Here is a 70,500-nt window from a genome sequence, read left to right as displayed (position 1 = left end):
GGTGTTGTGTGGCTTGTGCCTCCCTTTTGTTTGGTCAGTTTGGGGGAGGTTTGGCAGTTTCAAACTTGTGCAGTGTCGTTCATGTTTTATCTTTGTTTCCTTATACCTGTAGCTTGATTTCCTGCTTGTCTTATAACATGGCATGTCGTGTGATCATGATGGTTGAGATCTGTTTCTGTATATGACTGCCTTTTCAGCTTGGAATCTGTAAGGTATTTTTTTTTTCCATCCGCCCGCAACATGCGGCCGCACTCCATTCAAATAACACGAACGGAGCAGTAAGTTCATACAGATCTTGAGGTATCCGAATTAAGAAAGCAAAACAAGAAAAGTAAAGCAACAACATTCGACATTTTCAACAGCATTTCAGAAATAACAGAGTTGCCCACAACTCCTGGCTTTGTCAACAGCCATCATCTTCTGGAGAGGAGGAGAGTACCCAGCAACACCCCTCCGGCAGTTTTAAAGACAGCATCAAACTTCGGGTACCCATCATTTTATGGCAAAAACAAACTTCGGCATCAGTATCCATCAGTCCTCTTCGATAGCCAGACATCGCCTCTTCCCAGTTGCAGCATCCTGAAGCTCCAGCGCCATCTCCTGAAGACTTGCCGCACCCCTCGCCAGCATCTCCTTCCCATCTTCGTTCTGCAGATCTGCCCAGTAACGCAAGAAAGAACAAGCACGACAAATCAGTTCCACCGGGTCTTTGATTAACTTCTTTTCAAAGCAAGCCATATTACGGCACTTCCAAATGGCCCAGCACACAGCAGCCAAAGCAACTATCTGAATGTTAACAGGGATGTTAATGAGATCAGGGAGCCATCTGAAATATTGAGAAAAACATGTGGGGCGCACGCTCGCTCCCAGCAAGTGACTAACCACACTCCACACATAACCTGCCGCAGAACATTCAAAAAATAAATGCCCAATAGATTCATCAGAGGAACGGAACCTACATTTATAATCACCTTCCCAGTTTCTTTTTTTCATATTGTCTTTAGTAGCAATTGCATTATGGCAAATTAACCACATCCAAATTTTAATTTTCAGAGGAATTTTGGCCTTCCACAAATGTTTAAAAGATCTATCAGGACCCCTACTAGCCAACTTGGAATACATGCTCTTGACAGTAAACTGACCAGCTTTATTTAGCACCCAGCAGGGCCTGTCATTCTCATTTGTGGGCAACCAATGCCCAACAAAATCTTCAAGCATTCTCTGTTGTATCACAAGATCAAGAGTAAAGCATCTTCTATATTGAAGCTGCCAGTTTTTTTGGAATACATCATGTACAGTGATCATTGGATTATTGCACACAGCAAATAATTCAGGGAAAGTATCTTTGAGATGTCTTCTACCAACCCACCAATCTCCCTAAAAGTCAGTTCTATAGCCATTGCCCACAATCATTTTCCTCCCCTGCATATACATTTCTTTTACTTTCAATAAAGTTCTTCAGAAAGGGGAATCAGAAACCTTTGGTAGGACATGTCTGACACATAAATGTTCCCCATATTTCCCAAAAACAACCTGCTGCCAAATGCCAGAATCATGTTCTAACTTCCACCACCATTTACACAATAGACTGGTATTTAACCATCTCAAATTTGTAATCCCTAGGCCCCCCTTCTGTTTAGGTCTGCAAATGAGTTTCCATCGAACCATGTGGTACTTTTTTTTCTGTTGGCCTCCCTGCCAGAAAATTTTTCTTCTTGGTTTGTCTAACTGTTCCACAACTGTCAAAGGCAAGAGATACATGGACATATGATATATTGGAGTACTGGTCAGGCAAGAGTTAATAAGAGTATGCCTGCCTCCAATAGACAAAACACTGCCTTTCCAGCCATCAAGTCGTTTCTGCACTTTTTCAACCAAAGCAGCCCAATCAGAAACCAGCAGTTTTGATCCACTAATAGGAACTCCCAAATATTTCAACGGCCAGGTGCCAGTCTTACAGCAAAACATCTCAGAGTAGAACAACAACTTCTCCTCATCATGTTGAACTAACAAGATTTCACTTTTCTGAAAATTGATTTTGAGACCAGACATTTGCTCAAAAAGATAAAGGAGAAGCTTAACATTCCTTACTTGCTCCACATCCTCTTTTATGAGCACAATAGTATCATCTGCATACTGGAACAATGGGAAACCACCATCCCCAAATTGTCTGCCAACCCAACAAAGAGATTTTTTTGAGTGCCCTCTCTGAACATTACAGCCAGACAATCTGCAGCCATATTGAAAAGAAAAGGAGACAAGGGATCACCTTGTCTAACACCCTTAAAACTGCCAAAATATGGACCATTTTTACCATTCACCTTCACACTGAGTGTCCCCCCAGTTATTACATCTCTAAACCATCTACACCACTTAGGTGAGAAGCCCCTAGCTGACAAACATTTAAAGAGGAAAACCCAGTTAACTTTGTCGTATGCCTTTTCAAAGTCCAGCTTCAAAATCACCCCCTGCTGCTTTCTAGCTCTAGCTTCATGAAGCACTTCATATAAAGAAATCACCCCGTCCATGATATTTCTTCCTTTAATAAAAGCATTCTGACAGACTTCAATTAACTTTGGCATAACAGGATTTAATCTAATAGTCATAGCCTTGGTTACAATTTTCAGAAGAACAGGCAACAAACATATTGGCCTGTACTTTTGAATAATATCAGCATTTTTATCTATTGGAAGCAAAGAAATACTCCCTAATTAATCCTGCTCAGATCCACCCTATGTGCATGAAAGGCATGAAACAGATTCATGATATCATCCTTAATAATAGGCCAACAAGTCTGAAAAAACTCTACAGGGAACCCATCAGGACCAGCCGCTTTGTTACATGCCATCTGATCAATCACATGCTTGATTTCTTCTTCTGTGAATGCCTGATCCAACTCCTCAACTTCTGCATCAGTTAGTTTTTGATTCACATTCCACACATCATCACTTAAGAACAAATTGCGCCTATTGTCATTACTAAAGAGTCCTTTATAATATTCAGAAGCATGCTGAAGCAAATTATCTGTTCCACTGATCTCTCCATTATCACTTTGCAATTGGAAAATTATATGCTTGCGCCTCCTACCATTGGAATCTGTAAGGTATATATGTAACTTAGCCAAACCAGCAAGGTCTTTGGTCTCCATCAAGGAACAAGTGGAAACCTTCAGGGATTCCTGTCACTTGAGAACTGAGTCCGCATTTTGAGATATATTGTCTCTGTTCCTATGATGTTCTAGCTTTGTCTTAAAGTTAAAAAAATTTAAAGTTTGATCAAGTTTATATAAAAATGTACCAATGTCTGTAAATAATAAGTAAATATACTGTAAAGATATATATCATGAAGAAAGCATGCCCATGAAGAACATGATAAAAACTAATATGGGGTCGTTCTAGAAACTTGGTCAAACTTTAAAAGGTTTGATTGGACAGAGTTAGAACATCTTATTAAAAGGAAGCACTATCTGTAACGAAAGATTTCTGCCTCTCCCAAACTCAAACGTAAGGACGGCTCAGATTTCAACCGTACCCCTTTGGCAAGGAGGCCACGATGGTCAATTCGGAGTTTGTAAAGAGCCCTAGAAAAAAACCCATGCATACTTGCTCGATCTCTTCTCACCTCCCGATTTCTCCCTGGCCGATGCGCCCTCCTCCTCATTTGATCTCTTGTGCCGATGCTCTTCCTTGCCTTCTATCCCATCGGTCTCTTTCCCTCCCTCGGTCCCTCCCCCTTTGATCTCCCTGGCTGCTCCTCCACGGCTGACGGCACGCCCTGTCCAGCTCATCGACGCCTCAACCTCGCCGCCTCGTTCCTTGCTGCTATCGAGTGCACAGAGACACTCCCCGCCCGCTCGATTTGCATCCTCTCGACCCACGACCGTTCCTTCTCCCATCTGGTAAAGAGGCATCGGTTCAAAATTTGGGTGGCGCTGGTTTGGGGTTTAGGACCGAACCAAAAAGACTTCTTTACCCTTTTTGGTTTGGAGGAGGAGGGGATGTACGTGTACCAAATATAGGTAGCTGGCCGGCCCGGCTCGGGTTAAACGGGCCTGGCCCGGGCACAGCCCGGCTCGGGTTAAATGAGAACGCAACCTCCAGGCCCAGGCGTGGCACCAAGCCCGACCGGGCCGGCCTGGGCCCGTTAAGGCCCGACGGGCCTACCTCGGCACATGGGCCAGATCATTGAAAAAGAAAAAACATGTTGGGCTGGGCCAAATTAAAGGAAAATTGGAAAAATAACGTGGGATGGGTCAAAACAAGAAGAAATGGTGTGCTAAAATAGAAAAACATTGGTGGGCTGGGTCAGAATTGAGAAGGTAAGTGGGCCAAATGTGTAATCCTAAAAAAAACATAAACGGGCCGGCCCCGTCGGGCCTCGATCTGAAGCACCGGCGCGGCACAGACCATGCTTCGGGCCAGCCCGGCCCGTTTAACTTGGTGCCGGGCCAAGCCCGCTGGGCTACCGGGCATTTTAGAAAAGCCTGGCCCGATAGCCAGGCATAGTATCAAAGGAGGGCCTAAGGGCTCAAGGCTGCGGCCTGCGGGCATGCATTTTCTCTCGCTCTGATACAACTCAGACCTTTATCTCCCGGCAAAAATCGTTCTTCGGTTCCCATGTTAAATTTTTGCATACGTATACAAAAGCAATCGTATACAAATATTATGCTTGTACACCGATTATGCAACAACAAGTCATAGTATTCTGGAAAAGGAAAAAAAAAAACGTCTGAATCCATCCTACATAGCACCGTGGATCCGTGTAGAGAAAAGTTAGGTGTCGAAAGTCATTAGTCATAACTACTATCAAAGTGGATGAACACATTTTTTTTATGGAAAATGTATGAATACATGATGTACGATTCTTCAGATTTAATCGCCTCAGGTCAGGTTTGCTGATGACGACCATTGCTGCCCTGGCTGGTATTAAAGAATTGAGCCGTGCCAGTTCTGTAGCTGCCGTAAGAACGTCTGGATGACTGGATGTGCCACGGATCGGTCAACACGTCAAGGTGACACCCGGTATATAATTCTCAATCCTGCCGTAAGGCGACGTGAGGCAGTAACTGAGAAGACCATATTGTTAGTCCATTAGTTCCCCTCTTAAAAAATCAATCAAACTGCAGCAGCAGCAGCGACACGCCAAAACCCATTCGCCAGACCCCGTGCAGGCGAGGCGAACACTATATATTGCCGCGAAAACGTTGGTGATCGACAGCATCGCATCCTGATCAAGCTACTACTCAAGTGGTCTCCACTCTCGAGCCCCAGCTCGCCATGCTGAACCTGTACCCGAGGCTCTCGGTGGCGGCCGCCGCGAACGAGGACCACTACGCCGCCGAGGACTACGACGACGATGACGACGTGGGCAGGTCACACCGCAACCGCGCCTTGTACGGCATCGGCGTGGTGTGCGTGTCCATCTTCCTCTTCTGCGTGCTCGCCGCCGCCGTCAGCGTCCTCAAAGCCCTCGCCTTCGCCGGCACCGTGGCCCTGCTCCTCCTCGTCCTCGGCTGCCTCGCGCCAAGAACCACATGGGTCCTTCGGCCTCCGCCCAGGAGAAGGCCAGCCAATGCGGTGCTCGCTCTCACGGCTAGAGGCGGGTGCGCGTGCGCGCCCGCGAACGTGCCGCCGGCGTTCGCCTACGCATGCCCGGCGGGCGAGGGAGAGGTAGAGGGCATGAGGTGCGGCGTGATGTGCCCCGTGTGCCTGGAGGAGGTGCGCGGCGGCGAGATGGTGCGGCAGCTGCCGGCGTGCGGGCACGTCTTCCACGTGGAGTGCATTGACATGTGGCTCCACTCGCACCGGACCTGCCCCATGTGCCGCTGCGTCGTCTCGCCGCCGCCGACCACGGTGGCGGACAAAGCGAGCGAGGAGACGGCAGAGGCGCCGGTGTCGGCGTCACAGGATGAGGCGCTGCCACCGGTGTAGCCGTGTACTGTACTTGTTAAATTAGCTATACTGGAGTTTGCAGCACATTAGTTGTAGGAATGTGTATGTCAGCTTGGACAGTTAACGTGTATACTGTGAACAGGATTAGTGTAATTTTGCTAAAATGAAAACAAGTCCAAATTGTAAAGACACACGAGTGATCTCTGGACGGAACGTCGGTAAAGACTGTTCCGTAGAACATAATCTGCGAATGATGGTGGATTTTGGACACTGTCATTCCCACCACGCTTGGACCGCGTGAATTTTCATTCTGTTGGGAACCCCACCAAGTGCAATTCCAAACTTATCATAAGCGGAAGATTTTTTTTTCGTACAGGGACAGAAGCTGAAGATTCGATATCCAGCTAAGCACCTTTGGCCAAAGTTTCTCTCAAACTATTTGCCAGTTTATCTAAAACATTACTGCTAGCTCGGATCCTACATTCTTGCTGTGGTTTTAGTACAAATTTGAACTAAAACCACAACAAGAGTTTAGAATCGGAGCGAGTACACTATTACATCAATTACGTATGATTTACTAGAAGCCGTTAGAAATGTATATGCAATTCGAATTTTGGACCAAAAAAATGAATTGGAAATTTGGAACTAAAACAACAAGAGTTTCCCTTAAACCATATGTCAATTTTATTTGGGAATTCACCAAATTAGTCAATCATATAATGTACTCCATGCGATCCATAATAAGTGTCGGGGATTTAGTACAAAGTTGTACGAGTAAGGTATACTGGAATGCTTTTTTTAATTGTGCAGTTACAATTTTGAACCCAGAACTGGAATTAGAAACCAAACTAGCAAGCTTCTCTCAAACCATATATATAAGTGAAAATTTCCAAACAATATTGTATAGTTTGAATTCTGAACACAGATTTTGAATTTATAACTAAAACACCAGCTTTCTCTCAAACCCCGTGTGTCAATCTTAGCAAAAGCTTTATCAGATCAGTCAATGAATTATGTATGACTTGCTGGGTTTTTTTAATCTATATGTGCAATTTCAATTTTGGGCCCAAAATTAACTTGAAACTAAAATAACGCAAATCATATGTCCATTTGTTGTAGTAAAATAAAACCCTTATATGGGCCGGGCCATAAATCCTGCGTGACGACGACTAAGTCAACATTTCCTTGCGTGAGTCAAGATGCCCACGTGGCGCAGTCAATCCTGCGGGGCAAAGGAAGACAAGTCAACAAGTCAAACCTCTCATGCTATGGTCAAAGGATGAAATGAGCTAGAGTAGGAGCAAGAAAGGTGTAGGAATGAGGCTTTTAGTCCATGGTGGACCATGGACCACCCTTCACTTCTCCCACATGGTGCACACAAAAGCTATGGACCAAGGAGCTATTTTTAGCACTTTGCCCCCACTTTTCTCTCTCCCTCAAGGGTAGCCATAGTCTTTTGTCATTGACCCCTAGACTATACCCCCCATGGGGGCATGTATCATTCACTCTCAACTTGAATAAACTCAAGGCGGGAGGGTTAGAGTGCTCCCTCTAAGGTTCGCTCTCGAGCACCGCTCTCGACTAAAAGTCGACTGGCCTCGAGGAAGCTTTATAGGGCACTCTAGTTTCGAGGCTCTGAGCTAATCTTGGTTAGCACGGGCTCGAAGGAGAAGGGGTTGGGTTAGAGTTCCGAGAGTATCCTAACCTCGATAATTGGAAAGACGCGTTCGGTCCAAGTACGAGGCGGCCCTGACAAATCTCTCGCTAAAGGTGACTTGGGAAGATCCGCTCGGCCCAAGCACTTGGCTAACAACCCCCTCGAAGCCTTTCCTAACATAGGATTAAGTCGTACCCGCAGGGTTGACCGAACATATTCAAAAAATATCGACGTGTCAACTTGTCCAAGTGTACGGCGACCTTCGCTATAAGGCCGGTGTACACGCCCTACTTTTATACCCGCGCTTGTGCCATCGAGCATTGACACCCCTTACTCTAATTGTTGTCGAGAACAACAACAGTGGCGCCAACCATGGGGAACCCTCGCCGCAATTGAAGATTTAATGGCTCCGACGAAGCCTACTTCATCGGGTGCCCAACTTGCCGCGAAGTCTACACGGCTGCAAACAAAGAAAGCAAGTGCCTCGGGGGCTCCCGAGGAAGAAGGAATCCTCACCAATCCGGACGTCGCCGCAAGCATGGTCGCGACGACTCGGGTCGTGGTCGCCACTTCGCTCCCAGCCGTTCCGGAAGGAACCGAGGTGCTCAAAACCATCGTAGGCGGTCCCTCGACACTCACCGACGTGGTGGCAAGGATCGGCGAGCTGCCTACGGTTGTCGCCCCCGCAGGGGATGCGGAACTTGGCATGCCTCGCTCGCGGGGCTTCGCGCCCCCTTCCCTACAACCAGTAGTGACCTTGCCCTCAGAACCTAAAAGAGGAAACAACGTGGCGTCAAGAGGATCCGCGCCGGAAAACCAAGGAGTCCCAGCCTACGACCCTTCCAAGCCGGGATTGCCTCCGCTGGCGCTCGCCACGATCGCCCATGGAGCTCCTTGGTATCATCCTTATTGGGGGCTTCCGCCGCAAGGCGCTCTCCAAGTCGCGCACGCTCAACACCAACCTAGCTTTGTGAGCGCCCCGCAAGCGCCCCTTGCTCCCCCCGTCGGGGCCGAGCAGGGTGGCAACCAGGTATCGCCTCAAGTTGCGCCTCGCGGGGAATGAGACCCCTGCGTGCATGGGAACGAGCAAGTGGCGGAGTCCGGAGCCCGTGCCGGCGGCGAAAGGAATTCGCGTCGACGCTCCGATCCCCCAAGAAAACGCCGAGTTCATTCTCCAAGCGACCCCTCGAGCGACGAAAGCGACTCCGACAACGGAGGACCTCGCCGCTGAAGGGACTGGAAGAACCGGCCGACTTGCAACCCGCTCAAGAGGGAGATCCAAGACGTGCATTTTCCGCCAAGGTTCAAGCCGCCTACAATACGGCCGTACGACGGGAAGTCAAATCCTCTTCAGTTCTTGGATGTCTACTCCACCGCCATACGGGCCGCCGAGGGAGGTCCCGTCGAGATGTGCAACCTCTTTCCGCTCGCGCTCACTGGGATGGCGCAAACTTGGTTTTATAACCTGTGGAAAAACTCTGTGTGCTCGTGGGAGCACCTCCAAGAGGTCTTCATCGCCAACTTTCAGGAAAACTTCAAAGAACCCGTGCAGGCTCACGAGCTATACACCATGAAACAAAAACCGGGGTAATCCCTCCGAAGTTTCTTCCATCGCTTTGCGAAGGTACGAAGCCAAATCGCCAACCCGCCGTCAACCATCGTGATCGACGCATGCATGCAAGGCCTTCTCCAAGGAGAAGTGAATCGGGCCCTAAGTTGTAACCCTCCGAAGACGACCGAGGAACTCTATCGAATCTTGCAAGAATATGCCCGGGGGGAAGACGGGGACATTGCCAAAAAGGATGCTCCGTGCTCCGCTCCCGAAGGAACTCCCTCATCCGGCAAACCCCCTGCGCCTACTTTGTCTTCCAGGAAGAAGAGGAGGTGGGGGAAAAAAGGCACCCGGCGACCAAGCCCGGAAGATCTTCGCCGTCGAAGGACAAGCATCATCCCAAAAGACTTGGCAACCCAAGAAGCCACCTCGCCCCGCCGAGGGAGGAACTGGGAGATGCCTCATCCACAACTCGGCAAGTCACAGCACCGAGGAGTGTAACACTCTCATCGCGGCTCGCGAAGAGTTCCAGGCACGAATGCAAGCCCGGCACAAGGATGAGAAGACAGCCGAAGCTCCCCGCCCCGCCAATGTCCTTGTTGCTGACCCGACACCTAAGGAGGATAACCTCCCGTTTCAGGAACCCGCACATCACGTCGAAGTGATACTCGGGGGCTCCGCCACAGGACGGGGATCAAAGCGGCAACGCAAGGAGTATGCTCGCGAAGTCAACATCGTGGGAACCTTCACCCCGACACCACCACCCAAGTGGGCAAGCATGCCAATTGCCTTCACCGAGGAAGATGCCAAGGGGATACGTTTCCCACATGATGACGCCCTTTTTGTGACAGCGATGGTCGCCAATTGTGAGCTCAAGAAAATTCTTGTGGATGGCGGAAACTCCGCCGACATCCTATATCTGAGCACGTTGAAGAAGCTGATGGAACCACAAGGGGGATACAAGAACGGCTCGTTGCAGCCATCCCTTTATCCCCTCATCGGCTTCGTGCCAGGGAAGTCCATTCAGCCGCTCGGACAAATTGAACTCCTCACGACCTTCAGAGACGCCACGAATCATCGAACCGAGCTCGTGCGCTTCGACGTGATGGATATGGAGGCCTCCTTCAACGCCATCCTCGGGAGGACGACGCTAAACCGTCTCTGCGCCACCATCCACCACAACTTCTTATGCATGAAGATCCTGGGCCCAAAGGGCGTGATAACGGTCCGCGGCGAGCAATCTTCCGATAGGAAGACACTCTACCGCCATGAGACCAAGTGCGCCGAAAAGGGAGAATCATCCAAGAGCATCAACATGCCTTCGAACGCGCGAGCATCCGAAACCGATCACCCGGAGCGCTACATTCCTAAGCCTCTCCCCGAAGGAGAACTCAAGGAAGTACGCGTCTCCCAAGATGACGCCACGCGCACGGTGAAGATTGGAGCCGACCTCCCGAGTAAACTCGAGGAAGAACTCGTCGACCTACTTCGAAAGAATTCCGATCTCTTCGCTTGGTCACCTTCCAACATGGGAGGAGTCCCGCGCGACGTCATGGAGCATCACCTCGCCGTGAGACCCGACAAAGCTCCCGTAAAGCAAAAGCTTCGGAAGCTCTCCACCGAGCGAAGCGAAGTCATCAAGCGAGAAATCGCCAATATCTCCGACACCGGACTCATCCGAGAAGTTTGGCACTCCGAATGGTTAGCCAATCCAGTCTTGGTGAAGAAATCCAATGGCAAGTGGTGAATGTGTGTCGCTTTACAGACTTAAACAAGGCGTGCCCCAAGGACGACTACCCGCTCCCTCGGATCGACCAACTGGTCGACTCCATGGCGGGATGCGAAAGGTTGAGTTTCTTGGATGCCTATTGAGGATATCACCAAGTTCACATGGCCAAGGAAGACGAGGAAAAAAACAGCTTCTTCACTCCCATCGGCACCTTCTGCTATCGCAGGATGCCTTTTGGTTTGAGGAACGCCGGCGCAACTTTCCAACGCCTCGTCAGCCTCATCCTCACGGAACAATTGGGGAGGAACGCTGAAGTATACGTTGACGACGCCATCATCAAAAGTCAAATTGTGAAGATCCATCCCAAGGACCTGCAAGAAACCTTCGACAATCTCTGCAAGTACGGCGTGAAGCTCAATCCGGAGAAGTGCGCATTCGGAGTTCGAGGAGGAAAACTCTTAGGCTTCCTTGTCTCTCAACGAGGGATCGAGGCCAACCCGGAAAAATCCGGGCCATCCTAGAGATGGAACCTCCTCGCTCCGTCAAAGATGTGCAACGCCTAGCGGGAAGAATGGCGGCCTTGGGACGATTCGTCGCCCGGTCAGCCGAGAAGGGTCTTCCTTTCTTCAAAGCCTTGAGGAGCCTCGACAACTTTGAGTGGACCAACGAAGCTCAAAGGGCCTTCGAAGAGCTCAAGACCTGTTTGTCGACCCCTCCACTTCTCACGAGCCCAAAACAGGGGGAGCCTTTGCTCCTATACCTTGACACGACCTCGGTCGCCGTAAGTGCAGCACTCGTGAAGGAAGAAGAGGGGTCACCACGCCTGGTATACTACGTGAGCGAAGCTTTGGGAGGAGGAAAGGGTCGATACACCCAGATCGAGAAGATCGCGTACGCCCTCCTCATGGCCTCTCGAAAGCTCCGTCATTACTTCATGGACCACACCATCATGGTGCCAACTACCTTCCCACTCAAAGAAGTCTTCGGCAACAAGGAGGCCACCAGAAGAATCGCCAAATGGGCAACTGAAAGGGCATTTCTCTCCTAAGTAGTTTTGGTGAGGATGACAACATGTGTGGTTATCTTATCTTGTGCTAAGTATTTCAGGTTTTATAAAGAACTCGACACAAGATGATTTGTGGACCCCTAAAAATGAAAGAAGCGTAGCGGTGTTTAGCGGCTTTTTCGATTGATTTGAGTCGTAGGACATCCGTAGTATTAAGAGGGGATCCACAAGGGAAGGTAACGAGTGAATCGATTTCACGTACACATCTACACCAAATTGCACCAACTAAAAAGCCTACCCAAAAAGGTGTGAGCCGAAAACAATTTTTCAGGAGGTGTTTCTGGCATTTCAGGATTCCAGGCGGCGGAAGTTCCGGGTGAACTTCCGCCTGAACCTCCGAGTGCTCTCTATTTGTCCCGAAGGAATATGTGGAACTTCCGGTGAATAATCGAAACTTTCGGTCAGCTGGAAGTTCCGGCTATTTAGCGGAAGTTCCGGCCTACCCCTTCATGTGCCTAACGGCTCGATTTTTGGGAACCCACTTATATACCCCTTCGTCCCCAATGAGCCATCTGACCGTTTCAACAGCCAAGAACACCCCAACACTTCTCAAGAACACCTCAAGCTTAAATCTTCAAGATCTCCCTCCCTAGCCACTCATAACTCTTAATTCTTTGAGGATTGGAGGAGAAGATCTTGCCCTAGGGTTTTACCAAGTCAAAATGTTGATTCCCCTTGTTTTCTTTGAAGATTAAGTTTCTCTTGGGTTGTTGGGAACCCTAGATGGAAGCAGTCACCTCGAGCTCACCCTTGGTGTGTGAGGAGCTTGAGGCTTGGATTGGGAGTCTCCTATTGAATTGTGGAGTTTGCCCCTATCAAATTTGTAAGGGTTCGGCGTTCGCCCTCAAGAAAGCCATTAGTGGAACTCACCTCACCTTTGTGGTGTTGTGCGAGCTCATCCCACCTTTGTGGTGTGGTGAGTTGGAGAATATAGTGAGCCTTCGTGGCGTCTCTACCTTGTGGTAGAGCACTCCTCCAAACGGAGACGTACAATGATCCCAATAGGTGGAACTCCGGTGAAATCTTCGTCTCCACGTGTGGTATCATTTCCCCTTTACATTCTTGCTATATATATTGTTGTTTCGGCTATTGCATTTCATTCTAGGGTTGCATTCACTTTAGAGAATTTAGAAAACCCTAGGATTAAGTGTTTGTATCTTTCAAGAAAAGAAAAACAAAAGCTAAAATTTGTTAGTCTCCTATTCCCCCCCCCCTCTAGTCGACCATACCGATCTTTCAATTGGTATCAGAGCCTCGTCTCTTAATTAGGGCTTTACCGCTCTTAAGAGTATGGCCGGCGATGATGGGGAACCCACCGTGAAACCCCAAGAAACCGAGGTGTTAGATGATAATTCTCGACTAACTTTTAAATCCATCAAATTGCTTTTGGATAGCATGCAAAAAGTTATTCTAGATAGTGTGGACAAAAAGATTAGTGAGCACCTACCTAACAAAGCCTCTTCGTCTTCTACCGAGCCTTTCTATGCCAAGCCACCAAGCGCGGTGGATTTGACTAAGGAAGATTCGGATGCCGAAGCCCGTAACAAGGCTAAGGCTATCGAAGAGAGTGCTACCAAATCCCAAGGTAGGGGTGGCTATGGATTGTATAGTGAGGTGGCTCCACCACCTCAATATAATCATCACCACCATAATTTGCCACCTATGTATAATAAAGGTGAACCCCCCATGCTAACCTCTAGTAATTACGTTGATTGGTTTCATTCCATGAGGACTCACTTCAAGAGCACATCAACGGAGTTGTGGAGAATTATTGAAGAAGGTTACTTTGTTCATGATCCAAAGAAGTTGTCACCAAGAGAGTATGTGGACAATCAACTCAACGAGCATGCCATTAGAATACTCCTAAAGGCTCTACCCTTGGAGTATAGAACATTTGTCCATGGTGCTGATTCCGCCAGAGATGCTTGGAAGCTCATTGGTGATCACTTTGACAACAATGAGAGTGTTAGGAAGTTAAAGTTTGAAGTGGTCATCAACGGATGCAAAAATTTCTTCATGAAGGATGGAGAGGTTCTGGATGAGCTATATAGGAGAGTCATCACTCTTGGAGCCAAGATGAAGGACTATGGAAGTCGTGACATCAATGATGAAGGGCTCAAGCGTCTATTCATAGAAGCCATCTTCCCACACCGTGATGTTCATGCCGCAATGATTAGGCAAAGAACGGACTACTATAGCTTGACTCCAAGTTAAGTGATGGGAGAGTTTGTAACTATGGATATTCTCAAGAAGACCTCCGAGGACAACCTCATTCGAGCCAAGTTTCTCTCACAAAGCTCAAGCTTTGCATTGAAGGCCAACGTGACTCCCACCTCAACTCCATGTGAAGCATCCCAACAAGAAGAGGTTGAGATCACGGAAGAAAATTGCAACCATGAGTTTAGTGACCACATGGCTCTTGCGGCTCAAGCTTTTTGGAAGAACAAGAAGTTTGTCAAGACCAACACCTTCAACCCAAACAACTTCTACAACAACAAGGGAGCTTCAAGCTCCAAGCCCAAAAGGTCAAAGATCTCGTAAATGTTATAATTGTGGTAACAATGACCATTTCGTTGCAGAGTGTATTTATGAGAAGAGGGAGGAGAATGGTGAACGCCTTATACTTAAGGGGAAGACCAAGCCCTCCTTCCACAAGAATCCAACGAAGAAGAGGCAACCAAGAATGCTTCTTGTTCAAGAAGAATATACTTCGGGTGACGAAGATGATGATGATGAAGAATCCACGGAGAAGGCGAACATTGCCATTGCTCCTTCCCTTCCATCTCTCTTCGACTCCCCCAATAAGAACAAGAACCGCTCACCCAAGTGCCTCATGGCCAAGACCTCTTCGGTAATCCCTCCTCCCACCAAACATGTCATTCCTAAGAGTTTATCTCTATTTGATTGTGTGGAGGAGAGTAGTGTTGTTAAGCATAGCATGAATGAGTTTGAGATCTTCATGGCAAGCTTGGAAGGTGAAACTAAAAAGAGGTTTGAGGACCTCTTGGAAAAACTAGGTGAAGTTCAAGCTATTATTAAAGAACATGATGAGCTCATGGATGAAAAGGTAAGACTTGAGTGCGTTGCCGCTCATGAGATTGCGGAGCTTAATGAAGCTCTTGAGAAAGAACAAGCAAATAGGGAAGCAATTGAGGAGTTACTTTCTAAGGAACTTACTAAAGTTAAATATTCCTATGATAATGCTATTTCCCTTGCTAATGAGTATTTGGGTAGAATATGTGAAGTTGAGAATGGTCATAGAAACCTCCTTGAGGATTTTGAAAAACTTGGAAAGGATCACAAGTCCTTGACAAGTGAGTACAAGTCTCTCAAAGAGTCTTGTGATCATCTTCTATATTCTCTTGTTAAAGAATTAATTTCTAATGATAAAGATGCTTCAACTAACCCTTGTTGTAAGCATACATCTATGATTGTTGTAAGAATTAATTTCACAATATTCCGCTGCGTATACCCCTCAACAAAATGGTGTAGCGGAGAGGAAAAATAGAACTCTCATGGATGCGGCAAGGACAACGTTGGCGGAGTTCAAGTCTCCATACAACTTTTGAGCCGAAGCAATCAACACCGCATGCCATGCTACTAATCGCCTCTATCTCCGCCAGATATTGAACAAGACACCTTATGAAATTCTCACAGGACGCAATCCCAACCTCAAGTACTTTCGGGTATTCGGTTGTAAGTGTTTCGTGCTTAAGAAAGGTGTTCGTTTATCTAAATTTGAGCTTAAAACCTATGACGTGGATCAAAAGGTATATCGTTCTATGATTGGTTCCTTGCTTTACCTTTGTGCATCTAGACCGGATATTATGTTAAGTGTGGGTATTTGTGCAAGATATCAATCCGCACCAAAAGAAAGTCACTTAGTGGCGGTCAAAAGAATCTTTAGATATTTGGTTCATACCCCAAACTTTGGTTTATGGTATCCTAAAGGATCAAGTTTCAAGCTCATGGGATATTCCGATTCGGATTGGGCGGGAGACAAAGTGGATATGAAGTCAACTTCCGGGACATGCCAATTTCTTGGTAGGTCCTTGGTGAGTTGGTCTTCTAAGAAGCAAAATTTTGTGTCTCTCTCCACGACGGAAGCCGAGTATATTGCCGCCGCAAATTGTTGTGCACAATTATTATGGATGAGGTAAATATTGTTGGACTATAGAATCACTTGTGAAAGTGTGCCTCTTTTATGTGACAACGAGAGTGCAATCAAGATAACCCACAACCTCGTGCAACATAGCAAGACGAAGCATATTGAGATTCGTCATCATTTCATTCGAGAGCACGTGGCCCGTGGTGATATTGATCTCTCTTATGTTGCCACCGGTATGCAACTAGCGGATATTTTCACAAAGCTACTTGATGAAGCAAGATTTCGGGAGTTAAGGCATGAGCTAAATATCCTAAATTCTAGTGTTGTGGTTTGATAAACTTGCACCCATACCCACGGTTAACATTTGTCTAGTTTGGATGTGCGCATGGATGTAGGGGGAGCATAGCTCAATTCATGGGCAAATGCTACTCTTACTATGCTAACATTAATTTCATACATTGAGCTTCAATGTGAGTTTTGAGTCTTGAACCCAAGAATCTATATTCGCGGTGTCAAGCTCATACATACTCAAATATGGTGGTCTAGGCCACCGCCCTCACTTTTGTGAGGTTGGACTTTTAATTCTTTGCAAATCTTATATAGTCAAATATGACATATTATGTATCTATGGAAATGCACTCATATTTGGTATTTTGACTTTGCTTCTTGCAAATTGAGTGTATAATGCCATAATATAATTCCAACTTTGTGTGATCTACCCAAGCCATCTTATCTGAAAACCATCTATTCTATATGCTCAAAAGTTTCCACTTTGAATCCATTATCTGTGTCTGGGTTTGCCGGAACTTCCGGCTCCCGGGCGGAACTTCCGGTCAGCCGGATGTTCCGCCAGTTGCCCGGAACTTCCGGTGAGGAGTTTTTCCTGTTAAAAAGAAGGGGGCCGACCGGGTGGGGGTTCTTTTCCCCACTCCAGCCCGACCCCCCTCTATCTCTTGCTCCCTCCTCAAACCCTAGCTCCAAGGAAGCCTCAAGTTCTTTGGATTCAACCGGAAGATCCGGTTCCTCTCTTCGGATCTGCTTCAAGGATGCGTTTCCCTTCGTTCTCCACCATGGTGACATGATTGGACTCCGCTGAACGAATTCTTCGGCGAACAAAGTACCACCAAGACTGTGGTAGACTAAAGTCCGCATCCCCAAAGGATTGGACTATATCGAGATGGTCCTTGAACAAAAGGAAACCCTGACTTCACCAACTGAGGGTGCCATCATCTCGGCGATTAAAAAATCCACACCTACCTACAACATGGGTAATGAAGTGTGAGAGCAACACTAAAGAGCCCAAGGTTCAAGGTTTGTTGCTACAACCAAAATCTTAACTCCAAGAGTTAGGTTTGCGAACCCAAGGTTCGGGGCCGTCACAAAGTACCATAGCTCCAAGAGCCATGGTCGCGACAAAGAGCCCAAGGTACAAAAGTCAGGCGATTGCTAAAGACCCACCTCGCCATGCGAATATGAAACTCGCATAGAAAAGATGACACGAAGAGATTAGTACGAGTTGCGAAGATTCCCAAGGGAGCGACTACGGAAAATCTACGGCGAAAGACGTCGCCAAGGCGTGCACAACCATCGGTCTAGTAGAAAAAAAGGGGAGCCAAGCTCTTGGGCCGAAAAGCCCTCAGCCTGCCTACGCGCGCAGCAAAGGAACAAAAAGTGGGAGCCAAGCTCCTGGGCCGCAAGCCTTTGGCCCACTCGCACACAACAAAGGAAGAGGGGAGCCAAGCTCCTCGGGCTGAAGGCCCACCTCAGGCAAGCCCATCAAAAAAAAGGGGGGAGTGAGAGCCTCACCCCCGGCCCGCAGGCCCATCTCTCGTTTGGCCTGCCCACACGAAGAAGAAAGAAGGAGAGACGCCGCCACCTGCAGGGTGCTCGACGAATCTCCCGACGGGGGCACGCCTCGCGCACCGGCGCCTTGCCACGCACGCTCGCCCGTGTCCGCGCAGTGTCGTCGTGCCCATGTCGGCGTCGTGCCGCTCACATTCGTGCCGCACCACGCACGCTCGTGCCTAGCTGCGTCCTCGCCGTGTCACGGGCGCGGGAAGCCGCATGTGCCTGTGCCATGCCGCACGTGCCATCGCCCGCTAGTGCCTTGTCGCGCATGCTCATGCCTGCTCCATGCCCGCGCCCGCGCCGTGTCGCCTGTGCCCGCGCTCGCCGTGCCGCGCGCTCCCATGCGCCCTCCGTGCCCGCGTGCCGCACCTCGCCTTGCGTCGGGCCTTGCTGCACCATGCCGCACGCCCGGCATACCGCTCGTGCCCGAGCTCGACGCGCCGCGCGCCCGCCGTGCCCGCCTGTCGCACCTCGCTTTGCGTCGGGCCCCGCTACACCATGTGCCGCACGCCGCACCATGCCAATCAATCGCCGCGCCGCGCCCACCGAGCCTGTTGTCGTGTGCGCTGCGTCGCACGCGCTCGCGGAGGGTTCACTGCGCCCGCTCCTGTGCTTGCGCTCCAGTCTGTCGTTGCCTCAGACATCGAAGTGTCGGCGCCCCCAACACGCGTTCGAGATGCTCAATGAAAGGCCCAAGGGAACTGGTGGACGCCTAAAGGCATGGGAAGCACCATAGTGAAGCTCCTTTCACCTCGGCGCGAGCAAGGAGAGCCACGGGGCCGACAAAGATTTCACGGGAACATTGCAAACAAAATCGGCGCCTCGGTCCGAGCGGCCTCGCGTGCGTAGAATCACCCCGAAACCTCGACAATCCAAAGCTTTGGATGCTGCCCCGTGCCGGCCGGTCTAGCCCCCGTCGTGGCTAAGGAGATGTCTAGTGCCCCTACGGGGCTCCCTACTACACCAACCTCTCGACGAAGTGCCGGGCACCGCCAAACGAGTCTTCGGCACTGGGCAAATCAAACAAGCATGGTGTGAACGTCCTCAGTGGCTTGGGATCCCAATTTATAGGTCCAAGGAGCGTCCTTGGCATCAAGGCCGGACCAACCCGAGTCCAACACATCGCCCTTGGGAAGGACAAGACACGGAGCAAAAGAGGCATTCCCTTTGCCCCAAATCAGGCTGACCCGGTTAAAGGCTCCCTACCGCAAGACCCCGCGTGCTGTCCTCGCCGGTGTCACCTCGAGTGACGTCTGCTGCCCGCAAAAGCACACGGATGGCCCCCAGGCTCCTTTTCCCGTATTGAGGAAGAAGATGAACATCCCCCGTCGGATCTAGGGCGTCAGGCCTCTTTCCGCCGTCCGATTGCCCCACTTAAAAACTGAACCGTTTTCGGGCTCAGCTGGGCCTCGGTCTGGGAACGGCCCAGGAGTGCACCCTGCTAAAAAAAAAGCAAATCGGACGCGCCCGCCCGAAGGCGGCCCAAGGCTTCATCCCGTTTCGAGTCCGCACGCCCGGGAACCAACCCAACTCGCCCACACGGCCGGCTCGGTCGGAAAAAACCACGGGGAGGTCCAAGAATTTTGAACAAATCACCTATAAGTCCCTAGGAATTTCGGGGAGGCCCATAGGGCCCCTGATTTATGCAAAAAAGCCCTTTGGGGCACCGACTTTCTCGCAGAGAGGCTCTTAGGGTCCCGGTTTTTGCTAAAATACCCCTCGAAACTTGATTTCTCGCAAACAAAATCACCATGGCAAGGAATCGCCCCAAAAAAGCTCTAAGAATCGCCCCAACAAGTCAAGCCTCTCATGCCATGGTCAAAGGATGAAATGAGCTAGAGTAGGGGCAAGAAAGGTGTAGAGATGAGGCTTTTAGTCCATGGTGGACCATGGACCACCCTTCACTTCTCCCACATGGTGCACACAAAAGCTATGGACCAAGGAGTTATTTTTACCAATTTGCCCCCACTTTTCTCTCTCCCTCAAGGGTAGTCATGGACCCCTAGACTATAAATATCCCTCCATGAGGGCATGTATCATTCACTCTCAACTTGAATAAACTCAAGGCGAGAGGGCTAGAGTGCTCCCTCTAAGGTTCGCTCTCGAGCGCCGCTCTCGACTAAAAGTCGACTGGCCTCGAGGAAGCCTTATAGAGCACTCTAGTTTCGAGGCTCTGAGCTAATCTTGGTTAGCACGGGCTCGAAGGAGAAGGAGTTGGGTTAGAGTTCCGAGGGTATCCTAACCTCGATAATTGGAAAGACGCGTTCGGTCCAAGTACGAGGCTGCCCCGACAAATCTCTCGCTAAAGGTGACTTGGGAAGATCCGCTCGGCCCAAGCACTTGGCTAACAACCCCGCGAAGCCTTTCCTAACATAGGATTAAGTCGTACCCACAGGGTCGACAGAACCTATTCAAAAAATATCGACGTGTCAACTTGTCCAAGTGTACGACGACCTTCGTTATAAGGCCGGCCCCTACTTTTATACCCGCACTTGTGACATCGAGTATTGGCACCCCTTACTTTTATTGTTGTCGAGAACAACAACACCATTTTTTCTAAAATATATTTGATGGGTCTCTGAACTATTGTAGTTAATCTGACGGGGATAATGAATTGGCATAGACGAGAGAGAAACTGCTGAGGTGGCAAGAAAAACCAAGGTGAACACATGTCAAATTACGAATGATTTTGAGAGTTTGGGAGGAGGATGGTAAAATAGAGATCTCTCGATCTTTTTTAAGTTCGAATTGGAATGTGAAACCTAGGACAAGTTTAGGTGGGTAAAATAGACTTCTCTCATCTTTTTTAAGATTATGGAAGAAGTTATTAATATCCCGGCCTCCACATTAGTTTCTAAGAGTTCATAATGGAGAAGTTTATACTTTATTTACATCTCTGCATACTAATAGTGATACATGCCGTTTGTGTGTAGTGGATACGTCAAATCAAATCACCGAGTCATTACCAAATGGCATGTGTGGTTAGCAACCATGGAAGTAAAAATGTTACAATTTACTTGGAAAGAACCAAAAAAATCCAGCGAGCTGATACATTTCTAGGTGTAAATGGCTACATACATATGCAGCAAGTTTTGCAAAACAAAGAATGTGTGGTACGGATTTATAGTTTCAGAAAAACATACATTTAACTAATCTAGTATACTTTGACCATAAGCTGGAACAAAATGAGAGTAAAACTCAAATTTCAGTGATTCTTCGTAGAAACACAAATTTTGTTGATACGTATATTACTATGATTAATTTTTCAGTGTGTATTTATGTTTATTCTACCGCATATCTAAGTTGCCATCTAAGTTTCTTCTTTTTTTCATGTAGAAAAGAAGTACTAGATAATTATATGAAGTTGCATACTAGAATGAACATATTACAGACTCTGTAAATCTAGGCGACACAAGTACACAACTCAATGCTGACAGCCACCTCCTCCCATTATATTAGCCAAGTAGCCAGTACAACAGCATAACAGAAATCATCAGAACAATTCTGAAACAGAGACATGTGAAAGCAGCAGAATCACACACACACACTCGACACACGCAGATCAGATCCGGCGAGAGCCAATTAACGACGACATGCCTGCTTAATTTGCCCTGTCACAATACTGTACTGGATTACCGGGAGGAGATGAAGGAACCCAGAGGGGCAGCAGGGAAGTTCAGGGCTTGGCGTTGGCGGCGGCGGCGACTGTTGCCATCCAGCGCTGGCAGCAATCCGGGTGGTTGAAGCAGCACGCGGGGGTCCACTCCACGCCGACGGGCCTGCCGCCCTGTACCGTCGTCAGGCTTGACGCCGCCATCAACATCAGGACCATGAAAGCCTGCACCGCCAGGAAAACCAGCAACGCACGGAGAGCGCCGGCCGCCGCCATTTCGTCCTCCTCGATTTGACTGTCGTTGGGTAAGTATAAGCAGAGAGAAGAACGGTGTTTCCTTCTCCTTCCACGCGTAATTTTAGATCGAAATCCATGTATATATAGAAAGCTGGATGCATATAGTACCCATCGGATACAGTGGGCGCCAACTCATACGTTGTTAATTGCCCCTTTTTATTTGACACGTTTGTTAATTGTCCTTTTTCTTTTTTTTTTTTGAAAGGAGTTTATTGCGTCTTGTATAACGCATGCATGCAGTGAACTGGCACCACGGTATATATCTGCCATATATCGATCAGAAATGGCCTGACGTACAAGCCGGACACCTGTGTAGACCGAGTTTATCATCAATCCATGCAAATTTCCAAAATTATGACGTCCTACGTATGACATGTGTGACGGAGTATAGGACACTTGAGCGGCATGGACTACTCGGTGTTCCTTGTCTTCTTTCGATGAGAGAAATTCACTTACATTGTTTTTTTTAAGGGGGGAAATCACTGCATTGTGTACGAGACAATGGTCACCAAAATTTCCTCCGCTCTATCTGTTTCATAATTCTTGTTACAAATTTTCTCAAAAACAAATGTATTTATTCTTAAAAAACGTCTAGATACATGTTACATCTCAACGGAAAAAAAATACTCCGTATAACACTTCGATCTTTCTTACTGCTTCGTGCAAAGCAGCACTAGCGGCCGCCGGCCGTCATGTCCGTCATGGTACAGACGTTCTCCGTCAGTGGGCCGCGATTTGCCGGTAGGCTCCGTTAGGGGGCTCATCCAGCCCGTGGATGCAATTTCTGACCTGCGGTCCTCTCCGCGAAAACAAGATCCACCCTAGCCCATCTCATGAAGAAATCTGGGCCGTTTGTGCTCCGCAGGTCGGGTGCTCCGCTGAGCCGTCAGATGTGGATGCCGCACCACAAAACCCCGAGGAAAACAAACCCTAGGCAGCGCTAGCGCCGCACGGCACGACCCGGTCGCCGCCGCAGCTTGTTCGATAAATACCCCTGCCGCTCCATCTACCTACGACACATCGCTCTTCCTCTTCCTCCTCCTCGCAGTGTTTTCTGTTTCGCCTTTCCTTCGGTCTTTCTTGTCTGATCTGTTTCTTTGCCGCTATCTTTGTTCTCATGGTTCGTGGCTGCTGTTTTTCGGAGTATCATCGTTGATGCAGATGAGGAGACACAAGTTTTATGGGTAATTTGCGTCTGAGGCGTCTCTGTGATGTCAAACTCTTTTTCACCTTGGAGATCTGATGCATCCCTGATATGATCTGCTTCCTTCCTCTTTTATTCCTTCTTTTGCATCGTCCGTGTTCGGTATTTGGGAGAGAAAATTATTGAAATTCCTTCTTTCTGCACCTCGAATTTCTGCACCTTGAACAAAGTAAAATTCAGTCGCCACACCACAGATGGAGAATTTTCTTCTGTAATAAATCAATAATTGATTTTCTTGCTCTGATACCAATTGTTGGTATCAGTAACCTCTGATACCTAGATCGTCTGCACCAACAATTCGTATCAGAGCGAGAGAATCAATTTTTTGAAATCAGTGATCTTGGGCGTCTCGACGAACAGGCTGCAAGGGCATGGGTGGCACGGGGCTACTGCCGACATTGGGCCAAGGCCAATTGATTGGTGCTTAATGAAGTTGGGCACGAAATATACACAGTACTCCCTCCGATTCATATTAATTGTCTCAAATTTGGTCAAATATGGATGGATTTATGCCTAAAAGGCATCTAGAGACACGTAATATTTCGACAATTAATATGGATCGGAGTGAGTATTAACTTTGGTTTTCGCTGACACGACCCAAAGGTTTATTCAATCAAAGCACTTGGTAGTTCTATACAATGTGCATTCTGTGCTAGGCTAATAATTGCTTAAATTTACTAGATCTAATATAAGTTGCGTGAAATCTGTACGGAGTTGCACAGTTTAATTGCAATAGTGACTCATGATTCGTTTCTGTTCTTGCTGCTGTTTTTCAGAGGAGCATCTTTGATGCAGATGAGGAGACACAAGTTTCGAAAGATAAACATTTTATCACTTAGTAAAAATGGCAAACATGAAAAAGAATGACGCATACTCTTATGAGTCTTATGAGCATGTACATATTCCAAGTCCTGTAGTCACTAATTGTGACAGTGTGGGAGGAAAACGAGTAATACAACCGATATGGAAATTTTACAAATAAACACATGCAATTACCTTTTTTCGGAAATGTAAATATCACCTATTTGGGTTACATCTCCAATTCCTTTTGATCTGGCTGTATATAAGTTTTGTAGTAGCAGCTCATCGACCAAATTATCATGCTCCTTTCCAACGTGCAAAGAATATCCAAAAATAGGTAGGAGTGCGAGATAATTTTACTAAAGCATTACAGATAACTCTATGTTGCGTTGAAGTAAAATGACATGTAACCGATCACACTCAGTTGCTCACCATATACATCTCTATCTCTAGTACACATATTTCATCATACACATTACATCTGTATCTCTATACCATCATTCAAATCAGTACATTCACACTGATATGGATAATGCGCCCCTGCGGAGAAGATTTACCTCAACCAAGGCAAGCAATGATAAGTCCCCATAGATATTCTCAGCCTTCAGGTGAAAATGAACAAACATTGTGTAAAACTATACAGAGCTATAATATGCATGCAGCGAAAAGGATCATATGAGATATTCATAGATCAATGGTCAATGATATATCTCATTATTACTAAGATGCAATAATTTGAGAATTGGGAACTCTGAGGAGTGTTCATAAGAACTCTATACCTTTTCAAGACATTCACAATTTTATGACAATAGTTATGGAATAATGATCTCATTATTCATGAGGTGGGAGTGGGAAGTAACATCACGTAATGAACAATGAGGTATAGAGTTCCCATAAAGCTGGTAAGTAAATTGTCTTCCCATAAAGCTTCCTCTCTTCTTCTAAAGCTTTTTGTTCACCACCAATAAACCATGTACTATGATGTAAGAGAACTTAATATTAAAAAGAGGACTATGAAGCTGTCCATCATACCTCTCAATTTTCGAAGTTCCAGTTGAACTCCTTCCTAGTGAAGCCCCTAATGAACTCAGTTAAAAAAGCCGAATCATCACACAACTACTAAAAATTGTCACCGCAGTAAACAAATGAAATGTAGAGAGTTGCAGTAAAAAAATCTGCTGATCATTGACCAATTTAGTTAGAAGCTACTAGGATGCAATAATTTGAGAATTGGGAACTCTGAGGAGTGGAGCAGTCTGCAGGGTGTGGAGAAGATGTGGGCAAGGAGATAATTTGAGCTGCTACTACGAAGAACGTGATCCAGGAGATAAGCATTCTGTAGTGAAATAAATAAATCCTACTACTTCACCCCTCTCGCAGTTTCTCTCTTATCCCGAAATTAACTAACCGCAGTTGCACAAGCATTACCAGTATCATTTGGGAGATACAGATCTAAGCATTTCTATGTAGCCAAAATCAGGTCCGACACTATTCATAGCTAGGAAAATGTTTGAAGAAAAGAACAGAGATATTTGATAAAATCAACCTGATTTTTATTGCTTTGGAAGAAACACAAAATTACTCCATTCCTGTTTGTTTGATATAGACATGAACTGATCCAAGCATGAGCTTGTTCCATAATGCTAGACTGAAGCTTTTCTTTTAGACATGTAAGAACCGGAACCTCTAGAAAATATAACAGAGAACCTGAACTGGAGATGTATCTTGAAGAAGATGATAACAAATTAAAATGTCATACCACACTAAAGGCTACCTCTCCTTGTAAATAACCCTAAACCACAATATTCATAGGAGCAAGAACTATGAAAGGAAAAGTAATAGAAGTGGATGACAACAATCAAAGGAAACAAAAACAAGACAACTGTTTTGTACTTGAGCAACCTTTTTTAATGCAGGAAGGGGATTACACATGTACAGCCGAAAACTACAAGGGAAGATTAACAAAGGAACACTAATTGATTCATTCATACCAGAAGGTTATGTAAAGGAGACTCCAGCAGTCAATAGGTAACAGAATATCATGGTTTTATACAAATATAGGTAACATAATATCATGGTTTTATACAAATACAATGGTGCAGGGGTTTAAGGCAAAATAATCTCAGTTCACCGCAAGGCATATAGATCAAACGGGGGAAGACGATTGACTACCATGACTCGTTATGTCCATTTCATCAAACACATGACATGCACACATAGATGCGGTTGGCACTCAACCTTATAAGCAGAACATGGCGACAAATGGGGTTTCATCATCAACTACCACGGTTTGCGAAAGCCCTAGTTGTCGGCCAGGCATGGATGTTGACCGTACACGGTGGCACCAGCGCATGGTGGTGGCTTCGCGAGAGAGCGGAGGTATGATGGCGGCGAGGGACGGATGGTGCGCGACGGCGGCGTCATCCGCGATGGAACGCGGTGGCGGCATCCGAGACGACGTCATCGGTGGCGAGGGAGGGCGGTGGCGTCCCAGGCTGTGACGGACGGCAGCGGCCGCGGGTGAGGGAGGGGGATGCGGCGTCTGTTGGGGGAGTTCGTACACGGCTAAGGAGGGCGGCGGCGGCCGCGCGGCTTTAGAAGGCGGGGGCGGAGTCGGCATGGCGTCGCTGGAGGTGGGAACGACGGGACAGGAAAATTAGGAAGATGTGCCTAATGACGGAAGGCTGGAGCTAATCACGGGATTTGTTTTTTTTTGCACAGTTTAATTGCAATAGTGACTCATGGTTCGTTTCTGTTATTGCTGCTGTTTTTCGTAGGAGCATCTTTGATGCAGATGAGGAGACACAGGTTCTATGTGTAATTTGCGTCTGAGTCGTCTCTGTGACGTCAAACTCTTTTCACCTTGGAGATCTGATGCATCCCGTAATATGATCTGCTTTTCCTCATCTTGTTTTGCCCTTGTCTGCATCTTCTCTTCAAGTTTTATTCAGAACTAGTTGGTCAGGCTCCCGAAATTGATGTTATTGTTTTTTTACTGAACGAACGGGGGGCACAAAAGAAACACGGCCGCCCCGTTGCGCCAAGCGTCCTGACAGGTTCCCGTGTACCCGAGGCCGTCGTATAACCAGCGCCCTAGACGTGAGCCCCCCACGTGTCGCACATAGCCACATAGGTAGAAGCATCGATGTAGCACGACCGACCCATCGCCCGGGTCCTATTTCTACCGTCGTCCGCGGACAGGAAAGCAAGAGGCATCGGCAGGTAAGTCTGAAATTGCAGAGACAAGAAGCGTACAAACATACTCAAAAAACGAGGAATAATCGATTAGAGTGTGCCGCAGGACAGGCGTGCACACTAATTATTGAATACACATGACAGGCAGCACGGACGAACATGGATAGGACATCACGGAGCACACCGCCGACCCGTGCACCGTGCGCAGCGCTTTGCCGCGGCGTTGTAGTGCTGGGCAGCCTGTGCTGCCCGAATTACGTTCGCCGCGCTGGGGTTTCTCATGTACGCTCCATCAGCTGAAACGCGCTCGTCATAAGCCGCCTGCACAGCGGCGAGCTCACTCGCACACGGATCCGCCGCGGCTTCCACGCCGCTAAGAGCCTGGAGGCAGAAAAGGAAGAGGGCGAGAAGAGTGGCGACCTTAGCAGCGGACGCCATTGTTGTTGTGCACATACGACGGAGCAGGGAGCTGCTATTTCTACTGCCCCCACGCGTCCCGGACTCCCGGCCGGTCAACTCAATCGAATCATGGAGTACGTAGTTGCAACGCACCACCCTAACGTGCTAGAGCCATGTGTGCTCCGTCGATCGAAAACTCTTTTCCAACTGCACGCAGAACCCATGTGCTGCATGCAACCAACCACATTGACACGTGGCATCATACATCATATACCATTAAAATATATCATATATCATTGACTGACACATATATAAACACCACATACATTGACTGATACCATATATTATTGACCGATAACATATACTAATATCATATTTCATTGACCCGTACCATATACAATTGACCCATCACAAAATATAATAATAAGGTGGGCCGGTTCAATACCACGTGCCACCTTCTGCTGGCACCGCTACATAGCGCTGTCGGTAGAATCGCCGCTTACCTCTGTTGATCCCTTCTTCCACCGATGGTGTGTGCACTTACGACATGGCAGCACACAACACAATTACTGCTACTTCCTCCGTCCCATATTAAATGACTTTCTATTACATGTATCTAGACGCTCTTTAGGCACAGATACATGCATATTTGGACAAATTGAGTCATTTAATATGAGACAGAGAGAGTACAAAATAAAGCTATCGTATAGAAAATGCGGGCATGTACACAGCTCTGCACCACAGCTACCTGAAGCTACTTAACGTTGCCGGACTTTGCTTGCCGTACACTGCCGCTGCTTGCCATCGATCGGCGCAAAGGATCACTTGCCGCCGCCGGCCATCATATCTGTAGACCACCAGATCGAGATTGAAGGCCGGGTAGAGCGACAAGAGGCGGGCAACAAAATTTGTTAATGGTCCAATCATTATTAAAATAGACTCTTTCTACCTCGGCATCGATCTTCAAGATGCATGACGCACCAAGTTTATTACAAAGCTCTAATGGGTGTGTTGAGGTGGAAAAGGAAGCTACCGGCCATGGGGCTGTCGGTGACCTGACGGAGCCAGGAGGGCTCCATCAGGAACCATGAATTGGCTTAGCTGGAACTGTCGAGGAGTTGGGGGTCACTCGACAATTCAGGAGTAGTCAATTTCTCCCGCAAGTTACAGCTTCAGTTAATTTTCCTTTGCGAAACTATACAAAATAAACATAGAATGAAACAGCATCTTAGTAAGCGCCTGGCCTCACTAGGTTCGCCGGTGTGAACAGTGATGGTATGAGTGGTGGTCTGGCTTTGTTTTGGAGTGAAAGTCTGTCAGTTGATATCATAAGTTTGAATAAAAACTACATTGATGTGTATGTGCGCTTGTCGAGTGTTGATCCTCAATGGAGATTAACTTGTGTGTATGAGGAGCCGCACGCATCTTATGTGGGCAACCCTCAACAATCTTATGAATGTCTCCAACCTTCCCTGGCTGGTCATGGGTGACTTCAATGAAGCTCTTTGGCAAGATGAGCATATGTCCATTGTTCCGAGACCAAAGAGTCAGATGCGTGTTTTTAGGGAGATGCTTGATCAGTGTTTGTGATCTGCATGACCTGGGGTTTGAGGGTCTCCCATTCACCTACAACAATAACCGAAGTGGCAGGAAAAATGTTCGCGTCAGACTGGACCAAATGGTAGCGGATAGCAATTGGAAAGACTTGTTCAATCAGGCCTAGGTCACTCACCTTGTTTCCCCTTGCTCTGATCACTCTCCCCTGTGCATTGATCTCCTCTCGACGGCCCAGCAACCAAAAAAAAAAGGAAAAGACAGTATGAGATGCTCTTGGAAAGAGCCGATGAGCTGCCTGAAATCATCGCCAACGCTTGGGGTGACCAGGCCGATGTCGAGAATGACATCATGACCAGACTTGAAAATGTTCGGAAAAAACTGAATTGCTGGGGCAAAGACAAATCTGGCAATGTTATTAGGGAACTGGAAAGGGCAAGAGACAAACTCAAGGAGATGTTGGGAAATGGTGTAGATGCTTGGGAGGTCAGGAAAGTCAATGATCGTATTAACTAGCTGCTTTACTAGGAAGAACTCTTGTGGATGCAGCGATCGAGAATAAATTGGCTCAAAGATGGTGATAGGAATTCCAAATTCTTTCACAGCAAGGCTGTGTGGAGAGGAAAGAAGAATCACATTACAAAGATCAAAGACTCCAATCGTAACTGGAAACCCCCGAAAATTGAGAAAATCGCCACTGATTACTTTATAGATCTCTTTACCAATGACCCAAGTCTGAATCATCACCTGGTAAGTGATATGTTTTCCCCAAAAGTAACCGAACAAATGAACAAGGAGCTCTGTAAGGAATTTACCACGAAAGAGATTTCAAACGCTGTTTTCCAAATCGGGCCCATTAAGGCTCCTTGGCCGGATGGCTTCCCGGCTAAGTTCTACCAACGGAATTGGGACACGCTGAGAGATGATATCGTGGCGGGAGTCCAGAACTTTTTCGCCACTTGAAGAATGCCGAAGGGGTTCAATGACACGGCCATCGTGCTCATCCTGATAAAGAACCAAGCTAGCTCTATGAAGGACTACATGCCAAACAGCCTCTGCATCGTCCTGTACAAAGTAATCGCTAAATGCCTGGTAAATAGGATCCGTCCTTTGTTGGGCGAGCTCATCTCAGAGAACCAGAGTGCATTCATCCCAGGCTGGATGATCACTGACAACGCATTGGTGGCGTTCGAGTGCTTTCACCACATCGAGCATAACAAATCCCAATATTCCCAATTCTGTGCTTACAAGCTTGACCTCTCTAAAGCCTATGATAGGGTCGACCGGACCTTTCTGAAGAGCACGATGCAGCGGCTGGGCTTTGCTGACAATGGATTAAGGGATGTGTTACTTCCGTTAGATACTCCGTAAAGATGAATAGCTCGCTTTTGGAGTCCTTCTCCCCCTCTCGGGGCCCGAGGCAGGGAGATCCACTATCCCCACTGATGTTCCTTTTCGTGGCCGACGGACTCTCCGCCCTTCTGAACAGAGAAATCCAACTCACCGAATTTCACCGATCCATGTGTGTAGAGGAGCCCGGGGTCTCTCACCTCCTATTTGCGGACGATACTCTCCTGTTTTTTAATGCTGAGCCAAATGAAACAAGGCACGTGCATCAAGTGATCCAAAGCTACGCTAGCAGCACGGGGCAACTTATTAATCCGAACAAGTGTTCCTTGCTCTTTAGTCAGTCTTGTGAGGGGGCGGTCAGGGAAAATATAAAAAATATCCTACAAGTGCAAACTGATGGATTCGAGGCCAAATATCCGGGCCTGCCCATGCTTGAAGGAAGGATGAGAAAAGTGAAATTCCAAAGCCTGCAAGAAAAACTCACTAAAAGGCTCATGTAATGGGGGAAAAATCATCTGTTCGCAAGGAGGAAAGGAAGTGATGATGAAAGCGGGTGCGCAAGCTCTGCCGACCTATGTGATGGGGTTTTTTAGGGTGCGTTCTTTTCGGCTTCTAGGACCGGCTTCTCCTAAAAACTGCCCTCACCTAGCTTCATGGAGAAGCCGCATCACAAATTTAGCTAGACTTCCAAAGTAGTTTAGGCCAATCTAATTTGGTAGCCTAATCAAATTTAGGTGGCGGCTTCTCCAAGAAGCTGGGGTAGGACAGCTTCTCAGAGAAACCGGTCCAGAAAGCCGAAAGGAATTGGCCCTTAAGCTTCCTGCTGGCCTTTGCGAGGACCTCACGAAACTAATAAGGAACTTCTGGTGGGGTGCCGAAAATGGTCGTCGGAAAACCCACATGGTTGCTTGGGACAGCATGCTGCGGCCGAAAAATAGAGGATGGCTTGGTTATAGAGATGTGAGACTCTTTATCCAGGCGTTACTAGCCAGACAGGCTTGGCGCCTAATCCAATTCCCGGACTGCTTATGTGCAAGGGTACTAAAAGTGAAATATTTCCCGTATGGCGTCTCGATAGATACTGTGTTCACATGCAAATCAATGAGGAGGAGACGAAGAGGTTTCGGAGGAGACGAAAAGGTACAGTGGCTTTTTGTGAATTTGAGATCTCTGTGAATTTTATAGGGAGCCTCTCTGCCCGTGTACCAAGGACCTGTGTTTTTTCCAGTTTGGGGGTGCCTTTTTGCGAAATTTCCTCGGCCGGACGGGACTCTATGTTGCTGTCACGTGTCCAACTCCGACTAATTGGACACAAAAAGTTAGATTAAAATACTCACACCTCTTAAATTGTTGGACCGGTGGTTCAATTGCTAGGTTCAATTGCTAGGTAACGGCCATCATGTGTACGCGTTCTACATCAGTGAGCCGTTGTGCCCCTGCGTGCGATTTGCCGGTAGGCTCAGCTGGGGGGCCGTCCAGCCTGAGGAGGGAATTTCTGTTCCGCGGATCTCTCCGCGAAACCAGGACAACGCACAAATCTGGGCCGTTGTTCCACTAGGCCGTCAGATGTAGACGCTGCTGCACCAGAAAACCCTGAAGAAACCCTAGGCAGCGATGGCCCCGCGCCCCCGCACGACCCGGTCACCGCCGCCTCAACTCGTTCGATAAATACCCTGCCGTGTTTTCTTTTTCTCCTTTCGGTCTGTGTATTATTTCTTTTTCTCATGGTTTGTTTCTGTTCTTGCTGCTGTTTTTCGGAGGGAGCATCGTTGATGCAGATGAGGAGACACAAGTTTTATGGGTAATTTGCGTCTGAGGCGTCTCTGTGATGTCAAACTCTTTTCACCTTGGAGATCTGATGCATCCCTGATACGATCTGCTTCCCTCCTGTTCTCTTCCTTTACTGCATCGTCTTTTCAAGTTTTATTCAGTATTTCTAAGAGAATTTTTCGGAATTTGTTTGTTCTGTACCTTTTTTTAGTACGAAACAAGAAGTAAAATTCAGTCGCCACTGCACCGATCGAGAGATTCCCCTATCAATAAAGTCAACAATTGATTTTCTTGCTCTGATACCACTTGTTGGTATCAGTAACCTCTGATACGTGTAGATCGTCTGCACCAACAAGTCGTATCAGAGCACGAGAATCAATTGTTTGAAATCAATGACCTTGAGTGCCTCTAAAGGAACATGCTGCTGTTTTTCCGGAGGAGCATCGTTGATGGACATGAGGAGACACTATGTTTTACGGGCAATTTGTGTCTGAGGCGTTTCTTTGATGTCAAACTCTTTTCACCTTGGAGGTCTGATGCGTCCGTGATATGATCTCTTTCGAAATTTGTTCTTTCTCCGTCCTGAAAAGTAAAGCCGAGTCGCCACATCACAGATCGAGGCTGTAATAAATCAATGATTGTTTTTCTTGCTCTGATACCAAATGTTGGCACCAGTAACCTCTGATACGCATAGCTGGTCTGCACCAGCATTTCGTATCAGAGCGATAATCAATCGATTGAAATCTATGACCTTGGGTCGTGTCAAAGAACAGGCGGCTTGCCCTTGTTGACTGCATCGGTGGCCTGCCGTGTGACGAGGTTACTGCGATGGAAGGCGGACTTTGCCGATGGGTTGAGACTTGAGAGAGCAGCTGGGCTGTTCGAGGCAATGGCGAATTGTTTGATTCTTAATTAATTTGGCCGATATACTTCTTACTGTGAGCTGATTTGAGAGTTTAACTACATAAAATTTTGTTTTCTCTAATCCGACAGCACCAGCGCTTCACAGCTCCGCGAGACGTTCTGTACCGTGCCACCGTGGCCATCGCCGTGCAGGAGCTTGCTCCAGCGAAGAGCATCCATTCGTCCAACTATCCAAGCCGTGCAGACAGTTGAGCACCATTTGATGTTTCGTGATGGTTTGTAGCACTGGATTAGGATAACAAAACATGTGTCACGGTCAATACTGCAGGCATTGTGGTGGAGTTCTTAGAAAATTTGGTGGGTTTCGAAGGGGGTTATGATTTTTTTGACAGCAGGTAGTAGCACTACGAAATGTGCGTTCTTCTTTTGCTTAACCATTCCGAATTGCAAAAAGTATTGGGATTCGGCAAGATCTAAACATTGCTTAAGATCTCTTTTGTGATACAACCATTGTCAAACAGAGCTTCTACAGTACATGATATTTTTGTTACGTTTTGATAAGATACACTGTTTTGTGATACAACCATGTGGATATGTTGTATCGTACAAATACAGTATCAAAAAAATGTTGATCTTGTTGTGACACAACCAAGTTGATCTCGTTGTATAGCAAGCATGGTGCCACTGTTCCATCTCAAAATCAATGTACTGGCTGTAAACTTCACCAAATAAATGGTCCAGATTAAGCCATGTTAGGCTGTGACAGAGGATACGAATCCAAAATATTGCATGCCACCCTGATCGAAGTGTAACTCTTGACATACTTGGCCCAAAGTGCAATTAACAAATTTACTCTGTCCCCCTTCTACGGCAGGGACAAGATGTGGTCGTTCGGAGTTGGAGCCAGAGCAATCTTTTTTTCCCCTGGAGCAATCTAATCCAGGCCCGACTAGTGTGCGGACATGCACCCAGCGCAAGGCCCTGGTCAAGGCCCAACTGTTACATGTAATAGGTGACCTTCGCTAGGAAATCTCCAAAAATTCGTAAGACCCAATAAACTAGCCTGGCCCTTTAGCCCTAGTTGTGGCCCAAATAACAGCCAGCCCGCAAAACGTGAACTTTGCACGTCCACGTCGATTTGCCCGTGTTATGGACCTCGCAGAAGTATACACAGTCTGTGACCCGCATCCTAGTTGATTAGGAATTCAGCCCCCTGTGTATATAGATGCTTGAAAGTTGAAACGGTAAATCACGACGAAGCAAATTAACAAGACCTCCGCAAATAGCAGCGCCAGCCTCTGGAGTCTGTACGTGTTGACACACTCTCGGCGTACGTGAGATCAAAAATGCATATCTGGCTTAAAATCGCGCTAAGAGCAGGGACGACCGCCATGCACGCGCCGGACATCGCCGCCTTCCTCCGGCGCCTCCTCTCGGCGCGCGCCGTCTATTCCTGCAGCTCTTCACGCTGTCCGCCGCCCTGTCCTTGGCGATGCACCTCCTCAAGTTCGCCGCCCTCTCAACAGATGCCGCTGCCGGAGCAGGGGACTACATCATCCCACATGACATGGACATGGCGGGAGCCCTCGGCATGGGCGCCAAGTTACTCACCAGCGACGCCAACGGCCGCCCGTGGCTCCCTCTAGCGCTGGCCTACCTCGTGGCCGGCGTCGGCGTCCAATCGGCGGCCGCCGTGGTCGCCTTCTCCGGGCCCGGCCAGCAGCGCCACACGCTGCCCTCCTTCCTCCGCAAGGTGGTGAATAACGGCAGCCTCGCCGCGTCGACATTCGCCCTGGGCTGCGCGCTGAGGCTGGCGGCAGCGTGGTAGCACTCGTCGTCCTCCCCGGCGCCGGCGTGCTCTGCGCCGCCCTCGTGCCAGTCCAGGCGGTGGCCGTCGCGGCGTCGGTGGCGGAGCCGGAGCCCGGCGGCGGCGCCATGGGCGCGGTGCGGCGCGCGTGCCGGCTCATGCGGGGCACGTACGCGGAGGGCTTTGCCGCCGTGGGGGAGAACGGGAAGCTCGCCACGGCGTTCTGGGTTCTGCGCGAGCTCGTCGGCATGGCGGGGTTGCCGGGCGTGGCGGAAGCTGGCGTGAAGCCGTGAAGTGCTTGCTGGCCACTGCGGAGCGTACGGCGTCCCTGGCCGTTCTGACGGGGTACTACTTCGAGTGCAGGAAGAGAGCGGAGCTGGAGGAGAAGGACAAGGCAGGGCATCAAGATTAGTCTACTGTGATTTTATTGTTGTTTCGACGGTGTTTGTTGTTTTTCAGATCTGTAGTTCACTTCTCACTTGCAGAGAGAGTAGCTGGTTTCACTGCGGGGAAAATGATGAATTTCTGTCTGCCGGAGTGGCATGCGGCAAAGCCGGCTTTGCCGAGAGCCAAACAAAAACGCCTCCGGCAAGCCATAGCACACGGTAAATTATAAAACGGCCCTCGGCAAAGAGGAGCTGAGGCCCGTGGCAACGATATCTACTCCATATGTGTCCTCGCCTGCCGCAGTTAACTGTGAGGGAAACAGTCGGCTTCTTTGCCAGAGGTCAGCCTACAACAAAGAACTTTTTCGTATTTTGTCTTTTTTTTTCATTTCCCTCGGTTCAAATTATGATGTAGACTACGTGTTTTTTGTTGAAATTTTTACATGTATTACATTTAGCATTAGTGATGAAACTCATAAGTAAACTAAAGTCATCACCTGTTTACGTAAAAACTTTGTGACATGGGGCCATGTTATTGGTATATAAACTTGAGATAAAAATGACAAGTCAATATACAAAATTAAAATGGTACATGGAGTACATCACAAAATGCACGATTTCGGAATAAAACCTCCAAAATTTTCCAAACCAAATTTTGTATTAATTTGTCTCGGTTTGTGTTAAAAATTTACTATGATTTAATCCGACATTATTTATGAGTAAAATCAATTAAAATCACCACCTTTTATATAAAAATAAATAATTACTTCTCTTTACTAGTTTTAGAAGAATCCAACGGCTGTGTACCCTTCCCGTGGGCTCGAGGATGTGGCGAACACATCGCGCTAGTCCCTCATGACAAGTTTAGGGAAAGGGAATGCACATTTAATTTCAATTCTCCTTCCCACCCATGAATTACCTCGTTTCCCCAGGAAATTAAAGTGTGGGAGTTTCATGGTCTAATTCCCTTTCCTTTATACTTCTCTAAACTCCCAATACCCTTAGCCAAACAGTAGATTTCAAGTCTTATCTACTTTAGTTCCCATTCCCTATGTCTAATTACTCCCTATTTCAGCGCCAGATTGGGGAGGACGCGGAAGGGAGAAACACAAGGGCGAGAGAGATGAGCTCTCTTCAAAAGGTAAATCCGTAGGACCGTAGGATATACATGATCAAGTCAGGGCAGGTATAGGATATTTGATCCAATTCCCGGACTCCTGGAGGGCGTGTTCGGATGTCTTATGGCTTCTCAAAATTCCACCGATCCAGCTTCTTGTTCCCACTCTGGCGTCCGATGCGGAGCCATACTTGTTCGGCACATCTCCTCGTTTGTACTGGGCTGGAAGCCCGTAAACCAAGTATTCACAGCCAGCCCATGTTCGGCATGCTCCCTGGAATCACCTACCTAGACTATTGCAGGCCGGCTCGGGAGTGGAGGCAGAGGCGGAGGAGGCCACCGGAGAACAGGGAGGAGGAATACGCCGGACCGTCGGCTCTTGTGACGATGAGGATGTGGCCCAGTCGGTGGGGGATCTGTCGCCCCGAATGCTGCTTGTGGCCCAGCTGTGGTCCCGTCGGAGTCGGTTGGGAGGAGGTGGCGGCGCGTGGTTGTTACCGGAGGAGGGGATGATGTCGGGGAAGGCGATGCTGGCGGCTGGCGTTCCAGCATTGGGAGAGGTGGGGGTTCGGCCGTCCGGGACGAGACGACAATGGATCAGGAAAGAGGAACGGGGAGAAAAATAACTCGGTCCGAAGCGTTTTTCACTTGCCAGTGGCAAAATAGTTGTAATTTTCGGTCTGCTTTGCGTTTTTCAATTCCTGGAATCCTCAAAAGAGAAAACGTCACGACTGTTATGGAAGGAGCAGACACGAGATGCACTTGTGTGAAGATACCGACCTTCCACATGAGGTGCGCCAATATGACGGCGATGGCGAGTATCAAGAGCGACCTCGTCACCCGCACGACATGAGGCAGACGCGCTCAACACGACAAATTACCTGGACCCTGAAACAAAATTAAGGTCGTTTTTAATTACGTGTTGAGCCCTGAAACTCAACTCTTTTGGAGCCTTACTTCGAAGAATGAAAAATCCAGCCACCAGTCAGAGATCAAGATGAACTGGATTGACCGCCTCGAAACAGAGTCCGTCAAGTTTAACTTCTAGACCTAATCGCCCATTGTACCTCTTGTACTACGTCCTAATCGATTTCTGACGGAACTGTCGCTGAAAATTAATAAGGAGAATAAGGAGGTATTTTGCTGTAAAGAAAGAGAATCGATCACCACCCCGATCCTAGTTCTACAAGATTGTAAAACAACGGATCGCAAGTTTTTCCTTGTCCTGGCACCTTAAGGTTGACACGTAGTACAATACAAACTACACCTTAAGGAGTACTCCGTAGCAAAGAAATACAGTACGAGTCGAGTCCGCGTAGAAGTATATCCAGCAGTTTTGGCCTTGTCCACGGCTGTGAGCAGAATCCTAATACTTGAACAGGAAGCCATCAAATTAGCCCCTGCGTCTATATATACCCTCCGCCGAATAGCGCCTGCCGGCCGCTGTAGTCTGTACGTGTTGACACTACCGGCGTCCCTGAGAGATCAATGATGCAGATCGGGGCTAAACTCGCGCGATGCCCGGCGGACATGGCCGGCTTCCTGCGGCGCCTCCTCTCGGCGCGTAACCGGGGCCTCTTCCTGCAGCTCCTCAGCGCTATCCACCATCCTATCCGCGGCGCTCTTCCTCTTCAAGATCGCCGCCCTCTCGATCTCAACAGATGCAGCGGACTCCTACATCAGCCCGCACAACATGGACATCCCCGGAGTCCTCACGATCCTCGTCAGAGACCTGCCAACGAGCGACCACCCGTGGCTCCTGCTAGCCTACCTAACCACCGGCGTCGCCGTCGGCTCGGCCATCTACATCGCCACCGTCTTCTTCGCCGTGCTCGCGCACTCCGGCAGCAGCAGCGAGCACCACCGAATTACGCTCTCCTCCTTCCTGCGCGAGGTGAAGAGCAACCCGCGGAGCCCGGCCGGGGCCTTCGCGCTGGGCTGCGCCATGAGGCTGGCGGTCGTGTCATTGCCCTGCGGCTCGGCGTGCCAGAGCGCGGCCGTGGGCTTCGTCGTGGAAGTGCTCTGCGAGGTCTTGTGGGAGATCCAGGCGGTGGCCGTCGCGGCGTCGGTGGCCGAGGCGCGCGGCGGCGGCGCCGTGGGCGCGGTGCTGCGTGCGGGCTGCTCAGGGAGGGAAGGATCGGGCAGGCCCTGGCCTACTCCGCGGGGAGCAGGGCGCTCGGCACGGCGTTCTGGCTGCTGGCGGGCTGCTTGGCGGGGTTGCCGTTGCCGGCCGTGGTGGGCGCTGCCGTCGCGTGCGTGTTGGTCACCGCGGGGGAGATGTTGTCCGTGGCTAACACGACGGGGTACTACTTCGCGTGCAGGAAGAGCGAGGAGCAGCAGGAGAAGAAGAAGGTGGAACATCAAGACTAATCCAATTGGATTTCGTGTCAAAAAACACTGTAGTACTAATAGGAGTATTTATTTTATGTCGGTCTTAACTTCATGTAAAAAGATCATGTATTAATGTACTCCCTCAGTCCCGTGGATTTAGTTCTCTTTCACCGGATAGATCTTTTGCCTAGATCTAACTTTCGAACTGTGTGCGCCCACATCTTTGAGTTCATCTCACCCGCAATTCTCAACCTTCTTTTCTTATCCAACTCCAGCAAGATCGTCCTTGAACCTCCATGACCATGAGGCTCTCCACAATTTAATCCAAATATCGGTGCCAAATTCACTTTTGTTCATGTGGCATACTAGCATCGGTGTCCTCCATTGTCCAGCCAATGCCAAACAAAATTTTCTGGGAACCGAGCAACGAGGTGTATCGATGCGAAAACTCTCCAACAAAAATAACTAGTTAAAAGCCCGTGCGTTGCTACGGAGAATAATTAAGAATACAAAAAATAATATAAATTATCGAAGCGTCATGAAAACATAAAGAATCTTCCTTCTCTTTTCTATTTCATTTCATCTCTTGGTTTGAACGTCGCTTTACTTCACAAGAAAATGTTAAGTGAAAACAGACCTAGAAGTTTAAGGAATATCAGTTTGCAAGAACTATTCAGTCTTTTACGTCCTGTTTGATAGTAATCATCACCTGAATGTGGCTCCATGTAACTTTAGCTGCTATTAGATTCTCCTGGCTGATATGAGATATACCTGCATAGATTGAGATCCTTCATCTTTACGGGAGAGAATTAGTCTTTGAACTCATCTTTACGGGATTGAGATATGTGCAGTAGTTTTGCACATGTAAAAAAAAAATCCTAACCTGACGTTGATCAAGAAAATCAGTTTATCTGTTCCAGTCTACTGTACCTTACAACCTTGAACTCTCCTTCCTGTGAACATCAAAACCATGTAGATATATCATTGATAGAGGGTCAGTGGCTCATTTCAACTTGGAAAACAGATCATAGAGGTCAAATGATCAAGTTCTATTGCGTGGAATCCATTGAGCTACAAATTCTGATACTGAACGTTGACTGAAATCTCGACTCATCTGGTAGTAATTAGAAGTTTGCACCTCAGCACAATTTTGACCAATTAGGCGAGCATATAATTCGTTTGGCCTTTGGTGTAGAGTGTAGACCAAACCAACTAATTACCCTCGCAAGAAAATGACTACACAGAGACTGAATGACTGATCCAAAGGGGTAGGAAAGCAACAACAAAAGCCAACAGCTTTTGATCAGCAAAAGAATCAGCAGAAGCAGACGACGAGGCTCCCCGCCAGCGGTAGCGCTACCAGAGGCCCTGCTCGTTGTACCTGCTCGTTGTGCCCCTGGGGGAAGTAGACGACGAGGGTCCCCGCCAGCGGTAGCACTACCAGAGGCCCTGCGCAAGAGGTCTCCTGCTTGGACATGATGCACCCCACCACTCACGCCAAGTCACGCCTGCCCCCGCCTCCACAGCCGGTGGGGAATCATCACCACGACGCCGGCGAGCGGTGGGATTGGGAAGGAAGGAGACAAATTGGAGCAGCTCCGTTTCTTGGCAATGTGGGGCACAGGCAGGGGCGGGAGAGAAGGCAGGCGGGGGCGCAAGGGCAGGCGGCGGCGGCGGCGGGAGGCGGTGGGAGAAATACGGCGGCAGGACATAAGGAAGGCGGTGGCGGAGGCTGGAGGGAGGGCAGCTGGCGGCGGAGGCCTCGCGCTCCCGACGAGATGAGACGGAGAAATCGTGAATTAGGAGGGGAGGAGGCGGTGGCATATTATTTGTAATTTTGATGAAGTGACATACCACGACGTCCGTACCATCACCACCAACTCCAATTTAATATATTGGTATACATAATCATATTTGTTTCGGACTCTAGCAATGGATCGCGCACAAAAGATCAAATATTGGTTTGGTCCACTACTTTATCATATGGGTCTCACTAAAAAATATTTTGGGCCGAAGTACGTCTAACAATGTGCGACCGATGCCTTATGACGTGGCAACCTTCTGTCAGAAATTTGTCATCGCAACGCTCCAGAAGTCCCGAGGCCCTCATCGTGGGTTCCTAGACTTGCTGGCTTGGAAGAAGAAGAAGGGCGGCGAATATCTTGCATCTTCGGGAGGCGGCAGTTTCCACCAAAGCCCAAGTTGTAATTCTTTTTTTTCTTGGGTCCTAGTAGTTATTTCTGATTGTAACTTTCCACTCTCAGGTCCTCGGATCTTAACATATGAGTACGACTATTTCCTTAAAAAAATGAATTAGAGAATGCATCCCAATGCGAAACAGAGTCTTGGAGCTTGAAATAAAAACATAAACCAAAAATCGTCCTAGTATACTCACTCCATCTCATATTAAACGTCACAACTTTATTTAAATACGCATGTATCTAAACGCGTTTTACTCCCTCCGTCGGTTTTTCTAGACGTAAAATTTCTTTGCATGTTGTCCCATTCTACCAGGCAGCACAGCTCTAACCTAGCCCACAGCAGACTTCCCAATGAAATGAAACTTGCATGTGGGTGCTGCCAATCAACACAACTGCAACACATTGCCTTGGTACGTGAGAAACTAAATTTTGCGCCTACAAAAAACGCACGGAGGGAGTAGAGTGTGGGTATATGTGTATCTAGACAAAGTGACGACACTTAATATGTGACGGAGAAACTAGTTGGTTAAATGTGGCAGAAAATTATGCGTCATTCTTGTATATTTAGAAGGGTAATATATTGTTAGCGCTACCTAGAGAGGTTCTGCCTCAACTATGTCAACAAATATACTCCTTAATATTCTTGTAAATTTTGCGCCTGCACAATGCGGCGGAGGGAGTACATACGACTATAAAGAAAATGCACACATACTGGTTCATTTTTAGAGTTCAAACCCTCAATAGGGACATAAATACAAAGCTTTTTGCTATTGAGAAGTATCTGATTTTTAGTTACAGATCAGTCAACGTGCCGTCGAATCTTAATCCAAGGATATCATATAAGAGATATGAGCGTAGAGATGAGCCTAAAATTTGAATCCAATGGTTATGACATTGTTGAAATATAAATAGATTGTCTAGCCTTTTTCATCAGATCGATCTTTTGGTTGCATTGGCTAGCGCACGAAACTCTTCATGGTATCAGAGCCAAGAGGTTTCGACTTCAAGACCCGGTTGCCGCAATTAAATTGCGACGCACTTTTGATCCACGTTTAGGCCTGCGTGAGGAGGAGTGTTGAAGTAGTATAAGTGAATTGGCTAGTTCTTTTCATCAGATCTGTGTTTTGATTGCGTTGACTAGCGCATGAAGTTCTTCGATACGAACACCACTTGCTTAAAAGTCAGGCACCCCCAAAGTTATTTATATTTCGCAAACTACGTCCTTTATTTATGCCAATTCGCGGGCAACAAGAAACAAAAGCTTCCTCTATGGTCCTCGACCAATCCGATCGATCCATCCTAAGAACCTTCCGAGCTACAGCACTCCCGAGATTTTGACTATTGACCGTGTACTAGTACTACTGTTATTCCCCACGCAGCACACGGTCAAAAGTCAAAATCTTGCGTTACGCCTGTATAAAATCGCCGTTCCGTTCCACCACGCGCGCACGCACGGACGGGCATCGCAGCAGCAACTCATCCCCCACCAGGCACCCACCCTCGTCTCTCATCCTCGACATTTATCTCGATCTGCTCGATTCTCTCCTGGAGCCGGGAGCAGCCATGGCAGCAGCAGCGGCGGCCGCGACCCGGCCGGGCTTCTTCACCTTCCTGAAGCACGGGGTCCTCCTCCCGGCTCGCCACGGGTCCCTCTTCCTGCCGCTCCTGGCACTCACGGCCGCCCTCGCGGCGGCGCTGCTCCTCGGCAACGCCCTCGCCGTGCAGCCCCTGGCCGCGGCCGCGCTCCTCGACGCCGACGCCATCAGCCGCGCCGACCCGGCCAGCGCCGCCTACCCGGCCCTCGTCGAAGCCCTCAAGCGCGACCTCAGGTGGCTCCTCCTCGACGCCGGCGCGTGCCTCCTCGCCGCCGTGGTCCTCGGGTCCGCCATCAAGATCGCCACCGTCTTCGCCGCCGTCGCTGCTTTCTCCTCCGCCACGGAATCCCAGCGCCCCACCGTGTCCGGAGTCATCAGCAGCGCCAGGGGACACATCCGGGGCGCCGTCCTGACCGTCGCCTTCGGGTACGTCCTCGAGCTCGCCTGCGCCGCCGCCATCGCGGCACTAGCTCTGCTCATGGTCTACCTCCTCGAGTACTCCCTGCTGCTGCTCTTCCTCGACGCGCTGCTCGTGCTCCTCGTCTCGCTCTTCCTCGTCTACCTCTCCGTCGTCTGCGCCGCGGCCGTCGTCGCCTCGGCCGCGGAGCAGCCCGGGGTCAGCGGCGCGGCCGCCGTGTCGCGCGCGTGGCGGCTGATGCAGGGGAAGGGCGCGCAGGCGGCGGTCTACGTGGTGGCCACGTGCGCGCTCGGCGTCGCCGTGTCGCCGGTGTACACGCTGGTGCTGAGGTGGTGGCCGCGCGGCGCGGCGGGCGGGGTGGCCGCCGGCGTCGCGTACGTGGCCCTGCTCGGCGCCGTCGAGGTGTTCTCTGTCGCTGCTGTCACGGCGTACTACTTCGAGTGCAGGGAGAGCAAGGAAGAAGAGGAGATGATGAGGCTCAGATACTCCAAGCTGCCCAATGGAGATGAGGCTAATATTTGATCAATTGATGATTCATTTGTAGCAATTGTTTTGATTAGCAGTAGTATTATTTCATGTACTGCTGGCGTTATGGGTTTGCAGCAACGAAATCTAACAAAGAAACACAAACAATGGGCAGAAGCAAGAACTTCAATTTGCACAAACTTGGTTCTCCATGTTGTCACAGTTTTTTTCCATTTTTCGACGCAGAGAAATGTAAATCATAATTGAAAGAAAACATCAAGTGGCTCCATGTCGCTCATCCGTATAACTGCCGAATTATAAGTCGTTATCAAGTCATTGTCACATTTAAATCCACCGGCTCCAAAACAGCTAACCAAACGCGCATGACCCAATTGAAGGAAAATGTACTGAAACGACCTGTGGAGACAAGGCAATAAAATGTGTGGTCCTTGACAGGAAATGAAGGAGTCAGGTATATAAAGTAGTAGTACCATGTCAAAAGCTAATGCATTACAGGAGGAAGGAAAGAATGCAATGCGCTGCATGTTCTTTGAGGCCATCGGAAGCACGTAGTTTTCAGGCGACTGTCAAATTAAGCCAGCTCAATGGAGGAATATTTCTTTGTAGAGCAAAGCATTATTCATTCTGCTTTGAGTCGCTATCAGCCACGACTTATTGATAAGTTCCAACCTCCATTCGCCAGTCATATTACGGAGTGGCATACATGACAAAGCCAAGCTTTAGCTTACCCGCCAAAAAGTTGACTCCGCCACGACCGACCTGACCAAAGCCGGTGCCGTCGTGCCGGTTACTGCCTGGTTGCTGGTATAAAGTAATCAACAGATTAACACTTGCCACAAAAAGAAGCAAAAAAGCAACCTCTGTTTTATCGTCTCATTGCCTCTTTCGTTATAAAATTACTTTAGTCATCTTCGCCCCTGCCCACAAGCAAAAAGCAACTACACATATTTTAGTTAAATAAATGTAGTTTCCTGGTAGTTTACTTTTAGAATGTGCAGTTCCGTGGCATCAGTATGGCAGTATTGGCTGCAATAGAAGAAATGGAAACAGGAGCGGCAACTTCATACAATTTTAGCAGCTAAATACAGAACCTATCTGCACTGCACCCATGAAGTAGTTCAGAACTCATGTGCAGCTTGATCCAGTCGTGCCAATAATGCAATGTAATCACCAAAAATAAAAGCTCCACGCCGAAATGGAATAATTAGTCCCACATAAAAATAATTTTTGACCTGTTCCCAATGATGCCTGTGCACCATGCACCACATGTTTAGTGCACATGTAGGATTATTACACAAATAAATATATGGATCAGATCATAGAATTGTCAACAGGTAACTATCAGATGTGTACTGCCTAGAAACATGGTATCACCATTAAATAAAATGGTCAGAGAGTTTGTAGTATCTTTTAAACTGAAATAGTAATATACCAACTGAAACGTAATTAGATTCTTTACCGAGACTTACTTTTTTGAATTTATCATTGCGAGCGCTGTATGTTCACATAAAAAAATCATAATATGATTGTGTAACTCATTTACAAAATAACTACACAAATCGCATTCTGACTAGGTAGTATTTTACATATTACAGATGAAATACTAGCAAGGTATTAACAGGAAGGACAATATATATGGAACATAATTTGGTTTGATCTCATCTAACAGTTACATCTGAAGCAATGGTGAAGAAGCCAGCTGTAATATTCAAAATTACAGTCTAAATTCATTGCTCTAATCTATGGTACATATGAGGAAAAAAAAGAACGGAAAAACTCACACAAGTTACATGATATGTGTCAAGAAATAGAGGATTTCGCAAGTATGCTCATCTGAATGACAAAATGTACTGACCATGGAGGTAGGATACGGCGCTATAGAAATCACACCACCTATCTGACCTTCTTCAAGAAGTGTACCTTCTCAAACTCTGGGGCGGCATAACTCTTCTCTACCTCCCACGCATGATGAGACATCATGTTGAACGATGATTTCACCGCCTTCTCATCAGAGACCTGCCTCGAGAAAGGGATCCGAACAGCGAAGATGCCTTCCTCAGAACGAACGTGCAAGTCAAAACCCAGCCTGTCTACCCAAATCATCTTCACATCCATCGCCTGTCATCATACGCGAGACATTGTTAGTTTTTCTACAGAAAAACAGTTAAAAAGATTTCCAATATGCATATGACATCTAGGGTATACAGAGACCTTAAAAAAACAAAAAACAAAACCTACAACTGGCATATATTTTCTTCTTAAAAAGAACACAAAAAAAGATGCTCCATTTACATCCCTCTTAAATTATTTAACTCACATATTCTGATGCTCATCTTAGTTATACACCATTTTGGTGTGAGGAGAAAATAGCTTATTATGGGTAACTCTCTACATTCACTACCTTTTGTTAATTTCCAAGGAAATGAAAATTGTGTTTCCATTAATCTATCATTAGCTACATTTCCATCCGAGAAGTCAGAAACAAAGTTAGGAACTAACAGAATAAGATCAGTACCTGAATATCCGATTCAGTGTAAATGTTGTATATCCTATGAACATCTTCAGCATGTTCACTGTTCATTTCCTCGACAATGCTTTCAGCAAAATTTCGAAGAGGGTCAGGTTCAGCATCACTGTATTCTGACGGGACAACCCACACGCGGTCCTGAAAGGAAAAGTATGAAGAGAACGTCATAATCTCATTCTTTAGCAAATTCTTAGTGCCAAATTGCGAACAGAATCTCAGTACAAGAAAGATTCATAACATTATTCGTTGATGTAAAACAAAAGCACAATGTACTAAGATGATTGTAGGCTCTTCAATGTGCATCTATCAGTAGAACAAAACAAAATTAACACACAGATTAGTAAATTTATGACATCCTAAAGATGGATCTTAGACCATGTGATGTAATATCAAAAGCAAGTACCAACATATAGGGCAGTTGAGAGAACCTATCTCAATAATTGCACAACCTTAAACTAGCAACATATATCATTTTAATTCTGGAGCATAGAAGAAGGGGAACAAAAGGTATACAATTTTGGTTGTGCAATATGTATTGAAAATGTGGGTTTTGCCAACCTTTTTACATAACAGTTGTATAACTCATATTAACTTAGGTTGCGCAATGCAGAATTTACTCATTAAATTATGTGACGAGTAAGTGGATTATTAGATGAAAACAATATCTTGCTGAAATTTAAAAGTCACTCCAGCTATCATTGGAAGGAAAAACCTGATTAGTATATCTGCTAAGTAAATGCAAGCTGTTTATTAATTTAACAATTAGAATTAACTATGGAACTAATTTGTCAGATCTGGTTTAGGCTAACTATCCTGTAACTTTTTCCAACAATTCAGAGAGCAATAATAAGGATAAACTGATTGCTATTAGTGCTGATATGAAGAAGCCTTTTTTTTTAGAAAATGCAAAAGCTTTGCGTCTTGATGCATTAAAGATATAAGAGTTCATGGAACACGCAGAAGACTTAGGCCAAGACCAGTAACAGCATCCAGCTGATGGGGGAGGGGGGAAGGGGGGTGGTCGATTGCACCATGGCCAGGCTCGTGCCAGGTCTGTCTGCAAATGTGCAGCCACAGAAGAAGCCTGGCAGCTTTAGTGGACAGAATTATCAGCTATCACATCTCCCATCCACTTCTGGTGGAAAGTGAGGACGTTATGCATCACTCAGATAATGTTCTATCTGGCACATTGTTTGACACCAGAAAAACAACTGCACCAGCGCTAGAGAGCAGTTAAGGAGTTGGAGAAGAGGCATTCTTCTGCTGAACATGAGCTTCCATTAGTGGAGCCATGCCACAATGTGGAGCAGGTCCTTGACATCCAGGTTATGTCCAAGGACATGAACCTATATGATCCACCTTCCAGTTTAGTTTCAGGTCTACCTGATTTTGGTCAAGCTTCCTACCAGTTGAAGAGATATTGGGACTGCCTTGAGGCTTAGGCCCGAGATGGTTGCCATCACCGACGTAAGGCCATCCCACACAAGTGGGCTAGAGGGCAGTAGACTGACAGAAACTTAGGTTGGGCGTAGGTGCAGGACCGAGGCGCGGTCCTGAGCATGGCAGTGGTCATTGGAGACGTGACAAAGGGTGTCATGGACTAACCCAAGACAGAGGCATCACTCAAGTAGGGGCATCAGGTGCTGACTCGGTTAAGGATGCACAGGTGAGGATGTAGGAGTCGTATGGTCTCTACAATCTGTGGCAACACATGCAGATTAAAGACGTCTTTTAAAAAAGGAAAATCGGAAGCATGTAAATTCATAGTCCAGTGACCACACAGGTACAACTTCACTAATATCAGATCAGAATATCATGAAGACAAGATACTAGAAGAAAATGATTTGTCCTACCTCAGTGAAATCTTCCATGTGCAAGATCCGGTCTACAGATATTAAATACAAACGATCTTCATCTATCTCCTCCCCAAATTTCCTTTCCCACCTAGTAGAAAGCTTCTGCATTTTTAATTCAGCACATTACAAACCATTAGTCCAACTACACTCGGGAACTGAATCATCTGTAGCTTAAAATGAATTGATTTCGAGAGAAAAAAACGATACATATTCCAAAGAAAATTGATGCTAACTTATTGAAGGGAAGAGATAGGAATCACGAGCAAACACTGTAGTTTAATTCGCTCAGTCCAATATTCCATAACATTATCATGCCCAAGACAATAAAACAGCCTGTACTTCTGAGTAGACAATTCCAGTTGTAATCAACTGATAGTTCACAAGTCTACTCGCTAATGTGGACACATCCTTAGCAAAACGCTGCATCATATAATATTACCTTCAACTCATATTCATCACTAGGTTTAGTCAAGACACCAAGAAAAGTGCATTGTGGTGTCCTGGCTCCACTTTGCCGAAACTGCAGTCACCAAAAGTAGACAAAATGATGAGTATAAGATGCAGACGATCTGAGCCACAATAAGCAAAATATATCAACATTAGAATTTGGGTCATATAGGATTTCACACTAATTTTTGACCAAACTCTAATAATAAAATCATTTCTCTTATGATCTACAGAACATATACCAAATCAAGGGTTGAAGTTTGGACCAAAGAACTTACAAACCACAAAGAAGCAAAATAGTAAATGCTTCGAGTGAACACGATAATTGATTCATAAGATCTCAATCAGTAAAGTTGTTTGAAATTCAGCCATTGGTAAAATAAAGAGATAACTTCCAATACTGAAGTAAAATAAGACGATCCAATTCAACAAAACTGTACTATTACCAATAGCACCGATTATTTGCCCACAGTTCAATATATCAACAAATGGAATCTCAAAATTCAATTGCTCTACAAGTGCAACAAAACCAAAATTGAAAAGTCAACACCAATGTCAACCAAAGAGCACTCAAAAATCAAGTCTTCATCACATAGTGCAGGAAACTGCACACCCTAAATGTTGCGGACTACCAGGAGGGAATCCAAACATAGGAAGATTAAGAGTCTCTTCGGAAGGATTAAAGGAGTCTCATCCATCCCTTAGGCTGGTCATAGTGGGAGTAACATAGATGTATCATGCATATCATACTACTATATGTTACTACCTTCATAGTGCATGGTATCGTAGTGCGTTCATTTATTGCTTTGCAAGACACATGATACCTTGGGAAATGTTATGTTACCGGTATCATATTATGATACTAGTAACTACCTCTTTCTTCATTTATTGATCGCCACATCACCCAAATGCCTAGGTGGCAATACATGATACTAGCTATGTTACTCCCACTATGACCAGCCTTAGGAGTTCATATTGTGTTAGGAAAGGTCAATGGCCTAAGCATCCACTATACAAAGATGCCATGCATCTATGTTTGAGACAAGTCAGATAACCAAGAAAGAACCAATCTATTTTGTCCTAGTTATTCTCTTGTCTAAACCTATGTCTACCTTATCCCTCGCAGTGATGCCCTTTGGCTATCTTTAGCACGGTAGTTATCCTGTTGTGGGTCAAGGTTGACAACACTAAATGTGAAACATTCTCAACCTAATGAACACATTAGAGTCCAAATTGACAGGGGAAATGCTTAGCCCAAAGCTTTGATAAGGTAGACATCTGTTGAAGATCATCTTCTTGTCTTCCTAATCCACAAAGATTGAAAGAAAAGGTAGTTATCCTGTTGTAGTTAAATTTTCTTTTAACTACACAGTTAAAAGAAAAGGTGTGAGTTGATTCTTCCTAAATCCACAAAGCTTTTTGTCTATTCAAGATCATTTGATCAAGATCAAGTGAATCCAGTGACACGCGTTCATAGATGGTCCTTCTATCTTTCATCCTAGATCACAAGTTGGCTCTGCCATCTCTTGATAATGATAAGTAAACACTACAAAATTCTCTAGAACAGTAATAGAAAGATTATTGCTACTTTGCTACACATATGATCAAGAACTCAGCTATTGGCCATTACCAAGTTAATCACATTTTATCTGTATGTGTCGAAAGTTAGCAAGTTGATCACATTTTGATACCTGATAAGATAATCATAGGGGGAAAGGTCATAGGTGTAGCAGTTCCCTTATGCAAATTGTTCCTACAGTGAAAATTATGCATTCATTTTTGGGTTTGAGTAATTCCATTTTGGAATTTGGATTAGATTGATTTATCTGGATGTTATATTTTACATACATTTACATGATATAGGCTGCGTTTGGCATTGTGATTCTCGTAATCCTGTTTGTCCCGCCCGCTTTTGTCTATTCTATATTTCTATTGTTTGGCTAACCAACTTTTGTCTTTTTTCCTTTGTATCCCACAGCAAATTAGAAAATAAGTTCACTCAGCACAGTTCAGTAACCGCAAACAGAGCCACAATTTGTGACTAATAGGAACTACGTAATGTGGACACCTCAACCTCCAATCCTTTCTCATATAATGACCGAACAACTAGACACCAGAGACATTGAAGAAAATCAATGTAATGTGCCATCATATCAAACTAAAAAAGAGTCTTCCTACAACAGAAAAACAGAAACTCCTCCATTGAAAGGAGGTTTTAATACTTGAGCTGGTTAAGCAGTTTTGACTAAGGGCACATAGCTGCATGTTGAAACTCCTTAAAACTCGATATCCATCGTAAAATGCGACACCAACTACTGAATTCCCTCACCTCGACGTGGAAGCTGGACCGTGCATCCGGTCCGACGACCCCCGCCGTGGCAAGGCAAAGCGCGGGCGCGCCGGCAGCGTCCGCGACAAAGCGAGCGCCGACGCCGAGCGGCCAGCCGTCGGCTCCCACGACGGAGAGCGTCCCGGAAGGCGCGAGCTCCGCCACCGTCCGGGCCACCTCCGCCGCCGAAGGCTGGGCCCGCTGTGCCGGCACCGGCGGGGCGGAGGCCGGTGCCGCCGCGGCAGCCGCCACCAACCGGAGTCCCCGCCTCGCCGCCGAGACGGCGAGCGGCGAAGGCCGTAGGGACGGCTTGTTGGAGACGAGGGTGGCGCGGGAGGGAAGCGGGGAGGAGAGGAGGGAAGGAGATGTCAACGACGGCATGGCGGATTTGGAATTGGAGTACGCTGGAGGCCTGGAGGGTGAGATTTGGTGGGGATTTTGAGGGGTGAGATTTGGTGGATAGGTTTCGTCGAATGTCAATTGTATATTCGTTTGTTCCTTTCTTTTTACATTCAAATGTTCATTTCTTTACCATTCCATTTATTACAAGTACTCCCGACCTCCGGAAGCAAGTGACGTAGATCCAAATCATTCGTATGTTCATTTTTCCGTACATAAGGAATGGATGAGAAATGTGAAAAAATAGCAAATTGAACTCGTAGCATAGCCATAGTCCACTTAAGAGTTTAAAAAAAACAAGAAGTTCGGAACCTAAATGTTTATCACACTTTTTTAGCAAGTAAATTTATATAACCCTATCGTATGTGAAAACGAAGAACACCGGCCAATGAGCCAAAAATACGTGAATGATATCTATCCGCCCACCGTTCGGTGCGCAAGATCGCTGCCTTTCACGCTTGAGCAACAGTTTCCCCTTCTCCCTTGTCCTCTCTTGTAAAAATCTTTTTTGTCATCTACTTATGCGAGACTCATGTGATATCATTGCTGCTGCAGACCGGTGATGTGAGGGCAACCCGCCGATACTACAAGGAGGATGTGGTGGCGTCGTGAGGCCAGGTCACCGGTGTTGTTGCAACTCTGCAAGTAGGGGTGGAGTTACACGTGCAAGTATTGGTTTCACATGATACAATGAATTTTTACTAATCTAAATTTAGAATAGCAAGCTGGTTTTACATATACTAACTAAACACCCATGCGTTGCTATGGATAAAACAAATTGGACTACTCAATAAATTTGGCTAAAAAAACTTTTACATTGTATTAGTGGCACTGTCTATTTAATTACAATTTTGGTGACCAACATTATCAACATGTCAACCTTTTGCAATAGATTTAATTTTTATTTTTATTTCCCAGTCGACCAAAATATGGTCGGGTTCCACTGTCAACTGATAATGGAACAATATGTTTAATTGTTTGCATTAGAAAAATATTGAGAGTTTTTTTGGCAATAAAAAGAGGAGAGGAGGCTCTCTTTTCTTTACAACAAAAGAGGCAACGGACCGCCAATTGGCTCTTTTATAAGAGTAAAGATGCAAAGAGACGCACGGATACATTTTGAAGAATGACACTAATGATGTGGCTGCAAGCGATGACCAACCGTTGGTGTTGCAAGGGGGTAAACAATGATGTTGTACCCCGATGGAGATACACGGTGCTGGAAGCTGCAAGCCATCGACAACGGTGTTGCAAACGCAACGGGTAGAAGTCGCAGATGCTGCTGCTACAGCCTACAAGCTGTGTGACCGGCCACCGGCGACAGTATTGCAAGGCGGAAGTCACTCGATCGATCTTGCAGGGGACGAGGTGGTTTCCGCGGTGTCACCGGTCGACGGCAGCGTCGGTGGCTTCTCTTCCCCGTCCTTTTCTCCGGCCGCGGGGATCGGGTTCGACGGCGATTCTCATCTTCGCCGGTGTGGTGTGGATCGAACCCGTTTTTCTGTGCGACGGTGGGGAGTTGACGGCGTGGTGCATTCCACTTCGTCTTCCACGGCGTTGTGCTGGTTGGTCTAGAGCGCGTTGGCCGAGGGACTCCACCGTGTTGTGCGTCGGCGAGCTCTCGTCTTATGCCGGCTCGTGGACTACGGCCGGATGGGCGTCTCATTGGATCATACTCTCTCTTTGCCTGCAGCATATGTCTCATAGCCTCTCAATTTAGTATTTATGATTGGTGAAAATTTGCAGAGTGCCAATATTGAGCCTTAATTTCAGTAAAAACTTGTCTACGCAGGTTCTGCATCCAGCTGCTGCTTCTGTCAAAAAAAAACAGCAAGGTTCGGGATGTCTATTTCGATGAACTTGTTCCAAAGCTTGTGAACAACGGAAATGATGGTAAATATGGATCAAGTGTAGATAGCTCTCACTTTTAAGCCTTGATTCGCCATTTGCCCTTCGCAAGAAATCAGGCCATGTTCAATTCTTGATTGATTAAATGTTCTGCGGTATTGGCATGCTGTAAACTATAGCCACTAGTCATAATTATCACTTGTGCTTTCCTACCACGTACTCCCTCCGATCCTAAATTGTTGTCGAAATATTACATGTTTCTAGACGTTTTTTAAGAATAGATACATCCATATTTGGGCAAATTTAAGTCAAGCATTTAGAATCAGAGGGAGTAGTTTTTCTTCTTCTTTTGCGGGGGTACCGGCCAGATAGCTCTTCACAACTGTTAACGTGTCACTGTCACCAGTTCATATCCTTGTGAAACATATTTCTGCACCATGAAAATCCATGCAGCATCCTTACGAAACATTAGGATTTCACATACTTCATAACTGAACATCTTTTACCAAATAGGAGTAGTTTTCACTGAACTTCAACTGCCGCAGGCTCTCTCCAAGAGGATCCACTATGGCAAGTTTGTGGCAGAGGCAAAGTTCCAGGAGTCACCTGAAAAGTATAAGCCTGCAATCAGAGAGAATGTAAGAGCACCGCAATTAGTTCCTCCATTCTCCATAGAAATCACAACATGTAGGAGACAGTAAATCTCACTGACAAGCTGCTGTTTCGTGACAATCTTTTATGCAGAACGAGGAGATGCTGACTTAGCCCAAGGTTGAGGAAAAGGTTACTCGCTGTGTGACGACCAAGGCCATGGTGTATGTGCAGAATGTGAACAGTGATGCAGCATTGGCCACGGAGCCGCCCAAGATCAAGCCTCATGCCAATGACCAAGCAAGTGCAAGTGCAGTACCTCATCTGGATTGAGTCTGAGCCCCCATCATTTTTGCATATCTACCTGAAGATACTTCACTCTATGGACATGCAGCAGCTTACCCTGAAATGATTAGGCCCTTTCTTTTTTTCTGATATCATTCAAATTTTCCTTCTAGTAGTTGCAGCTTTGTAGAGTCAGTTTCCTTGGGAACACTTGGTAGTTGCAGCTTCACTGGAGTCAAGCTTGGATGGTTAAGAGTTGAGATCATGCTATCATTACTCTGAATCAGAATTCTGTTACCAGTGTTAATGTTTGATCTTCTGGTACTAGTTCATCATCAGAATTTGTGGGGGGAATCATGCAAAGAAACATTGAAGGTACTAAAACAAGAAACCTTTCCTAAGTGACAAAGATCTAACAGAAGGACCTAACAGAAGTAATATGAACTAAACGGAAGAAAACAAGGCTAAACAACGAATAGTCTAACAGAAGTGTTCATCTCAGTGACAAAAATCTTCAGTCAGCTATTGCTTTAAGTTTTTTCTGCTACTGTTAGGCTAATGTTGCATCCCATTAGAACTGAATAACTTTTTTTTACGCAAAATTAGAACTGAATAACTGATATTGATTTTAGGACAAATCGCACTTGGTAAAAAATGTTTTTGTGTCCTCTAAATTTTGCAGCCAGAGAAGTTTGTCATAGTCATGGTTGGCTGATAGATAAGCCAAGTAGCATTGTAGCAATCGTAATCAAGGGAGTAATATGAAGTTAAGACATAACCATGCATGCACAAGCAACTCATGTATGCATATGCAATCCATCTGAAACAGGATTCGTGTGCATTTTCCATGTTCTAAAAGATGTATCAAGGTTACATAATTCCAAATCTATCATCAACAACATTAAACTTTGTTCCTGTGGATTTTATAATTATGGACATGGATTGTTGTCCTTCATGTTCTATCATTTTGGAATGTCGTTCCTAAGAACCGAAGATGCTATCTGCTCCAGTCCGTAGCGCGACGTACCCCGCCCCCCATGTGGCGCAGGTGGCCCGTCCCCGCCCCAATTGGCCGGTGGTGAGAGTTCTCCATTACATCTACTTATATTGCTATATTTTTCTTTGTTTTGGGTACCCTGGTAGAAGTTTTGGTGCAATGCATGTTTGTAGAATTGTGTTGTGCAGCACTGATTAGTTTCGGATCTGCTCCCGCCCGACGAGTAGCAGATTTTGGGAAGCGGTTAGATATTATGAGAAACTTATCATCATATATATTATTACAGTATCATGTCTCACTTAACTAGTACTACCATCATACTGGGGGCATGAAAGTTTTGTTCTACAATCGGTTCTTTGAAATGACAAAACAACTATTCTTTTGCTGCGGCAAGTAATTTTGTTGCCAATATGGAACAAAAAGCTTCCATTTCCTTGGTAGGTCAAAGTCCAGCATTTGGCTGCAAAACCATGAAAAGTATAAAAGTTCCGAAAAGTTATGGACAAAATAAACATTTTTTTTTGTATATGTTGCATGATCGTGCCCGAAACCCCTCGTAACTGACACATATACAAAAAAACTGTACATGGTGTGAAAATCATGATTGTGTCAATGAGGGTTTTCGGACATGATTGTGCAACATATACAAAAATTTAAATGTTCACTTTGTCCATAGCTTTTCACATCTTTTGATACTTTTCATGGTTTTGACGCTGGAATTGGACCTACCAACGAAACGGAAGCTTCGTGTTCCATAATGGCAAAAGAATTACATGGTTGCAGCAAAGGAACTATTGTTTTGTCATTTCAAAGAAGCGATTGCATAGGAAATAACGAAACTTTTATGCCCTCAGCATGATGGTAATGCTAGTCAGATGAGACACTAAATGCAGTAATAGTATATGTTGAGAAGCTTCTCATGATATATAATTGGTTTCCAAAATCTGCTCCTGCCTGACGAGGAGCGGATTCGAACCCAATCCGCACCGCACTGCACGATTCTACAAACATGCATTGCAGGAAGACTACCAGGATACCCAAAACAAAAATTAACAAAGATAAGTAGATGTGTTAAGTGGAGAAAAACTCTCACTGTCGGCAGATCGGGCAAGCCATCGGCGTGGGCTTAAGTGCCCTTATGACACAATTATTAATTTGATGAGAAGCTCTGCCATGGTTTCCTTTGGAGAGGGCAGGGCGAGGCCAAGGGCGGTCATTGCATGGTGGCGTGGCAAGAGGTGTGCTTCCCTGTCCGGCTGGGTGGTCTTGGTATCCCCAATCTAAGACTGCTAAATGTTGCGCTCAGAGATAAGTGGCTGTGGTTACAGAGAATGGAGAGTGACAGACCCGGGGGAAATTCGAGGTTAGGGTTTCACCCTTGGCCAGTGATATCTTTGAGGCTGGGTTCATGGCTATTGTTCGCGATGGTCAGAGCTCCAGATTTTGGTCCGATTCGTGGATTGATGGTCAGAGTTTTCGAGATCTGGCGCCGATTATCTCTCAGGCTAGGAGGAATCAATTGGAACGCTCTGTGGCTGAGGGGCTTCTGGGGAATACTTGGGTTCAGGATATCAACCCCAATCTCTCAAAGGATGCTATTGCCGAGTTCTTGGCCCTGTGGGATCGGATCAGCCAGTGGCTTCTGGTGGGGGGGGGGGGGGGGGTGAAGACACCTTCAAGTGGCGTTGGACGGCCTCTGGAAAGTTTACGGTTCAGTCGGCCTATAATGCTCTTTTCAAGGGCAGGATGGAACTCCCAGCTTGGGACTTAGCGTGGAATTCCAAGGCACCAACCAGATGCAAATTCTTCATGTGGCTACTCTGTCGCAAGAGGTGCTGGACGGCTGACCGTTTAGAGAGGCATGGGCTCGACCACCCAAATGCTTGCCCGTTCTGCGATCAAGATCCGGAGACTAGTGACCACCTGTTCATGGGATGCTCACTCACCAGACAGGTTTGGTTCGAACTGCTCTATGGGTGGGGCTGCCAGGACTGGATGCCGGCGCATGATGATGCCCTTATCGATTGGTGGTCTGACCGTCCGACTGCGGGCAAGGATAGGAAGAGCTTGGCGACTTCGGTCACGCTTATCTTGTGGTCTATTTGGAAGCATCAGAACAAAGTGGATTTCGACAAAGAGGCGCCTTGCCTATCCAAGTTGTTGTCGTCGCTGAGGAAGGAGAGGTGTGGAAGGCCGCTGGGTTGCTTGGGGGCAATAGATTTGCAAATCTCTCGGGTAGAAGGGTTGAGTGGAGAGACACTGGCTAATCGGCCTTGGCCTTTTGTTTTCGTTGTCTGCCCGTTAATCCAGTTGTAACTACATCGCAGTAACTTTCTTCTTTAATGGATGATACACCTGCTACGGTGTATTGTAGAAAAAAAATTGATTCATTTTCAGTGAGGTCTTGCTCTAGCTTTAGGGGTAATTAGCTCAACTGCCGGGTTCTTGAGAGGAGCAGAGAGATTCTTCACCGGCAACAAAGAACAGAACCTTGAATCAATCCAAGCAAAGAAATTATTATTTTTTGCAGACAGGATATCGAAGGTAGAGGGATCATGGGCAGGTAGGTGATGGGAGGGGATGGTGAAAACCCGAGCAGCAGAGAGCACCTTCACCCGAAAAAAACATAACCATGGATCAATCGGCAAAGCAAAATTTACTTGACAATTAGAAAACTAGACGAGGATATGTTGCGTACCATGGGCGGGCATGGGAGGGATGAGCAACAAATGTTGTTGTCGGTCTCTTATGTGTGTGTTGTTTGCAATTGGTAAAATTCGGAGTACTTCCTCCGTTTCATATTAGTTGTCGCTGATTTGGATGTATATAAACACATTTTGTGCGTGGATACATCCGAATATGCGACAACTAATATGGAACCGAGGGAGTAGTTGCTAAGCGCGAGTTGAAGTAATAAAAGAGCTTTGGCCCTCCAGGACCCGAGGTTGAGCTTGACCATGGCCGAGCCGGCCAAGTAGGCTATCTATGATGAGTCCATGGTGCTAGGAGTAGTAACAAATGTATTCCCTCCGATTCATATTATTTGTCGAAATATTACATGTATCTAGACGCTTTTTAGGCATAGATACATCTATATTTGGGCAAATTTGAGACAATTAATATGGATTGGAGGGAGTAGTGCATTTTAGTGGGGGTGACTAGTTGGCGGAGCACCACAGGGTGCTTACCTGCAGTCAATTCCAACCAACCTTCATTCCCTTCTTTTAACTTCCATTTTTTTTTTCAAGTTTCAGCTGACATGCCCTCTCATGGGCGCATGGCATCAAAGGGGGTAGAGTTGTTGAAGACGTTGCAGGTGGGGTAGCGCCCGACTATCACTCAGAGAGAGCTCATCTCTTGCATTATCTAGTCCAAATCAACCATGAAGATTTCTTCATCTTCCTCAAGCCGGGAGTTGAGTCTCGCTCAGTCCAGCACGCTCTTCCCGACAATGATGGCGTCCACTCACACACCGCGGCTTGATTGCCGCTCCCGGGCCTTCTCTTGGCCTGGCCGATGCCTAAATGGCATTGTGTCCAAGCCTGTGCTTTCTTGTTCCACATTTGGGAGCTTGTTCCTAGTTGCAGCTACCTCTTTTGACATGATGCATGAAGAAACTTTGCTTGGACAGAAAATGATTGGAATTGAAATGGTTTTTTTAAAAGGAAATTACAGCGGGCGAAAGCCAACCTGCACCACATTTTTATTAAAGTTCGGAGTAATTACAGAGATTAAGAATGTACAAGGTTAGAAAAATATTACAATCTCATAGCAAGGTGGGACAACATGACGGCCCAGTCCGTCAGAAGATTTCTCGGGGAGGTCGCGGAGCATCTCGAAGTCCAGAGACGAAGATCATCGGCAGAGCGTTGGATGGCGAGGTGAAGTCCTTCAAGGTCACCGCGGAACACCAGGGCGTTTCTCCGTTTCTACAGGTTCCACAGGATTGTGATAAGCACCGTGGAGTGGACTTTGTCGTTCCGTTGTTGCTCCTAGAGTTCTGTAATAGATTCACAAGCGGCCGGGTTGGGGTGAAGAGGCTGAAGTAGATCCCAAGCCGGCTGAACAGAGGAACAGTGAAGCAGCATATGCGTCGTGGTCTCCGTCGAATCACAGAAGGGGCACACATCTGAAGCCGCGATTCCCCTTCGAAACCGCCGATCATTAGTGAAAAGCCGATTCTGAAGCGCCAGCCAGAGAAAGATGCGGCATCTGTTGGCCGCGAAATTCCGCCAGATAGTAGGAGCCAATGGGTCATCCGGCCGCGAGGCAAAGGTAGACAAGTACGCCGACTTGGTAGTGAGTGGTTTCCCATCCTGCCTGCCCTGCCGTGAGTCCGGAAGCTGCACATCCAAGATAACCGAAGCCAACAAGAGCTGAAGGTCGCCGAGTTCGCATTGTGCAACAGAGGTCAGTCTAGGTCAAAAGGTCACTAAGCTAGGCAGGGAGGTAATAGCCGCCGCCACCGAGATGTTTGCGCGAAGAGAGTGGGAGAAAACAGAGGGAAAGCGTTCAGCAAGAGTGGTCTCTCCGATCCAGAGACCAAACCAAAAGGCGGTGGAAAGCCCATTGCCAATCGCCACCCGAGTCAGATGGCGGAAAAGATCCAAGGCCGCCGAGAGGTCTTTCCAGACGACCGAGTCCAAGGGGTTTGGATCGCCCAGGTCCCGTTGGAGGCCCCAACCGTAGGTAGCAAAGAATCAGTCCACCCAGGGGATTGCGAGATTGGAATGCACCTTGGCAAGGTGCTTCATCAGCAGGCAGATGTTGTGAGTATGAAGGCAGCGAAACCCTAATCCCCCTTTTCTTGTAGGGGCACAAACCACATACCACGCCACCTTGCAATTTCCCCAGTTAACGTGATCCTCACCTTTGTATCATCCCACGCCACCTACACACTAAAAGTCGAAAACATGTCTAGATAGATGCGTCTAGACAAAGTTGCGACACTTAATATGGGACGGAGGACGTACATCGTTATCACCTTCCCAATCAACACTGACCCTGATCACTCCTATCTCTGAATCTCCAATGGACTTTTGATCCTTTAACGAAATTGTCGGATTGCCCGGATCCGACTCACCACTCACGATTCCGCTGATCAAGGGTACGGGTAGATACCTTAGCTGGCGACCGACGGGTCACCATCTCTGCATGGACGAGATCCACCATGTGCCACTTCATCTACACGATCTCTGGCTACAAGCGTGACCCCCCGTGAAAGGGAAGCGCCCTCCAAAACCCTCTCTTCTATCCCCGCCGCATCCGCCAGCGCCCTGGTGCTCTTCATAATTCCACCGATCTGGGATCAATCAATCCTTCGCTTCCTCCGCGAGACTAGAGCCTGCCGTCGGGACCCGGATCGCAAGAGAAGACCATCCCCAATCGATGGGATCCGTGGCCGCCGTTGACGGTGGAGTCGGTGTCCTAGGCATGTACCCCTCTTGGTTTTTTGGTTGCTCCTGAACTTTGTGTTGAAATGGATTATTTAGTGTAAAAACCAACATAATTGGAATGTCAACCATTCCCATATGAAGATAAAAGGATATCGAAAAATAGGGTAACTATAACACACCCATCCCATACACATGGTGTTTTGTAGCGAATCTATGGGTAGAAGAGATTTTTTCTATAAAAAAAATCTAAATTCGGGGAGCAATACTAGGTAGTCCGTGTGCCGTGACTATCAAATCTAGTCAAACCTAAACCATTAACGGGCGTCATCTGGACCACGTGTCTCCTAAAAGCATTGAGGAACACACTCGCACCGAGAATGCTTCCCCAAATGCATCCAACGCCAAAGACCGCCACCAGCCGACCGACGGGAACCTTACTACTCTCCCACCGACACCCTCCTCTCGTGCAACTCCAAGCGGCGAATCGCCAATCGCTCGTTTGCCATCAGTCCCCATAGCTCGCCCCCGATGAGATTGACAACCATGCCAGCCACAATTTCTCAATGGATTCAAATCATACAAACCTAGAAATCAAAAGAAAAAAAAACTTACCAAAAGATCCAGGGAAGGAGCTGCCATTGCAGCTTGCAGTGAAGAGCCAGACTAGGCACCAAGGAGGAGCGACGTCGGCACACGGGGAGGAACTAGGACGGCAGCCGAGGACCAACGACCGTGCGCAAGGAGGAGCGGTGGTGTAGAGAACAAGGGTGTCTAACCTGTGGCCTGATAGTGTGTGACGGCTAGGGTTTCTCAGCTAGGACTGGCTAAGGAGGGACATAACATATATATACAATTAGGTGGACCTTAGGTGGGCCTAATGGGCCAGACCCATAACTTGTCTAGTATACCTCTTCAGTTCAACAGGTGACAATCGATGCGGGTTCTCAATAAGGCTGAAGGGAGAGGATGACATCAAACAAAGCCCGGTTTCTTAAATAACATGAACACATTCGCCAGATTCAACATCCCAACGCCGGATGGCTTCTATTCCACCTGTAAGAAGCTGGAGGCCATCAGGGCTCCATGCAACCATCATCACTGGTTTCCCATGACCAGTTAATATGTCCTTCGGCAATAGTAGAAGCACGGGCCTCTGCTTTCAGAAATATATATTTGAATGCAGCTACATTCCTGGAACAATGATGAAGAGACAAACTGAAAATCGGGTTCATGTGCATTGGAATCTAAATGGGATTCATGTGCACTGAAAACAAGCTGTAATTTTATCGATAAATAAGTCTAGAAGATTTAAAACAAGGAGCAACATTAAGTCCTTGACAACAAAATAAAATCAGAATACCTACAACATAAGCTAACCACACCTTATATACATCAATGTCAAACTCTATGGTGTGGAGTTGTTCACTGAACTGTAACAAAATGTGACAAATACAGTTTCAGCCCAAAAGATCATGGAGCAAACCTGGCAAACTATTAATGTACAAAATCTCTTATATTCAATATGAATTTGAACACATAAGAAAATATTATTGGTCTCAATTTTCGGAAAGAAATGAACAGTAGGTGAACAGAAAGGCGTGGATGAGATTTTGAGATTTCAGGTTTTCAAATGAGGTCTAAAATGGGAATGTGAGGGACAGGTCACTGCACTACTGACACCCCCGTAAAAAATGTCAAAAGTTAGAGCCATAATTACCTTTCATATGATTGCTGGTCTATCATTTGATGCTGAGCAAAATACTTCCCACTGTTTGAAAATTGAAGAAACCATACTTCGTTGCGGTGTGCACACAAAACCTGCAACAAGTCTTTTTGTCTGCTTGTGGATTAGTACAAGAGATAATATATGAGGCTAGCAGTGTCCGGTGTGTCAACATGCAACAAGAAACATTTAGGAACTTGCTGTTTTACACTAGGAAGAGAGGCACATCTACATTTAGGATGAGGTCTGACCATTTTTTTTCTCGAACACACCAAGCGGCGTGTCATTTTCATCAAGAAGACGCAAGATGTGTGAGTACAACCGGCAAGCCGGAACAAAACGAAAACAAAACACAAGGAAAAAGGAAACAACAGAAGCAACAGAGGCCGAGGCTGAGGCCAAGCCACCACAGGGGGCTCGGTCCGGGATGAGCCTGACCTCAGCTGACAGGTTTAGGATGTTTCTGTGAACAGATAAATTGCACTCAGCTCACATCTACCTCTTTCCCGAACAAAAATACCTCTTCTATGCTAATCTGAATCCGATGTGTTCCCTTTCTAACCTAAACATATACGGTATTGTAAAAACATTCAATGAGGCAGGAGAGGGTGGTGGCTAGAAGTTTATATGTTATGGCAGCTGAATCACACATTATATCACACGCACGCAGAGAAATAAAAAAGAACAGAACTTCTGCTGAGACATGTTTTCAGTAATCTCCGATGAATCAAGATGGTACACAAGTAGTCAAACAAAGAGGGGGGTGTGCTTGTAGGGTGCATCAGCTGTGATTTTTCTAAAGGATACATTTAATTTACATGTGCTTCCATGAAAAGAACAAGGGAAGTCAACTTCTGGTCTTAATTGTTTTGTGGGCAATTGTAAATTTGGGAAACGTTTCTTCAAACAACAAATCTTGAATATGGATTGCTGTGGAAATTATTTCATGCACGTTTATTTTATTCTCAATACTGACAGGCATGTTGCAGAAAATTTTGACTTAAAATTGTCTCGAACTTCTGAAACATCTCAAAGCCATTTCTTTCTTTTTTTTCTTCTTGATAGCATCAGGTGACTCTTGAAAAGAACCACTTGGACCAGTATTAACTTGATGGACTCTGGAGATCCAAACATTTCACTCAGTAACTTAAATATTCTGGTTAGGCACATCTCCAAACTCATAGCCCTGCCAATATTTTCCTTCTCTGGAGAAAAATGCTAATGTATGGCCCAGATGAATGCTGAAGAAATTTTTTATTAACTACTTTATTATAAGCATCACCACAACCTAGATCAGGCTTCTTCATATGTTTAGCAGTGAGCTAAACTTGAAACAGAAGACAGAGAAACAAGAAAGCAGACGATATTACATGTATCTAGACGTATTTTAGTACATAGATACGTTCATATTTAGACAAATTTGAGTCATTTAATATGGAACGGAGGGAGTATGATATTGACAATGCAACCTATACGTACAAAATGGTATATAGTTTTGTAAAGGTACAAGGTTGATACCTGAACAATGTAATAATGGATGCTCCCTCTTTAATACATTCTTTGTAAAGTCATACATATAAAAGATGGGATCAACAACTGTATAACACTCAACTACGTAGTATTCTACCTACCCAACATAATCATGTGCTGCTACAGTAGACATACAGAAATCACTTCTTGATTTTAATCTGAGGTCTTCTCACTTCTCTTATTTATACAAGGCCTAATCCCACGCACTGCTTTGGATTTGTTTAAGCAGATGAAGTGAAGCATTAAAAGTACTGATCCATGAACTATCGGAGTAAGGATCCTTTCCTCCTTGGAGAAATTGTAAAACACTCAACTATCTACTTTTCCAATATAATCACGTTGCTGCTACAATAGACATAGAAAATCACTTCTTGACTTTTAATCTGGGGTCTACTCACTTCTCTTATTTATACAAGACCTAATCTATGTGCTGCTTTGGATTTGTTTAACCAGGTGAAGTAAAGCATTAAAAGTATTGATCTATGAACTATTTGACCAACCTAATGCTACAATGGCAATTGGCGGTGTTTTTCCGGTGCCTCCCATCACCTGCTTTCATGTTAACATAGTAGCAGTTCTTAAGAGAGCAAACCTGATGGCAGAAGAGCAGATGCTGAAATGCTTTGCCAGATCTCTCGATTTTACGGTTCTATACCATGTCACAGCATCTTCTTGACTGCAGGTGCCAAGGTTTTACTGGAGCTGGTGCTTGCTTACTTGAGATTGCCCTGCACAAGTTCCAGTGGCAAGGTTTCACGCCTGATGGAGCATTGCATTCTTGTGACTGTGGAATACCCTTGGCAAATGACATACTGCACAAGCAGCTCCTGACCTGTGGGAACGCAGCCAACATCCTTAAAATGCGAACTCAGCCTATCAACCATCTCAGGTATCTGGTCCGAGTCTGAGTGGTTTCTGTGCCCCAACGTGAACTCACAGAATGCTTCATCAAGTTCAATCCAACTTGACCCCGCTGACTTCTGAGACCCAGTTCCTTTCATCTGCATCTGTGCCTTCACCATGTCACCCCACTTACACTTTCCCAGCCTTGAGGAGTAGGCACCATAACCGACAAAAGATAGCAGAAGTAGGTCTCAACAGCAGGCGGGAATCATTCTTCTCATTGGTCGATGACAATGTCAACGAGACAACAAGTCAGTATCTTGATGGTTCTTTCAGCTTCACAACAGCATCACAAGAAGAAATACTTCCTATCTGAAAAAAAGCCTTGATTTTCAGAAAAAGCACAGAAGGAACGACTCAAGAAGCCTTATTTCTCAGAAGATGATTACTTGGAGTAACACATATTCTAGACATATAATCGAACCATGTAAGAAGTAAACCTGCTAATTAGAAAAAAATGGTAATCTAATTGTCTAAAAACAAATGGCGATGTTAGTCTGTATGATTACTATAGCTCAGATATTAATAATTCTATTCATAAATAGTACACGCATGTTTAAATTAGTTGCAGTGTTACCTGAATTTTTGAAAAGAAAAGGCTGCAATGCTATGTCACAGACAGGAAGGATCTTAGCAACAGTGACGCCAATTCAGCATAAATGATGATGAAAGAAAATACATATACTGAGCTACACAAGGTTTGGTTGTGTCAAATGTGGGCATTGAGATAAATAAACAAAGTGAGAATAGAATGCGCGCACATACATAAAGTGGCATGCCAGGTAATCTGGAGTTGGAAGTCCCCCATCAAAAGGTGAAAAATTGAGTTGAATTATAGAACACTTTTTTATCATCTTTGCTTCTTAGCCTCTCTACTAGCACATTGACTAACTCAGCCAATGTTTTAGTTGTTCTAATAATTTAAGCAGCAATAAACAGAAATTTTAAAATTCTTTTTCTGGCGCAAAAAATCACATCAGGTCAGCCCACAAAAGAAATGTCCATGAGCTGTAGCTTCAACTGCTCGAATATATTAGGGAAAAATACATGTTGATGTATGGATATATGCTGTTTGAACTCTGATCCCTAACAGAGATCTAAGTGATATATACAACAAACACAAAATATGAAATACTACCAAAACACACAACAAATCAATTAATACAAGATAAGATTTAAGTACATGTTCAAAAGAATGATCGGTGAGATCAATCATTTGTCAGAACTTTTGACATCATAGAACTCAATGTTCTTATATTTCTGAGAAATTATTTCTGCCTGAACTTTCCGAGCCGTGTCGGTTGCGCACCCAACAAGGATAAGCACTGATGTACCAGCAAATCCTCGAAATGCTGTCAAGTGAGAGATTTGTTCAACTACAGATGGTCCAGCAGCTAGTACAGCCAGAAAGCCTGATCCTAGGACAGAGATACGACTAAGAACCTGCAATTAGATAAAATTATTTTTAGTGCTGGATTCAGTCGTTGCTCGTTTGCAATAGTGGATGTGTGCCAATACAGCTGATTGGGTTTAATATTGAAATTGGGGCTTGTATTAGTCAGAAATGATGCATGGCTAAAAGTATGATTTGCCTTTTCACAAGCATACTAACTAGATTTGTAAAGTAAGGCGCCCAGATATTTCAATACCGAATGTGAAGTACTTGTGTCATACTCTTGTGCAGGTAAGAATTTCAGGAGTGATATTGCCTACTGATCTAAAAAAATAGTACTCCCTCCGATCCATAATAAGTGTCTCAGATTTTTTACTAACTTAGTACGGATCGGAGGGAGTAGTATGGTTTCCTACTGAAGTGAGTAATGTTGTCCAATTGTTTGAAAACACACGACTATACCATACAATTTATTAACCACGTATGCAGTGCAAGAGTAAATTATGGACTCTTAAGAATCTAAATTCTAGAAGGATAAAAATGTCGATTGTAAAAGATGCAGCACAGCATTTACCATCTTCAATAGGGTTTTGAACCAGCCGGTTATGCCCAGTAACCCATGCCACTAGGCACTAGCAATGACTACCGTTTGACAAGCCACTTATGAATAGGATATGGAACATTTTTTTCTTGGTTAGTCCAGGTTACAAAGGAGTTTCAATAATCAGGATCATCTGCCATTAACTTTACAAGTGATCAATAAATCACATTTTCTTCTGGAAATGGAACAAAATAAAATAAATTAACGGAAAGACGGGAACAAGTGAGCTTCACAAGAAACTAATCTAAAGAGCAGACAACTCAATACTCATTATTTTTTTGCGAAACTCAATACTCATTAGTTGCTACTGATGATTTTTAAAAGGTTCGCAGCTGAGTTATAGGATACTTACCCTTGCTGAATGTTTAATACAGGAAAGGACCACAGTTACCACTGATACCCATACAAAGGTAAGACCAGTGATTGTTTTCAAACAATTCTTTCACACACAGCCATTACACAGAATCAGCCATGCAGTTAGCGTTATGAACAGCTTCCACAGTAAGAAAATGGGCTAATGAGTTGGAACTTATGCAGGCAGTACATGCCGCCATGTATGTACTCAAAATATAGAAACAGAACCGCATCAATTGTAATGCAAGAGAAAGAACTTACAGTTTTAATGAATGCAGCTGTACTTTTTCCCGGCCGCACAAGTGGAATTGAAGCACCTTGCCGCTTCAATTGCTCACTAAGATCATCAGGATCCAGTTGAAGAAAGGTGTAATAGTAATTGAAAAAGGCTATAAGCAATACATTAGTTGGAAGATAAAAAGAACCTGCAGCAGAGAGTCAACAGAATGAGATTAAATGTAAACAACAGATGCTTTATGGAATTGCCATTCTCCAAGAAAAAATGGTTTTCAAATGAACTAGAAAACTACTCATTTTACCTCCTGGAGTTAGAGCAATGGCAGCCTTTTTAAGAAAATCTAATCCAGTGAATCGTGCCAAAGTAGCAGGCAAAGCCAATGAAGATGTAGAAAATATGATGGGCATGACACCGGAACTATTGACCTGCACATAATGGAACTGAAGTAAGTACTACTCCCTCCGTTCCTAAATACTTGTCGTGGTTTTAGTGCAAATTCATAATTAGAATAGGCAGAACAGAGGTTTGGACCATTGTGAGTATTAGTAATTTAATCTTATTCATTTGCTAACGGAGAACATAAATTATTTACTTTTGTGCAGTCCAACGAGCTCCAATTATTTGTTTGGTTCATCTAAATGAACATCTCCCAGTCATGTTTGATGCATATCACATCATAACACTCCTGGGGAACAGATTAACACAAAGAAATCAACAAATATAGAAATTCAAACCTAAAACTAAGTGCTGAATTGAGTCACTAGATGAATTGAGAAGATTATGTATGCCACCAGGAGATAACTTTTGTACATTGCATATTTTTTTGCATATTTCCCCTCCATGCCATTGCTGCTGATTCAAGGTGCATTTGACTTCTGACCCAGAAAATTATCGATCTTGTGAGTTTTCACTAGAAGACCAAAATGCTCTTAGCATTATCACCAGACCATAAAGATGAAGCATGTTCGTCACTGCACCTATCAGACCTTAACAGAGACCTCGCTGTACCTCACCACATGAGGCCTCACTGCATACCATTGCAACCAGTGTAGATAAGAACCGCAGTAGGGAAAATAAAAGGGCATTGAATCAATCACAATCTCAACATGGTCATTTCCGATGTGTGAAGAGCTATGATCAGATTGTACTATGGAAGAAAGGAACAATAAGGAGAAGACAAGGAGGATGAACAAAGTGAGAAGCTAGGTGGTCTTTTCCAGCATTTTACCAATCAAATGGCAAGGCGAGAGACCCCATGTTCGCGTGCATGTACAACATTAAGCGATAAGGGTTGGGAGATAAAAACATAGAGGCAAATCTACTAGAGGGAAACGAAATAAATTAACTAAGATTTGGAAGTAATGCTACTGGGCACAACATGATTGAGAATGATACATACTGAATCTTCCGTAACCACGGGTAGATTCAGTGCCCAGGAAGGGGTTGTCTGTGCCTGGGCCTGGGCTTGGCTGAAGATCAGTCCAAGGACCATGTGGCATTGCTTTACCAAAGTACTGCATAATTTCTTTTCTTTACTATTATTTTCGAGAATACACAGGAGATGTGAACCATTTCATTCAAAAAGAAATTATGTTATTTGCACAGGCAGTGGAGGAAGACAACGGCAGTTGGGCTGGTTGTGGTTCGACATTGAAATTTGAACTAGTCCTGCTTGGGTGCTAGGCCAGATGCCCTGATGTGAGAAACCCATGCCAAGTATATGGAAACCTTAAGCGATCTTGTCGATGGGCATATCTGACCCTCTGTTTTGCTAATTAATTGATAATTCATGATTATTATTTCTATTCTTTTAATTCAATTCAAAACTGTAGCAGCTGCATGTGGATTGTGAATTTCTGACTTGTCAGCGTTTATCAACTGCGACCGTCAAATTGTTAATTACTGCTGCTGTGCCTGTTTATTAATTACTCCCTACGTTCCATAATTCTTGTCTCAAATTTGCCCAAAAATGGATGTATCTATTCCTAAAAAGTGTCTAGATACATGTAATATTTTGACAAGAATTATGGAACGGAGGGAGTAGTTACTATCATAATTCTTGATATCTCAGGATAGAGTTGGAACAATTAACAAGTTGTCGAATTTAACTGCTGCCCAGGCTTATTTTTGTTCGGCGTCCACAAATCTATGTCAATTCAGAGCTGAAAAGCTAAACTCAGTCCAAATCCAACACATATGTGAACTTGTGGAGAGACGAAATTAAACTAAACTGTATGGAAGCACTACAAACCTTAAAAGGTAGATATGCCGAGCGTTGGGGTCCTCCAGTTCGACTGCTGTATCGAGAAGCATAGTTCAGTGGTATTTTCCTCTCAGCTTCCTGAAACCACACGAATCATCTGAATTAAGCAGATAGCATACTCAAGTAAATATATGTGTAGCTGCAAAAAAGAAGTATATTTGCTCACCTGGACATAGACAATCCCAAGAACTAAGAAAAAGAATGACAATATAATTGTGAGAAGTCCAACATAATTCCCTGCTTGGAATCCCTCTGCAACTGTCCTTCCAAATGATGCAGGCAAATATGATATTATACTTGTAAATATAAGAAGAGATGTTCCATTCCCTAGTTTTAACTCGGATATTGTTTCACCAAGGAAAGTTGTAAACACCGATCCAAGTGTCAACAATGTCACGGATGTTAGTACCCACTCTGTGCTGAAGTCATTAACATAAGGACGGAGAAAAAGAACTTGCCCAATAGCCTAGCAAGAAGTACAGAAATTAAATTTCAAGCAGTCTGGAGATAAAAGGAACAATTAGAACTTACGTACAAAATAAAACAATACTTTCATAACCGGTAACTGCACAATAGTAGAATACTACAATGCAACATAGACACAACAGTATAGCGTTCTCCCAAATTACTGACAAAACAGATGCTTAAAAGTTAAATGACTAGTAGCAGAAATGCTTTTCATTGTTTATGACCTTCAAGAGGATACTTACTGTTGAAATACGCAAGCCCACCTCAGCATCTGGAAACAAGTTCGATTCTCTTTTTAATATTTATTTGTCATGTCAAAGATATGCCATCTCTGTACACAAAAGGTATTTCTTCTTTAAACGAATGTAATCAAATTCCATTGGTATTGCAAGATCTATGGTCAAATTGTGTTTGACACTAGCCAAACTGTTTAACAAGGTATGCTGTTAAGTAGCACTGTCAATTTATAAAGCATGTGATAAAAAAACATCAAGGAGCTTTATGGCCACTTATCAAGACAAGAGTAAGTCCTACACATGAGGAAACCTTGAGATAGTGACAAGGCACTTGCACATATCCAAGAAGTGACCTTGACACGCTTCTGAACCAATTATATTGACAGAAAAAGTTCAAACCACTGATCTTGTAATTTTAAGTCGTCAAACATATGCTTACAGAAATAATATTCAAGAACTGCTCAAATAATCTAACCTGGACAATTGCAAAACCAACAGATGCATATCTTGTATACTGAAGAATCTTCTTTCTGCCAGCCTCCCCTTCTTTTTTCTGAAGATCTTGCAATTTTGGGTAAAGCTGTGCAAGAAGCTGAAACACAATCTGTGCATTGATAAATGGAACAATGCCAAGGGAGCATATTCCAAGCCGACCAATGCCTCCACCAGAAAAGGAATCTAAAGTGCCAAGCAGACTGTTCTGGTCAAGATTACCCGCAAAAGCTTCCCGGTTCACTCCACCCAAAGGTACATACACACCAATTCTAGACAAAACCAAAAAACCAAGGAGCTTCAGAAATTTCCCAGGTAGAGGGCCCTTGAAGAAGTCACCAATGTCAATAGAACTATCCTCCATTGCGGCTGCTCAAATTGAGTT

At 45.9% G+C, this 70,500-nt stretch overlaps 6 protein-coding genes, 1 long non-coding RNA gene and 5 other non-coding genes across 12 annotated transcripts in view; 9 read left to right on the top strand and 3 right to left on the bottom strand.

Moving 5' to 3' along the window:
• LOC100831868 (probable E3 ubiquitin-protein ligase XBOS35) overlaps nt 1–182 on the top strand; it is a 5,783-nt gene extending 5,601 nt beyond the window's left edge. Inside the window, exon 11 of the mRNA XM_003573571.4 lies at nt 1–182. This exon is cut by the window's left edge and continues 469 nt beyond it. The gene's annotated coding sequence lies outside the window, so the exon portion shown is untranslated.
• A 71-nt stretch (nt 183–253) lies between these two features.
• On the bottom strand, nt 254–3,964 carry LOC112271462. Its single transcript, XM_024460575.1, has 2 exons — nt 3,622–3,964; nt 254–656 (listed from the first exon to the last, which is right to left on the bottom strand). Exons 1-2 carry the CDS (start codon nt 3,908–3,910, stop codon nt 532–534), a joined length of 414 nt encoding a protein of 137 aa, XP_024316343.1. The 5' UTR covers nt 3,911–3,964; the 3' UTR covers nt 254–531.
• A 1,277-nt stretch (nt 3,965–5,241) lies between these two features.
• On the top strand, nt 5,242–6,043 carry LOC100827485 (E3 ubiquitin-protein ligase EL5). The gene has a single exon (XM_003571536.2). It carries the CDS (start codon nt 5,277–5,279, stop codon nt 5,928–5,930), a length of 654 nt encoding a protein of 217 aa, XP_003571584.1. The 5' UTR covers nt 5,242–5,276; the 3' UTR covers nt 5,931–6,043.
• Nucleotides 6,044–22,913: 16,870 nt separating this feature from the next.
• On the top strand, nt 22,914–23,012 carry LOC112272104. The gene has a single exon (XR_002965800.1). It is a non-coding gene; the product is annotated as a small nucleolar RNA Z101 (small nucleolar RNA).
• A 180-nt stretch (nt 23,013–23,192) lies between these two features.
• Nucleotides 23,193–23,287, top strand: MIR845 (microRNA MIR845). The gene has a single exon (NR_127121.1). It is a non-coding gene; the product is annotated as a microRNA MIR845 (primary transcript).
• Nucleotides 23,288–26,551: 3,264 nt separating this feature from the next.
• On the top strand, nt 26,552–26,649 carry LOC112272106. Its single transcript, XR_002965802.1, has one exon. It is a non-coding gene; the product is annotated as a small nucleolar RNA Z101 (small nucleolar RNA).
• A 5,384-nt stretch (nt 26,650–32,033) lies between these two features.
• Nucleotides 32,034–32,131, top strand: LOC112272105. Its single transcript, XR_002965801.1, has one exon. It is a non-coding gene; the product is annotated as a small nucleolar RNA Z101 (small nucleolar RNA).
• A 349-nt stretch (nt 32,132–32,480) lies between these two features.
• LOC112272107 lies at nt 32,481–32,579 on the top strand. Its single transcript, XR_002965803.1, has one exon. It is a non-coding gene; the product is annotated as a small nucleolar RNA Z101 (small nucleolar RNA).
• Nucleotides 32,580–42,032: 9,453 nt separating this feature from the next.
• On the top strand, nt 42,033–43,522 carry LOC100831568. Its single transcript, XM_003573570.4, has one exon. The coding sequence runs from the start codon at nt 42,304–42,306 to the stop codon at nt 43,273–43,275; it is 972 nt and encodes a 323-aa protein (XP_003573618.1). The 5' UTR covers nt 42,033–42,303; the 3' UTR covers nt 43,276–43,522.
• A 1,255-nt stretch (nt 43,523–44,777) lies between these two features.
• LOC100831263 (glutamyl-tRNA reductase-binding protein, chloroplastic) lies at nt 44,778–50,862 on the bottom strand. Its single transcript, XM_003573569.4, has 5 exons — nt 50,399–50,862; nt 48,062–48,142; nt 47,620–47,724; nt 45,755–45,904; nt 44,778–45,357 (listed from the first exon to the last, which is right to left on the bottom strand). The coding sequence occupies exons 1-5, from the start codon at nt 50,777–50,779 to the stop codon at nt 45,133–45,135; spliced, it is 942 nt and encodes a 313-aa protein (XP_003573617.1). The 5' UTR covers nt 50,780–50,862; the 3' UTR covers nt 44,778–45,132.
• Nucleotides 50,863–52,584: 1,722 nt separating this feature from the next.
• Nucleotides 52,585–53,828, top strand: LOC112271749. Its single transcript, XR_002965073.1, has 2 exons — nt 52,585–52,690; nt 53,191–53,828. It is a non-coding gene; the product is annotated as an uncharacterized LOC112271749 (long non-coding RNA).
• An 11,240-nt stretch (nt 53,829–65,068) lies between these two features.
• LOC100830957 (preprotein translocase subunit SECY, chloroplastic) overlaps nt 65,069–70,500 on the bottom strand; it is a 6,332-nt gene continuing 900 nt past the window's right edge. Inside the window, exons 3-8 of the mRNA XM_003573568.4 lie at nt 70,099–70,484; nt 69,086–69,385; nt 68,908–68,997; nt 66,958–67,081; nt 66,680–66,843; nt 65,069–65,513 (exon numbers count right to left, since the gene is read on the bottom strand). Coding sequence (XP_003573616.1) covers nt 65,283–65,513; nt 66,680–66,843; nt 66,958–67,081; nt 68,908–68,997; nt 69,086–69,385; nt 70,099–70,484 — 1,295 coding nt within the window. The 3' untranslated portion in view covers nt 65,069–65,282. The remainder of the gene's footprint in view (nt 65,514–66,679; nt 66,844–66,957; nt 67,082–68,907; nt 68,998–69,085; nt 69,386–70,098; nt 70,485–70,500) is intronic.

This window comes from Brachypodium distachyon, chromosome 3 (genome assembly GCF_000005505.3).
Source record: "Brachypodium distachyon strain Bd21 chromosome 3, Brachypodium_distachyon_v3.0, whole genome shotgun sequence".
NCBI classification, from domain to species: domain Eukaryota; kingdom Viridiplantae; phylum Streptophyta; class Magnoliopsida; order Poales; family Poaceae; genus Brachypodium; species Brachypodium distachyon.
The sequence above is the reverse complement of the archived record's forward strand: the minus strand, read 5'-3'. Positions and strand labels throughout refer to the sequence as shown.

Coding starts and splice junctions, on each gene's coding strand:
- LOC112271462 (XM_024460575.1), bottom strand. CDS start 3,910: ATGCCTCTTTACCAGATGGGAGAAGGAACGGTCGTGGGTCGAGAGGAT. Junction 657..3,621: donor GGCCAGGGAGAAATCGGGAG/GTGAGAAGAGAT, acceptor GTTACTGGGCAG/ATCTGCAGAACGAAGATGGG.
- LOC100827485 (XM_003571536.2), top strand. CDS start 5,277: ATGCTGAACCTGTACCCGAGGCTCTCGGTGGCGGCCGCCGCGAACGAG.
- LOC100831568 (XM_003573570.4), top strand. CDS start 42,304: ATGGCAGCAGCAGCGGCGGCCGCGACCCGGCCGGGCTTCTTCACCTTC.
- LOC100831263 (XM_003573569.4), bottom strand. CDS start 50,779: ATGCCGTCGTTGACATCTCCTTCCCTCCTCTCCTCCCCGCTTCCCTCC. Junction 48,143..50,398: donor GGTCCAGCTTCCACGTCGAG/GTGAGGGAATTC, acceptor TGGTGACTGCAG/TTTCGGCAAAGTGGAGCCAG. Junction 45,358..45,754: donor ACACTGAATCGGATATTCAG/GTACTGATCTTA, acceptor GTATGATGACAG/GCGATGGATGTGAAGATGAT.